We start from the raw sequence: 72,089 nt of genomic DNA on the forward strand, positions 1-72,089 counted from the left end.
CACTAGCCTTAAGCGAAAAAATAATTAATTGTCCTATTTGAATCCTTGGTTAGCTTAAGATAGTGAGTGTGTGTTAATTGAGTGTGGAAAATGTGGAAACTTTGGTTGTTGAGAATGTGTTTTATTTTTATTAAGAAGTATTGAGAATTTGGATGTATACTCATGTGAAAGTATAGAAACCATATGCATTGATGTTCTTTGTATATATTATGCTTTCATACATATAAAAAAAGAAAAGAAAAAAAAGGAAAAGAAAAAAAAAGAAATAAATAAATAGGGGACAAAATTATCCCAATGTAAAGTTCAATAAAAAGATCAATGCATATGTGATGAATTGGAATCGATACATGAGTGTGTGTATATATGTAAAAGTGAGATTTTGGGTGGCTAAGCTTGATTTTAAAATTGTATAGAGTGTGTGTATGTGTTAGGTGAGAACTTAGGTTAGTCAAATATTCAAATGATAGCTCACTTGGCTATACATATATCCTCACCCTTACCTTGGCCCCATTACAATCTTGAAAAGCCCTCATGATATTTGCATATGTACACTAAATATTTGTTGATTGGTTAGATGAAGAAAAAACTCTAGAAAGTATGATTAAAGGAGAATTGAGTGAATTAACCCTAAACACTTGAGCGATTAGAGTGCATATACACATCCCGTGAGAGTTTAATTGCTCAATTCCATATCTCCATCTTTGATCATTGCTTATCTTGCAAGTTTGTGAACTCTTTTGAATAACTCAATTCAATTGTAAATTTGGTTTTGGTATGATTATTTTAGCCCTTGATTGTGCATACATGATTTCTTGGAGATTTGACTCACTTTGACCACATATATATATATATATTAGAATAGCTAGATGCATGTAGGTAGCTTGCATTTAGATAGTTGCTTTGAATAAATGTTATCAGCCTTTTCTTGTCTTTCTTGGTTTAGCATGAGGACATGCTTAGTTTAAGTGTGGGGAGATTTGATAAACCCCAATTTTGTGGTTTATTTTATGTTGAATTTAGGGGATTTTATCAACTTATCCCATATTTATTCAATGAAATAGCATAGTTTCATGAAATTCTCCTAATTGTGCTTAATGGTTAAAAACATACTTTTTAGGTCTTTAATTAGTTAAATTTAATTCGCTTTAACTCCATTCAATGCCTTGATTTGTTTGTTAGTGATTTCAGGTTTAAAAGGCAAGGAATGGATCAAAGATGTGAAGAGAAAAGCATGCAAGATGGAGAATTAATGGAAAACAAGGAGTTGGAAGATTCAAAGAGACGCGTACGCGTGACTGACATGTACACGTGATAAGGAAAGTTGCCATGTGACGCGTACGCGTGATCCATGCGTACGCGTGACAAGCGGCACTTGACCTCATTAAAGGCAATACGCTGGGCGCAATTTCTGAGCCATCCAGGCCCAAATCCAACTCATTTTTGAAGCTATTTGAGGCTGAAATTAAGAAGGAGAAAGGGGGAGCAATTAGTCATATCTTAGTATATACTTTAGGTTATATTCTAGAGAGAGAAGCTCTCTCTTCTCTCTGGAATTAGGGTAGAATTAGGTTGGATCTCTCCTTCGATTTAGATTTAATTCTTGTTTCATTTACATTTCCTTGCAATTTATTGTTCTACATTTTTGTTCTTCTACTTTAACTTGTCATTTCCTTTATTTTGTTGTCTTTATGTTTATGACACTTTGTTGATTTTGATTTTCATTTAATGCAATTTGAGGTATTTCATGTTATTATTGCTTTCTTCAGTTGTTATTGTTAATTTCTTGCAATTGGTAGTTGTTAGATTTTATTATTGTTGCAATTTTACCATGCTTTCCTTTTGTGCCTTCCAGGTGTTTGATAAAATGCTTGGTTGGATTTTAAACTAGATTTTTGTGTTCTTAGCTTGGATTGAGTAATTTGGAGACTCTTAAATTGACAAAGTCTCTTGTTGATTGGTGATTGAAAGTTGCTAGTTAGCTTGAGCTTCACTAAATCTAGTCTTTGATTAAGATCTGTGAACTTCAGTTGATTTTGCTCACTTGACTTTCTTTCAATTGTTAGAGGTTAACTAAATGAGAGCAAAAGGCAATTACCATCACAACTGATGATGATAATGAGGATAGGAATTCCAATTCTCAACCCTTGCTAGGACTTTTCTTAGTTGTTAGTTTATTTTCTTGTTATTTATATTTCTTGTCCCTTATTTCAAAACCCTAAAAATATTACCTCATAATCAATAATAAGTACACTTCCCTGCAATTCCTTTGAGAGATGACCCTACCTTCTCATACCTAAATCATCACTTCTCAAACTTTCTTCATCCCTAAGTCACCACATATTCCTAGCTTCAACTCATTACTAGGCTTGCTAACAAAATCTAGGACCAAAAGAATGAAAATAGAGGTTTAGAGGATCCAAAATTAAGCTTTAAAACACAAAAACTCATTTGCTAAAAACAGGGGTCACGCGTACGCATGGGCGTATGAAAATCCTTGCTCGCGTACACAAGCACCTTCCTCGCATACACAACCCCCTAAAAATTAGTGTTTGCATACGCAAACACACTGCTCGCATACACAAGCAGGCAAGCCCAAAGAGTTTGGTCACGTCACGTGCAGTGGTCGCATACGCAAGCTGTGCAGAATTAGCAAAATGCTGAATGCTGCGGAATTTTCGGTTTTACTCTCTGAACTTCCAACGCGCATAACTTTTTCATTTTAAAACATTTTTTATCTGTTCTTCGAACGGTGTAAACTCCACAGACCCAATTTTCCTATAAGATAGATTTAAAACAATTTGGGAGTTTGGAAGTCGAGTTATGGCTCGTCAAAATTTGGCCTAAAATCCGTTTTTTACAAACAAACTCAAACCTCAATTTTCATCAAAACAAAACTCACTCCTAACCTTCTATACACATATATTCAGCACCCCAACACCAATTACCACATTATTTCCATCACATATTACCATATAGAACCATTCCTCAACTTAAATCAATCATATGCACAATTTACCAATATTGTTAACAAAATGATCAATATACCACCAACCGCTCCTATTTACTCATATCATCATCATCAACTTATCACCTCACAACCTAGCATCATCATAAACAATAATCATGCAACAAGCACTCAATTTCATATCACATTCATCATCAAGGCGCTATGCATTAAACATACTTAATCGTTCCAACCTATCCTATGGTCATCTAGCCTAGTTTTCACAGAACATTATATACTAAATACGTGAAACCTAAACCATACCTTGGCCGGTTTCCTCCCTAAGCTCAAAAACACCAAAATTCAAGCTTTAAGATTCCCAATTAACTCCAATGATTCCAACCACCAAGGGTTTGTTCCAAGAGCTCCAATTCACCAATTCAAACTCCAATTTAACATAATTTCAATCTAATTCATACAATTCACTAAATTAGCACTAGGGTATACAAAATTGGACAAACCACAAGGTTTAGAGTTTCCTTACCTTACCCATTGATAATTGGAATATAATCCAACAATTATCCAATGTTAGATTGCACCTAAACCACCAAAATAATCAAAATCACTCACAACTCAAACCAATTTCGTGGAGAAAGGGGGCACAAAAAACTGGGCGTGAATTGTAGAGATACTTACCACTTTGTTTAGATAGAATTGAAGAGAACCTCGAGACGAACGCATGGCCGCAAACGGCTCGTCAATCGGAACTCTGGATTGAATGTTGGAGTGAATAGTGAACAAAGGATTTGTGTTTCTTGCTCCCTCTCTCACCGTAAATTGAAATGAATAATGGGGAATGAGGCTGAATGTTCAGCTGGTATGTGGGTTGGGGTTATGGGCTTAGGTCCACTTGGGTCCGGTTCGATTGGTTCGATCTGTTTGGTTAAATCTTGGGCTAAATTTTTTAAAATTAGTGTCAAAATTCTTGTTTTAATTAATTCTATCCTATTAAACTATAAAATTCACATTTCTAATTTCTTATATTAAAATTTAATTTATTAACTAATTACTCACCAATTTTTTAAAATTTACAGTATTTATCTACTATTATTAAAATTTAATATTTTATGTTTGACTTTAAGCTTTTAATTTTATTAAAAGAATTTGATGATTTTACAAACTAATTATTAAGTTAATTAACAAATTATCAATTTATATACATTGATTTGGGTAGATTTTTTCCTCCAAATAAAATATATTAGTGTTATTTTCTATTTTAACCATAATATAATATACCGTGTAAATTCAAGTAGGACAAATTAGCATATTTACAATTTCATCGTGTGTGAAATTTTTAATTAAAGTAAAATAATAATATTCTTTGCAACAAAAAAATTAAAATAACCATAAATTTTTTTATCAAAAGTAGGGATTGGATATCAATGGAGTGGGACAGGAGTGGAAATGCCTCCGAATTCTCTATCCGTGAATCCTGACATTTTTCTATTTTCGTTCTTAATCTCTACTGTGGGAAAATGTTTACTTTCTTCTCTGTTTCCTGCGTTTTTTGAAGTTCTTGCAAGGCCCTGATTTTTATTTAATAAAATTTAAAAACAAAATAAAAAAACATTAAAACAACTTACAAATATATTTTATCCAAAATTATAAATTAAGTAAAATTATATATCATATTCAAGTAAATAAAATAACATATCATAAAATTACTAAAATATATACGAGAGGTAAAATTACTAAAATACCTACAATAGCTCTAAAATTTTAAAGACAATTAAGTATATTCACTTAATTCAAAGATTACGGAAAACTGGACGAAAATCTCTACTTAGGTCCTCGTAGTTGTTTCTGGATAATTTCATTTTCCACTTCTGTCCCACAAAAAATAAAATTTCATATTCGAATTTTCATTTTGGCCAATCCTTATGGTGATTCTCATGGTCTGGAAAGCTTTGCTATACCTAATAAAAAATATTTTTTTTTCAAATTTTGTAAGTGGTAGTTGTTATATAAATTTACAATACAAATGAATAAAAATTAAAGTATATCAGAATAATATAATAATAATGATCAATAAAAACATAAAATTTAAGTAAGATTAGAAGTAACCATCATAGTAAAAGTAAAATAAAAAACAAAAATGTTATGTACACACAAATAATTAATTATCATATATTTGTGTATAAATATATGTTGTTAAATTTATTTTTAATGTGTATTTAAATATTCTAATATGTATATATTCCATATAAATTACTAATTTAATGGCTGATGGTTGAATAAAAAAGTATACAATTGACTTGCTTAATTCATATAATTTAAATTATAAAAAATTTAATAAATAATAATTTAATTAATATTTTATAATTTTAATTGAAAGAGTAAAAGAAATTATTTAAAAGAAAAATCATCATCACAAAACTATCAAATATGTAACAACAAAATATGTAATAAATTAGTTTTATATCGAAAGAAAAAATTGAGATTAATGAATAATAAAAATAATAATTCTAATTTTTTTTAATAACTACATTAAAGTATCATATATAATATAATTAGAAATAATTTGTATTTCTATTAGTATAATATCTTTTATATTAAATTAAATAATAGTTAGAATTTATGTAGAATTAATTATTCAAAATTTGTTAAGTTAGTTAATAAAAAATATCACCAAGAACATACTATTTCAATATAAAATTAATGGTAAAAATAATCATATTTTAAGTATATATAAAATTAATGATTATTAAACTCGGCATAAAATAACATTAATTTTATCTAAATATAAAAATTATAAATAAAATCTAATTATTTGTAACTATTTCATTCAATTTTTACATTAATTCAATTGATTCACATTATCTACATATGCCTTTTTAAAAAGAGAAATAAATAAACCTAATATAATACATAAAAACAGACAGACAAACTAAGAATAACTTAATATAAGAGATTGTTTCATAATATATAATTTAAAAAAATGAAACTCTTTAAATATATAGTATAATGTATAATTTAAAAACAATAAGATAAAAATATCTAAAATTTTATAATAGTATTTAAAATTTTCAATAACAATAATACAAAGAGTTTAAATCTGTCAAAATGAATTCTAAATCTCAATTCAATAGTTATCTTTTTCATATTTTAAATAAAATTAAATTTTAAAATTTAATTTGTATCTTCTCTTTTTTTTCAAATATATATTATTTTTGACAAAAGAATAGGAAAAAATAAATCTATCAAACTAAAAAAATATTCTATCAAATAATTATTGTTATAATAAGATTTATAATTGAAGAAGAAAATAATAAAAATATTAATAATAATAAAGTATAAAAAATAAAGCTCATACTAAAAAAAGATTTTTTATTTAAATAAATTAAATAAATATTTTATTTATTGAAATAAATAATTATAAATATTATTACGAAAATATGTTCCCTAATCTTATTCCGTATACACTGTAAACGAGATATATAGAATTTGAAAAACTAATACTCAAGAAAGTACATAAAACATTTAAAAATTTTGTCAGTTAAAATTATATCTCAATTAAAAATTTAATAAACAAAGTATATCTTAGTTAAAAAATTTGAAATATTATTTGAATTGATTTAGTGTAAATCCTAATAAAAAATCAGTGGGTCAGAGTGAGTGAAAGAAACAATAGTATTAATTATGGGTAGTTAAAAAAAAGGTAACCGTGTTAATAATGGGCAATTAACGGTGTCACTTATGTGCTTTCACTTATTTCAACGGTTGGGAGAAGTAAACGTGTTAATAATGTTAATAGTGAAAAGTTTAAATTTAAATTGGTTTCTAAGAAAATAATGTGCTGATTTTAAATTGAGAGTTTTAAATTACATGATACGTCTAATTAGTTAGTTAAAACCACATATGTTATTTTAAAACAGTCCATCTTCTCTATTATTTAAAACCTCTCATCTTTCCTATTATTTGAAACGTTCCATTTTTAAGAATTTGATTCAATTTAAATTATTAATATTTTTTATTATTTTTAAAAATTATATTTTTATATTTATAAATACACATATCTCGTATACAGTGTAAATGAGATAATTATGAATGTATCTTGTTTATACCGTAAACGAGATATATATATTTTTTTTCAAATTCCATATATCTTGTTTACCGTGTAAAGGAGATACATTCATAATTATCTCGTTTACAATGTAAATGAGATAAGATTTGGGAACATATTTTCGTAATATTTTTATAATTATTTATTTCAGTAAATAAAATATTTATTTAATTTATTTAAATAAAAAATCCTACTAAAGAATGGTAGAAATTAAAATAAATAATGAAGTTTATATTAATAATAATAATAATGCTGAGAAATGACCTTGCTGCCTTAGCCTCCTAGTTTTTGCCTTTGGCCATCGTGTTTTCTTTTTCCTTTTTCTCTCTCTTTGCTTTCTTTTTTTTAGGTTTAATTATTCTGCTTATAATTTGACCAAATTTTTAATTATATCTCTATATTTATTTTTCTTTTTAATTGGTCCCTACACTCTTTTAATTTTGTAATTAGGTCATTTCTAGTGTAAAAAATGTTAGAATTAACTGAATATTTTTTCATAAATTGAAGATATCAATAATTAAGAACCTAATTAGATTTTTGATCACATAATTTTTAGGAAAAATATTCCATTAATTTATCATTTTGGACATAAAAATGACCTAATTATAAAATTAAAACCAGTGTAGAGATCCTATTGAAAATAAAAAAAAAATATAAGAACTTAATTGAAAATTTAGAAAAACTATAAGGACCAACAGAGTAATTAAATCTTTCTCAATTGTTAAGTCATAAAAAAAAAGAATGAAAAATAACCAAAGAAAATGATAATAACATCAATAATAACTATACAAATCAAAATACGTAAGAGAAAAATACACTATTATATGATAAAATTAATATGACTATATTGTATTATTAAATAAATAAAGTTAACATAAAGTAAAATTACATATAAAAAGAAAAAAAACCAATGTTCTGAAATCGGATTGGACCGGCTGGTTCAACCGAGTTAACTAAAAACTGGTAATCTGACCGGTCTGATTGACATCTAAAACTGTTCTGTAAAAAATTGATTAAAAAATCGATTGAATCGGTGGTTAACCGGTGAACCAGCTAAATCGACCGAGTTTTTAAAATGTCCGATTCTTTAATCAACACCAAAACGGCGCCGTTTTGGTCCCAACCCAAAAAAAAAAAAAAAAACGCTCATCCCAGAATGAAAACACTCCTCCCCTTCAATCTTCCACAAACGGCTAAAGCCTCAAATTGACCAACCCTAATACTATCAGAGCAAAATCAACAAAGCTTTTCAGCCACCATCAGCCCCCACCACTATCGGCGATGACAACTAGTGATTGCCATCCTCGCTTCTCGAAGGTATTCTCTCCTCCTCGCGTCGTCAAGCCTGAGGGTGCCATCAAGCCCAGACCTATCCTCATCGTCTTCGCTAGAAGGTCGTCAAGGCCGGACCTATCATCGTCGTCGTCGAGCCCGAGGGTGCCGTCATTACCGCCGAACGTTTCTGTTGCTCGATGTCACGAACGTCTACCCAGCCCTATTTTTCTCGCCGTCGCAAACATGCCTGTTCTCCTCACCGTCGTTCTAATGCCTCCAGAAACTTCCTTCCTCCAACAGCAAGTTCACCTACAACTGCGACAACCACACCTTCAACTTCCTCGTCGATAATGGCTTTAGTTGGTTCCTTTCTTTTCTCTCTAGATCTATTTTTCTCTGATTCAATTTTGTGTATATATGTATGCATTTTTGCTCAGATGATTGTTAGGGTGGATTTCTCATTGTGTTTGAGTGACTTGAAATGCTGCATTATCATTTTTCAGCTTACTATCTTGTTGCGGATGAATTTGCTGGAAGGCATCTTCCTATTGCCTTTATGGAGCGAGTGAAGGATGATTTTGTTTCCAAATATGGTGCCTCTGATAAGGCCAGTACTAATGCTGCCACCAACAGCCTTAACAAGGAGTTTGTAATTTCTGTATGTATATTTTTGTAATTTGGTTCTATTTTGTCCCTTTGTTTTATGCTCGTTGAAGGTATGCTATGTTGTAAGTTGTAATTGCAACTGAAGCATGAAGTTGGGTTTTAGACTTTTCTTCTTTGAGGTTGTACCAATTTTTTAGGAGAACTGTTTAAAAGGTTTGAATGTTAAAATAGAAGTTAGTCAATTATTGGTAAATCTCTTTCCTTTTAGGATTTTCAGGGGACATCGGATGATTTGTTTTGTACATCTTGAAAAAATATTGCTACTAAGACTGGTTCATAGCTATTTTTAATTAAAAATTTGGTGTTAATTGAGTGAGTTTTGTTTAATTAAGTAATTATTGATATTATTACTGATTGTTGGTGATCATTAATTGAATGTGGATATAGTATTTTATGCCATGATTTTTTTTAGTTCTAAATTTTGATGTATGAATTTGAATGTAAAATTTTAATGATGAGATGAGATATAGTTTAGTTAGTGGGTGGGTTATGAAATTTTAAATTTTATTATTATATGAATGATTGAATTTAAATTTTAAAAGATTTATATTGTATTTTTAATAATTTTATGGTTTATCTTGTATTGAATTTGGTGGATTTTATCAACTTTTCTTACAATTATTCATTAAAATAGCATGGTTTTGTGGATTTTTCCTAATTGTGCTTAAGAATGAAAACATGCTTTTTAGACCATTAAATTGATAAGTTTAATTCGCCTTCCTCCTATTCGATGCCTTGATATGTTTGTTTGAGTGATTTAAGGTTTTGAAGGCAAGGATGGCTTGAAAGAAATGGAAGAAAATGATGCAAAATGGAGAACTCATGAAGAAATGAAGGAATTGCTAAGCTGTCAATCCTGACCTCTTCGTACTAAATCGATTATAACTTGAGCTATAGAGGTCCAAATGAGGCGGTTCTAGTTGCGTTGGAAAGCTAACATCTGGGGCTTCAAAATGATATGCAATTTGCTATAGTTCTCAGGACGTTTGGTGACGCGTACGCGTCGTTCCATGCGCACGTGTCATAGGATCAGCATGGGCCATTTTAAGCAACTCGTGGCCAGCGATTTCTAGCTCATTTTGGGCCGAATACAACTCATTTCTGATGCTAATGAACTCAAGGATTGAAGGGAGATGAACCAAGTAGTGTTAGTTGGAGTTTTTATAATGTTTTAGATGTAGAGTTCTAGAGAGAGAGATGCTCTCTCCTCTCTCTAGATTTTAGGGTTCTCATCCCCATTTCTTCTTAGATCTAGATTTCAATTTTCCTTCAATTTAGTTTTCCTTTACATTTTTATTGTTCTAGCACTTTAGTTCATTCTACTTCTCTTGTTAATTTTCTTATTTTGTCAATTTAGTTTATGAACTCTTTTGTTGTTATCCATTCGCTTTGAATGCAATTTTATATTTTCGTGTCTTTTGGTGCTCACTTTACTTGCTATTTTTGATTTCTTGCTTTTGATAGTTATAGCTTTTATTATTTCTTGCAATTTACCATGCTTTATGTTTATGCCCACTAGGTGTTTGATGAAATGTTTCTTTTAGTTATGAGCTAGATTTCTCTCCTCTTGGCTTGAGTTGAGTAATTGGAGACTCTTGAATTATCAAATTCTTTTGTTGATTGACAATTGGAAGTTGCTAGTTGACTTGAATGCCACTAAAGCTAGTCTTTCACTATGATTTGACTAGGACTTGTGGACAAGAGCCAATTCTATCCACTTGACTTTCCTTCATAGTTAGAGGTTAACTAAGTGGGAGCAATGGATAATTCTTGTCACAATTGATGATGATAATGAGGATATGACTTCTAGTTCTCATGCCTTGCCAAGAGCTTTCTTAGTTATTAATTTATTTCTTTTGCTATTTACATTTCTTGTTCCTTATTTCAAAAACCCAAAACATTCCTTCATAGCCAATAATAAAGCACTTCGTTGTAATTCCTAGGGAGAACGACCCGGGATTAATACTCTCGGTTATTTTATTGGAGTTGAATTAGTGACAACCATATTAAACTTTGATGTGAGGATTCATTGTTGGTTTAGAACTATACTTGCAACGCAACTATTTTTTGTGAAATTCTTTATCGACATAAAATCCTTCATCAATATTTAACGAAATCGGTTCGACCACTGTTCGACCACGGTTGGACCGGTTTCTCGCAACCTTGAAAAAAAAAGGAAAAAAGAGCTAAAATAGCAAAAGTGATAAAAAATGATTCTTACAATTTTATTCTGTCATCTTTATATATAGAAGATTGGAAAATAATAAACTTCTAATTAAATTAATTTGTATTTATTGTATTAAATTTAAATAAGTAACAAATTATCTTATTTTAATTTAGTCATTAAATTTATATATAATAAAAATCAAATCAATTAATTCATATATATAATTTTAAATTGTGTGATACTTAAATATCTAATTAAATCAATTAGTTGATATAATTAGTTGATAATGAATTATATTTAATGAGTTAAAAGAAATAAATCGAGAAACATTTTAGAAGCATGCCATGTCACCTCCATCATTAAGTGCAGATACCCAATTTTTATATAATAGAATAGATAAAAAAAATCATATTTATTAATTGAGAAAATGACAAATAGGTCCCTGACTTTTTTTTTCTGCGGACATTTTCGTCCCTAAAGATTAGAAAATACATTCATGTCCCTGACCCCTTCAAAACGTGGACAAATTTATCCTTTCGTTGAAGTCACTCCGTTGGACTCAATGGAAAACTTGGACGTGGCAAACGTGGTGCTGACCTAGCTGTTACGGGATGACGCATGGCCTGTAGCTTTTGAAAAGAAGACATATTAGTCCCCACGCACTAAAATGACGCCATTTCAAGTAGGTCTGGAGGGTCCTTGGTAAAACGGCGTCATTTTGGTGTCAGAGGACTAATAAGTCCTCTTTTCAAAAGCTACAGGCCACGTGTCATCCCATAACGGCCAAGTCAGCGCCACGTTTGCCACGTTAGAGTTTTTCGTTGGGTCCAACAGAGGGATAAATTTGTCCACATTTTAGAAGGGTCAGGAATATCAATGTGTTTTTCAATCTTTGGGGACGAAAATGTCTCTGGAAAAAAAAGTTAGGGACCTATTTGTCCTTTCTTCTTATTAATTCATACGATTTTTGGAATTTTTACTGTTTTAAACATTGTTTCACTATTTCACATGCACTCTATTATGCATGCAGAAATTATAAAATAAATTAACATTGTTATTGCGCACACGCTGCTTGCATAATAGCGATGAACATTACAATTGTGTAGCTAATGACCGTGAAATTGTGAAACATGGTACTATAAGTAGCGTTTGGTTGTTATCAGTGAGACAGACATGGACACAGTGACACACATCTGCTATTTGATTCAATGAGATATAATTTTTAGAGAAAAGAACAAATAGGTCCTTAACTTTTTGGTTTGCGGACATTTAAGTCCCTAAGGATTTAAAAATACATTTAAGTCCCTGACTTCTTCAAAATATAGACATATTAATCCCTCATATTCAGTTGGGTCTGTCAGACTCAACGAAAAAGTCAAAACGTAACTCTTGTTCTACTGACCTGATTGATACGGATGCACATGTGAGAGAGTTTTTAAAATTGAACAGATTAAACTCAGGGATTAATATGTCCATATTTTGAAGGGGTCAGGGATTTAAATGTATTTTTAAATCCTCAGGGACTTAAATATCTGCGGACCAGAAAATTAGGGATTAATTTGTCTTTTTCTCTAATTTTTAGATAGACACAGATACACACAAAGACACTAAATTTATGTACCTCCAAATAGTTAAGACACTGAGACATAACTTATGAGATACTAATATTTTACACTTTTACCGTTATTTAATTTTCAAGTTTTCAAAATTTAACCTCTCATTCTCCTAAACATATCTCCCTCCTGTTAGCATCCACTACTAGAAAATTACTTATTACAAACGGATATTTCTGATAGATTTTATCCCATGAAAATACAAACAAATTTTATGCGGGATTTTTTCTCCGAGACAAAAGAAAATGAATTAACATAAATTACAGATGAAAAAAGAGAATATGTCAATAATTCTGTCGAAAAAATTAGTTTTTTTTGTAGAAAATAATTACCAACAGAAAATTCGTCTGTATCTAAACAGGGTTGCTACACATCCAAGTATTTTTTTCATCTAAGTTCTTCCAAGTAGGCGCAACACCAACAAAAACCACTCTCATTAAAAGAGCATGATTATACGCGCATCTTCTTCTTCTTCTCACGCTCATTTACGCATGGAGCTTCTTCTTCTTCTCCTCCTCCTCCTCCTCCTCCTCCTTCTTCTTCTTCTCCTTCTTCTTCTTCTTCTTCTTCTTCTTCTTCTTCTTCTTCTTCTTCTTCTTCTCCTTCTTCTTCTCCTTCTCCTTCTTCTTTTTCTTCTCCCCCCTTTTTTTCTCCTTCTCCTCCTCCTCCTCCTTCTCCTTCTCCTTCTTCTTCTCCTTCTTCTCCTTCTCCTTCTCCTTCTCCTTCTCCTTCTCCTTCTCCTTCTCCTTCTCCTTCTCCTTCTCCTTCTCCTTCTCCTTCTCCTTCTTCTTCTCCTTCTCCTTCTCCTTCTCCTTCTCCTTCTCCTTCTTCTTCTTCTTCTTCTTCTTCTTCTTCTTCTTCTTCTTCTTCTTCTTCTTCTTCTTCTTCTTCTTCTTCTTCTTCTTCTTCTTCTCACGCTCGTTTATGGACGGAGCATCTTCTTCTTCTTCTTCTTCTTCTTCTTCTTCTTCTTCTTTGTGTTCCTCCTCCTCCTTCTTTTTTATGTTCCTTCCTCATTCTTTTGTTGTTGTTGCTGCTATATTTTTTCTTTCTTTTCCTCCTTCTCTCCCTGGTGAAGAAACAGTAGAAGGTGAGGAGGAAGAGTTTTGAATTGTTCAGAATAGAAATGAACCAAATTATATTCAGAATAAACCAAAATTATATATAGAATGAACCAAAATTATATTCAAAATAAAGCTAAAATTAAATTCATAATGTAAACTCATTTCAAAATAAGCCCCAAATATATGAACCTTATTTAAATCTAAAATAAATCAAAATTACTTAATGATTGCGACACACAAACTTAATTTGACAACAAACTCAAACAAAATTGAATCAAGAACAAAAGCATATCCAAATCCATCAAGTGATTTTATAGCATTATGTGTTTCTTCTTCTTTATTTGATTAGATGAACAAAACAAGAAAAGAAGAACATGATGAGAAATTTTGAGAAATTTTTCCTTCTTATTTTTTCTTTTTTATTTGATTTTTTTTCTCTTTTTCTTGGTTTTATTCCTCTTAAGATAGTAAAACAAGAAGAATCATAACAAAATAATTCACTCAAAAATGAACCGAAATTATATTTAGAAATAAACCAAAAATTAAATTCAGAATGCAAACTCATTTCAAAACAAGCACAGACCAAGTGCACCTTATTTAAATCCAGGATGAACCAACATTATTTAATGATTGTGACACATAAAATCAATTTAAAAACAAGCACACAAAGAAAAATTGAATCATGAACAAAAAACAAGAAAAGAAGAAGAAAGAGAAGAGGAGGAGAAGAAGAGGAGGAGGAGGAGGAGGAGGTGGTAGTGGTAGTGACGATGGTAACAAAAGTGAAAAATAATAAAAAAGGAAGAGAAGAAGAAGAAGACGTAACTTCATGGGTGAAGAAGGAGAAGAAGACAAAGAAGAAGCGTGTGACTATAAATTACTTTGATAAACTTGGACACTTAGTCAGGCGGGAAGAATCGAATCTCCCCCTCCCCTCCCCCGCCTAAAATATTTGGTCTTCTCTCCCAATTGCTGAATTTAGTGTTGATTTGGTTTATAAATATTCAAAGTTAGAGGAGGAGTGGGTCCAATATGGTTTTAATAGTTTTAGCGTTGATGATATGAAGTTTGTCCCTGAAATCCAACTATTGTCTTTTACTTGCTCATGACATATCTTGCCACCACCGACCATTTCCTACACGAGTCTAAGTTTCAAGCCATTATCATGACAAATACATGGATGATCATGACTACATTAATAATCTAAACCCTAACCACGACCACGACAATTGGCACCCAAGTCACCAAAAGTACCATAACCCGGTGGATGTGTCTCCTCCCTAGGTCGCTGTGGTAGGGCCTGCTACTGTGCTGGGGCATCTTATGGTGGAGGTGGATCTGATGCCTGTCCTGGGTCCTCCTTACTCTATGATGAGAACCTAAATAGGTTTGCATCTATAGATGATTGATGAACCGAAATTGATATGCTCAGATATTGGCAAGTGCACCAAATTGCATCAAGTAAGACAAGGTGCACAGATATCATTCCTATGAGGATTAACAGAATGAATCAACTAAAGTCTAATTGAATCTCTAATTAGATAAATCAAACATTGGTAAAAGGATTATGGATCTTAAAGTAGAAGCAAGAACAGTGAATAAGGTTGTTGATTGTGAATGAGAGAAGGCTTAGAAACTTTGGAGAACTAATTAGGGAATGGGATGTTAAAGATTTCAGAGATGTTTAATTCTTAGAAAAAGTAATGCTTGTGTTTTCCTACCTTGACTCATGCAAAAATCTTTTCACAGCAAATCATTTATAATCAAATTCTAATTTCTTGGCAACTTAATTTCTCTTAACTTATTTAATCGCCAACTCCTTGGTTAACTAATTAAGAGAAGAGGTTAAGAACGATTTTGATTTAAAGCCACATATTATTCAGCTGAATTAAATGTCACTTATTCAAAAACTAGTTCTAGACAATTAAAGATTACAAGATGAGTTTCAATCTAATTCTGAAATTAAATTTCTAAAGTAATAACAGGATCCAAGATAGAATTAGAATATTTTTCAATACATCTAACCATTAAAGATGAAGAACGAGACTCAATCTTGAAAAATTAGAAAAGCATGAATCCAAATAAAGAAAACACTTGCATTATTAATCCATAAAATCAAATAGAGCTCCTAACCTTTAACAAGAGAGGTTTAGTTACTCATGACAAAAAAGAAAATAACTAACCTAATGAAAGAGATGCTAGATGATGATCAGGATCCGAGGATCCTAGATCTTGGATGATCCTTCTGTGAACCATCGTTCACTTATTTATATCCTAAGTCCTAACTAGAATTCAAATTCAAAAAGTAAATCTAATCTTATCTTTAGGAGGATAAGATAACTAATAACAACAATTCAAATCTAATCTAAAACTAAATCTTAAAACCAAATCCTATCTTTTTTAGAAAAAGTTAATGATAATTAGTCATTCAAATCTTGAATCTTCAGTTGATTTTAGAGCTTCCAAGAGGAAGACATTGGACTTGGCATTGGACTTAAATGCTTGTCGCCTAACTTGAATGCACTTTTGGACCACTGGAAGTGAAAATTTACTTGAAGCCGGGCTCCAGAACTTGGTGTTGGGCGCTAGGGTCACTTTGGACTCGGTATTGGTGAAAAAATGCGTGGGCACTGGGCTTGAGTCTTCCAAACTGGGAGCCACCGTCAAGACACCATTGAAGGCACTGGACTTAAAGTTTGGGCATTGGGCTTAAAGTTTGGACGCCCAGGAGTGAAGTTGGGTGGCCAAGAGGTGAATTCTAGGCATTCTGGCGCCCGTTTTTCTAGTAGTTCAATTGAGGACTTCCTTGTTTGCTTCTCTTTTCCTAATTTCTTCAAAGAATAATCCTAAATACACAATAGTTCTAAAACAACTCCAAATATTTGATTAACTATGAAAACTTCATAAAAAACATAAGAACTTTGATTCAAACCTAAGAAAACTACTAAAATATATATATATAAAAACTATTAAAGATGCCTAGACATCATCACAATACCAAACTTAAAACTTTTCTTATCCTCAAGCAAAAAGAAAAGTAAACAGAGTTTATCTTAATAAAAAGAATTGAAGAGTTTGTAAATTCAAGTCCAAATGAAAGTGGAGTTTACAATAATCTCCATGATTATATGCAGACTCCTCTTATCTTGATGAGTCTTGCATACATAGGAATTAAGAATATTCAAAAACCCAATTTTGGATTGTATTATGAGAATTCTCTTAGAATTATATAACATACGAAGCAGTTACTTGACAATTTAACCAGGAAAAGATGTTTGAAGTCTTTGACTCTAAGTGTTTTGTCTCAAGGAATCTCTTAGTCAGTTTTTAATCGATAATCTCAGGCCAGTTGGCCCATGTTATTAGGTGACAAAGCACCCCTTGAATCTAATTACCCAAGCCTCTCCTTGACATAATCACCCTACAAGCACATAACTAGGAATTGATTCATCCAAACATAGATGCCCAGAGCCTCTTTGGACTCTAAATGCTTTGTTTCAAGACAACTCTTAATATGGGCTTTTAATTGATAATCTCGAGCCAGTTGGCCCAAGTTATCGGGTGATGAGGCACCCGAGAATTTACTTGTCTAAGTCTCTCTTTAAAATATAAGCATCCCGGGAATATAACTGGGCTCTAGTCATTAATGCTCAGAGCCTTATTTCTTTTGGATTTTTTAATATTTCCATATTCTCTCTCTTTCTCTCTATAACTGCTTCAATAAATTGGACGTTGAATTCTCATAATATGTCTCTAAAACTTTATTTTTGGAGATTCTTTCTCTTTTTTCTCAAGATCCATTCAAATATCTTTGGGTCCATAAAATATAACCATCTTTATAAGAACCAATTTACTGGAGAAACAAGCAGACATAATTTTAAACTAGTAAGACTCACAAAGAAAGAAAACAAAAAACACAAAGAAAACATGAAGCAAAAGAGAAAGATAGGAGAGTAAGATACATGATAACCACCAGAAAGAATAAGGTTACCACTTTCAATCTACATCATTATCCTGGGCTTTCTTCTTGTTGTATTCTTATTGTGTTCTAAAGCCCTTATTTTTTCTCTAACCACTAACACCAAACTTAGAGATTAGTCGAATTTCTAAATTTAAATATTTTAAGTGCTATGAGGATGCATGTATTTTCTTGGAGAAGAAAGAAGAAAAATAATGTAAGATGACAAACAAAATAGTGGTGGGCATGATCATACAAATAAAAATAAGCATGCATGTAATCTTGAATAAGAATTTAGAGACACTTGGAGGCAATAAATCATAAACTTGGACTCCTGGGCACCACTAATAAGTGCTAGCTCTCCCTCCCTCCCCCCCTCTCTCTCTCTCTCTCTCTTTTGTTTTAATTAATTAAAAGAAAAGACTTTAATGGAAAAGAGAAGAAAAAGATACTCACTGATTAGATTACCTTCCACAACTTTGTTATCTCTTTGTAAACAACTTCCTTCATTGTTAGATTAAGCTTTCTTTGTGCTTGTACCACAAATTTAGAATCTATCTTCTTTATATAATGAAGCATTTATAATCACCGGATAGGTTTTTTTATCCTTCGGCTCTTTTTTTCCTTCAAAACTTGAGTGTTGTAGAAGGTTCTCAAGGGCTCTTTTATCAAGAACTTCTTGGATCAACGAGTTAATTAAATATTTCCTCATACATCTCTCTAATTCACTAGGGTATGGACCCCTTACATTGAATGCCTTGCATTCATTTCTAGGATTTGGTATTTTATCACTTGGAAAGGAATTTGTTGGCTTCTCTGCCAATTGCTTAGCAATCCGTTCTATTTGCACCTCTAAATTTTTTAGGGAGATTTCTTAGTTTTTGAATTTTGTTCTTATCTCTTTCATGAAGTTTTGAATTTGTTGAACAAACTCAGCAGTGGATTGAGATAGTCTCTCCACAGCAAGCTCAAGAGGTGATGGTTCCGAAAGATTCTAGAATTGCACTGAATTTACTTATTGTTGCTATGGAGCATTGAAGTATCCTTGTCCTCGATTCTCCCAACCAAAATTAGGGTGATTCCTCCATTCAGGGGATATGGATCATTCTTTGGCCTTGAGAAATGCCCTATGAAATTTAATTGCTCGATGAACGCTTGGAAGAATAGCTCACATCCTTCATTCATGTGTAGCCTCTACACAAGTCACACATAATAATATACATTTGTTTCACTTATTTTTTGAGTAAGGAGATTTGTCAAAATATATGTATATTCAGTGCTAGGATTGTATCTCTGGTGTCCAACTCCATCACTCCCTTACATACACAAAAATAAAAAAGAAATTGAACGTACCGTGTGGAATGAGAAAAAAGGATAAAGAAGGAAAAAAAGAATTAAACAGAATAATAAAAAGGAAATAAAACAAAATAAAATAAGATCTAATTTAGTTATTCAACAGGATGTATGTTGTCAATCTCAATTAATTCCCGACAATGGCATAAAAAACTTGATGAGCCAAAATTGATATGCTCGGATATTGGCAAGGTGCACCAAATCGCATCAAGTAATACCACGATGAGTGAATATCGTTCAACCAGGATTAACGGATTGAATTAAGCAATGTGTAATTGAATCTCTAATTAGATTAATCAAACCTTGGCAAGAGGATTATAGATCTTGAAGGAGAACCAAGAACAGTGAATAACGTTGTTGATTGTGAATGAGAGAAGGCTTAGAAACTTTAGAGAAGTAATGAGGAAATGCAATGTTAAAGATTTTAGAGATGTTTAATTCTTAGCAAAAATAACGCTTGTGTTTTTCTAATTTGACTCATGCAAAAGTATTTTTACAACAAATCATTTATAGTCAAATTCTAATTCTCTGGCAATTTAATTTCTCTTAACATAATTAATCGCCAATTGTAAGATCCAAAACTTTTGAAAAATATTATTATGATTCAATTTTAATTTATTTATTCATTAAAGACTTTAATTTTAGAAATTATTTTTTAAAGCTAATTAAATTACTTTTGATAATAAAATTAGAATTTTTATATAATTTTACAATTATTGGATAATTTTCTAGATTTAAATGATAAAGTTTAGTAGTTGTAAAATAATGAGAATTTTATATGATTTGATTTAAATAATTGAGATTTTGAAAATTTAATACTTTAATTTTTATGAATAAAAAAAATTAATCATATTATCTCTAATTCTTGGATTTAAGTATTTATTTAAAAATAATTTATAAATTGATGAACAAATAGTATTTTTATATATAATTATTGTTGGATTGAAATTAATTTTCAATTACTAAATTATCCCTATTTTTATTAAAAAATTCCTACACTTACCCTAGCCTTTTTTCCCAAAACAAAACCCTAATTGGTAGTAACCCTAACTCACGCTCACCCTCCTTCACTCCTCACATTGCCACTGCACTCCTCACACACACAACACAATACGTATAGCAACATAGCCATGAAAGAAAGAAAAAAGAGAGAATGGAGAAGAAGGAAGAAGAAGGGAGGGAGCCGCGCTGCCACGACACCCCATCGCGCCCAGCTCGCCGTCGCATTTTGCTGCATCGGTCACCGCATCACTGTTAAGAGTAGGATGTGTCGCACGAGAGAGATGGAGTTGCTGCTGCGTGTTATCGCTGCATCCCTGGTTACCATCGAAGGTTCGTGCTGTCGACAAAGCCACTACGCTGTCACCCAGCATTTGACGCCATCGCTGCTACCGCAGTTGAGGCCGCCACCATCTCTGATGGGTTCCTCCATGGAGAGAAGCTCGAATGGGAGAGAGGGAGACGTGACCAGACATAAATGGAGGGAGAAGGTAGGCTCGTCGGAGAAGGAGGAGGCCTCATGACCGTGCCTGGCCACTAGGAAAGTCGATGTGGCTGCCGGAAGCACCACCGGAGCTGCTGCTACTTGGTTCAGTCATTACTCCTTAGTTACGGTAAGCATTTTCATTTCAAAACTCTTGAGAATTAGTATTCTATTATGTTTTGTTAAAGGCTTTGAGGTTTTGGTAACGTAAGGTCGAGTTTTGGTTGTTGTAGGTCGCGTTTGGAGTTGTTGCTGTTGCTGCGAAAGTGGAATGGAGCCGTGGTTGTGGCTGCCACTATTATGGGCTGGTAAAAAGGTGTTTAGCATGTTTTATAGCTTTTGGGTTTCGACTATTCGAGGTATGGACGCTTTCTTTAAACTCATTTTATTGTCAAGAATTGTTATAAGTTGATATTGATGCAACAATATATTTTGGTGATTATGTGAGTCTTATGAATTGACTGAGTTATTTTGAAAGAATATGATTGGTTTACTTGATTGAATGGGTTGGCGTTATGATAGTTAATGAAAGCTTGATTTGGAAATTCGATTGATATATTTATATTGAGAAATGAGTTGCATTGGAAATCTGGTTTATATATATATTTAGAAATGGTTTGGTTTGAACTGTTTGGGAAAGTTGAAAATTCTAAATTATAGATTGATGCCGTTGAAGTTGGTTTAAATTGGGATTGATGAGATTGGTTGATTGAATTTTGGATTTTGTTGATTTACTTGAGTTGAGTGCTGTTGTGTGATAATGATTTGTTGGAAGTGATTTGAATAATTGAGAGATGTTTGGTTTGGTTTGGTTGGGACCCTTGAAGGGTGGTAAAGTCTGAATTTTAGAGGAAATGCTGCCAAAATTTTTAAAAAATTGGAGACTTCGTTTGAAGTGATTATTTAAAAAGATTTGGATTTAAGAGTTATATTATTTGATTTTGATTTATTAAGAAAAGAATTAATTATGTTTTGAGTTTTATTTATTTAAGAAAAGAATTATACTATTTTGAGTTTGATTTATTATAATTATATTTTGAGTTTTATTTCTCTAAAAAATAAATTATACCATTTTGAGTTTGATTTATTAAGAAAAGAATCATGCTTCGAGTTTGATTTATTTAGGAAAGGAATTATGGTTTGAGTTCAATTTGATATGAAACGACTTATGTTTTGAGTTTGATTAAAGAATTATCTTTTGAGGAGTTCTGGTGAATTTATAGTATTTGAATTTGATTGGTGAAGAAAGATGATTTTTGGGTCTCGAAAAATTATTGAACTTGATAATGAAGTTGAAAGTGGGCTTTATGCAATTATTTCAAATTTGAGAGTTATGTTGTTGGGAATTTCAAAATGAATTGAAGAATGGATTATCAAGGTTAATTTGAGACTTTTGATTTGGTGAAAATGAGTTTTATGAAAGAGAAATGGATTTAACTTGTTCTTTTAAAAGAGATATTGACATTTGAGCTTCCGGGATAATATGCAAGGATTGTGGTTTTGTCCCGCTTGCTCCCGGTTGGTATTTGAGTTTCTTGGTTAGAGGTAAGGACGGTGGTTCCATTCTGCTCACGAATTAGGCAAGATGAGGATGAAGGATACCCTCTCTTGTGTTAAGATTATGACTGAAAAGTGTGTCGGGCACTATATCCCAAGAGTGTGTCAGACACTATATCCCAAGAATGTGATATGCACTATATCCCTGATGGATGGTGATTGTGATTAAGACGAGGTTTTAATTGAGAAATGATTATATTAAGTTGCGATTTTACTTATGATCTTGACTATGCTTGATTTTGATTATGATAAAAATGAGTTTGATGATGATAATGATTATGATTGAAAAGTGTGTCGGTCAGTATATCCCAAGAGTGTGTCGGGCACTATATGCTAAGAGTGTGACAGACACTATATTTCAGGTTTCTTATTCTCTCGATGTGTGAAGTGTGTTGCGCACTATATTCTAAGAGTGTATCGGACACTATATCCCAAGAGTGTATCGAGCACTATATCTCTGAAGTGTGTCAGGCACTATATCCCAAGAGTGTGTCGGGCACTATATCTGATGCGTGAGCATCTTTTCTATCTTTTCCTAGTGAATTTGTATTCAATTTGTTGAGTTTAATCAAGAATTAATTATCTTTTAGCCACTATGGATGCTACTTTGAGTCTTGTGCAATTCTGTTTATTTTAGGTAGCATTTGGTTGGATTTGACGGAGCTTCCGCAGAAAAAGAGAAGAAGGCTATATAGGGCAGAAATGCTTAGAGGATGGAGAGGAAGCTTGCACAAATGGAAGGAGCACAAGAATTAAAGGGGATAACCAGCGAGGAGCGACGCGTGCGCGTACCTGACGCGTATGCGTGAAAAGCGAAGTTGCACAGAGACGCGTGCGCGTACTTGACGCGTACGCGTGACACGCAAAAAAGACCATTGACGCGTACGCGTGACTAACGCATACGCGTGACAAGCGCGAAGTGCAGAAAATACTGATTTCTATTAATTCTGATTTAAACTTTATTTTTATTTTAAAAATAGGAAAAGATATTATTTTATTTTTAGAAAATAGATTTTAAATTAATTAGGATTAGATATAAAAGGGAAAAGAAACTTCCCTTCTGGGGATTCCATTCCACCTCAGCCAAAAATACATTTTATCAGAATCCTTATTTTCTCTGCATCATGAGCAACTAAACCTCCACTGTTAAAGTTAGGATCTCTGTCTATTGTATGGATTGATACTATTATTTTTCTATTTTAATTCATGTACTGATTTATAATTCAAGAATTGTTTTTGTTCTTTATCTTATGAATTTGGGTGGAACGGAAGTATGACCCTTTTTCTAATTGAGTTCTTGTATAACTTGAAAAAGTTCTTTACTTGAACAACAGCTTGAAAACATATTCTCCTAAATTTCTAATTATCTAGACTTAACGGGATACGTGACATATAATCCTCTTATATTTGGGTAATTAAGATTTTTGTGGCATATAAACTAGAATTAAACTTCATCCCCTAATTGGAATTAATTGACCAAGGAATTGGCTGTTGATGAAAGTTAGAGGAGACAAGAAAGGTCTAAGGAATTAGGGTCTAGTCACATATAGTTTTCCATGAATTAAATCTTGCATGATTAAAATAAATTAATAAGAAAAGTCAATCCGGAAAATAGATAACTCTGAAGCCTTAACTGCCTTCTCCGTATATTATTTACAACCTGTTTACTGCTTGCTTTCTGATTTACTGAATTTATTGTTTAATGTTATTGAACTCTCAACACTCTTTTCTGTTTGTCTAACTAAGTAAATCACTTAACCGTTGTTGCTTAATCCATCATCCTGGTGGGATCGACCCTCACTCACCTGAGGTATTACTTGGTACGACCCGGTGCACTTGCCGGTTAGTTTGTGGTTATAAATTCCGCACCAATATCCCAGATCACACAAGAGAGACGATATCTAGATTAGCTATCGGATGTGTCTGGTTCTGGCAATTTAACCGATGCGTGAGCTCATGGCCAGTAGGACAGGCATGCATCATTTGCATTTGTGTGTATTGTTTGGGTGTGCATCTTGTATTTGGCTTGCCTATTTGCATAATTGTACCTATATGCTAATTGAACTAATTGCCTTAACTGTCCTCTCTATTTGTGTATTCCTTGTATTGTTTTGTCTATGCTTGACAACTGAGAGATCCCTTATGCTTGCGGTGAGGATGCTGAGCGTTGTTCTTAATGTGGTACTGGCTGAAATTGTTCTTTGAGTGTATTCCCTTGTACCATTTGATGTCGGAAATTGATTCTATTTTGAGATTGAGTATTGATGGTGATTTGATTTGAGTAGGGCCGGAAGCTGTGTTTTGACTTGATTTGGGCCGAAGGCTGTAACGGGATTTGATTATTTGTTGGGTGGAGTCTAAAATTGATTATGATATGATTTATTAATTGAGTTTTGAAATTCTTTTAACTATTGGAAGTGAACTTTGAATTTTTCGATAATTAATTATTAATGTTTTGAATAGATTTATAAGACTATAATCACTGCAATTGAAATCAATTCTTTTCTTGTACGTATCCTCTTATGACAATTCTTAAAAATCCTCTACTGAAAACTAGCGAGGAAGATGTTCTCACCACCATACATATTTTCCTTTTTAGGGCAGACAAAGAGTTTAAGGGGTTCCTTCTGTGTATCTGATTGTGTTGTATATCGTTGTATATAATATAGTTTTTCCTTGCCTTTATTATTCTATTTTGTAAGAGGGATAGGAGTTGTAATGATATGTATGCTTATATTATTTATAAATTACTTGTATACGAAGTCTGGTATGTTTGTAGGTAAGTATATATATAATAATGAGGATTGTGATTGAATTTGGTTATATATGAATGTTTGATTAAGAAAAAGTATTTTCCATTTTTTTCAAATAAAACGATGACACGATTTCGAGTTAAAGGCTCATATCTTATTATTAAATATATGAAAGTCATCATAACATTCTCACTATCAGAGCGGCATAGCCGAAAGCATGACATTCTGACAGTAAGGGTGTTACACCAATCCCTTGGTCAACTAATTAAGAGAAGAGGTTAAGAATGATTTCGATTTAAAGCAACATAATATTCAAAAACTATCCCTAGCTGAATTAAATGTCACTTATTCAAAAACTAGTTCTAGACAATTGAAGATTACGAGATGAGTTTCAAGCTAATTCCAATATTAATTTTTCTAAAGTATGTAATAACAGAATTTAAGACAGAATTAGAATATTTTTCAATACTTCTAACAATTAAAGATGAAGAATGAGAATTAATCCTGAAAAAGTAGAAAAGCATGAATCAATTTAAAGAAAATACTTGCATTACTAATCCATAAAATCAAACAGAGCTCCTAACCTTTAACAAGAGAGGTTTAGTTACTCATGACAAAGAAGAAAACAACTAAACTAATGAAAGAGATGCTAAATGATGATCGGGATCCGAGGATATTAGATTATGAAGGATCCTTCTGTGAACCATCATTCACTTATTTATATCCTAAGTCCTAACTAGAATTCAAAATCAAAAATTAAATCTAATCTTATCTTTAGGAGGATAAGATAACTAATAACAACAATTCAAATATAATCTAAAACTAAATCTTAAAACCAAATCCTATCTTTATAGAAGAAGTTAACGATAACTAATCATTCAAATCTTGAATCTTCGGTTGATTTTAGAGCTTCCTAGAAGAAGATATTGGACTTGGCATTGAGCTTGGATGCTTGGCTCCTGACTTGAATGCACTTTTGGTCCACTACAAGGTAAAATTCACTTGAAGCCGGGCTCCGAAACTTGGCGCTGGGCGCCAAGATCACTTTGGATTCCCTGGAGGTTAAAAAATGCATGGGCACTGGACTTGAGTCTTCCAAGCTGGGTACCACCCTTGAGACTCCATCGAAGGTGCTGGGCTTAAAGTTTGGGTGCCCAGGAGTGAAGTTGGGCACCCAGGAGCTGAAGTTGGATGCTAGGTGCTAAAGTTGGGTGCCCAAGAGTGGAGTTAGATGCCTAGGAGTGAAGTTGGGCGCCCGTTTTTCTAGGAGTTCAACTGGGAACTTTCTTGTTTGCTCCTCTTCCCATGATTTCTTTAAAGAATACTCTTGAATACCAATAGTTCTAAAACAACTCCAAATATTTTATCAGCGATGAAAACTTCATCAAAAACATAAGAACTTTGATTTAAACCTAAGAAAACTACTAAAAAATAGATATTAAAAATTGCTAAAGATACCTAGACATCAATGATGGAGTATGAAAGTTGAAGAATGAACCGAATCCACCTACTGGCACACCGAGCGGTAAAAGACTCAACTGAAGTGGTATCCACTCCATGGTAGGAGCCGGTGTGGGAACCTCAATAAGAGCAGCCTGGTATGACCCTGTAGATCAGCTATCCTAATACTGAGCAGCAATACATGCCATATCCTCCTTTGTGACACGAGACACATCATATATCTTGGCTAGATGAATCTCAAGTTCTGTCGCATCCCGATGAATGTTGGATCCCTCAGCATATGCTTGCTAACCAGCTCCACTTCTTAGTCCTTGCCCTCTACCTCGGCTGCCTCTGGGTTGTCACAAGATCAGCCCTTTATCATGGGCCCTAACCCTAACTACGTGGGTCCTACTGCACCATCCCTACCTCTAGGTAGTCTTTCTGCTACTTTACTAGAGCGGACTCCTCCACTTCCTCCACCCGCTCAGCAGCCCACTACTTTGATGACTGGTGCACGAAATTGTGATCACACTTTTCACAACTCCACACAACTAACCAGCAAGTGCACTGGGTCGTCCAAGTAATACCTTACGTGAGTAAAGGTCGATCCCACGGAGATTGTCAGCTTGAAGCAAGCTATGGTCATCTTGTAAATTTTTGTTAGGTGGATTCAAATGGTTATGAGGATTTGATAATTAAAAGATAAATAAAACATAAAATAAAATAAGATACTTATGTAATTCATTGGTGAGAATTTCAGATAAGCATTGGAGATGTTTTGTTGCTTCTGAACTTCTGCTTTCCTATTGTCTTCTTCCAATCATGCGTGCTCCCTTCCATGGAAAGCTGTATGATCCTCTCGGATGAAAAATACCAGGTACGGTTTCTGCACGGCTAATCAACTGTCGGATTTTTCGTCTCGGATGAAAAATTGCAGGTACAGCTACCGCACAGTTAATCATCTGTCGGTTCTCACTAGCGTCGGAATAGGATCTCTCTATCCTTTTGCACACTGTCACTGCGCCCAACATTCGCGAGTTTGAAGCTCGTCACAGTCATCCCTTCCCAGATCCTACTCGGAATACCACAGACAAGGTTTAGACTTTCCGGATCTCAGGAATGCTGCCAATGGTTCTAGCCTATACCACGAAGGTTCTAATCCCGCGGACTCGGTCCGTGAATCAGAGATCCAAGAGAATAAACTCCGGCTGTCGTCCAATGACTACGTTGAACATCATGTAGACCGCTTGTGGTTGTCAGGCACGCGGATCTTGGCTAAGCGAGTAACGAAGATAGTGGGTGATTGTCACGGGTCACCCCTTCATTCTGACTTAACTGAATTAAGTACGAGAGTATATCTTGAAGAAGAAGTAAGTGTGAATTGAAAGAGAAACAATAGTACTTGCATTAATTCATGAAGAACAGTAGAGCTCCGCACCTTAATCTATGAGGTGTAGAAACTTTATCGTAGAAAATACATAAGAGAAAAAGGTCTAGGCATGACCGAGTGGCCAGCCTCCCAATTGTGAACATAAAATTGAAAAGAGGGTTTCCAACCATCCGAATACAATAGTAAAAAGTGCTATTTATACTAAACTAGTTACTAAGGATTACAGAAAATAAGTAACTAAGTGCAGATAGTGCAGAAATCCACTTCCGGGGCCCACTTGGTGTGTGCTTGGGCTGAGAATTGAGCTTTACACGTACATAGGACATTTCTAGAGTTAAACTCCAGCTTGGATACCAATTTGGGCGTTTAACTCCAGTTTTGGTGCCAATTCTGGCGTTTTACGCCAAAAAAGGGTCTCTAGCTGGCGTTTAGACGCCAATTTGGGCCATCAAATCTCGGGCAAAGTATGGACTATTATATATTTATGGAAAGCCCAAGATGTCTACTTTCTAACGAAATTAAGAGCGTGCACATTGGGCTTCTAGAGCTCCAGAAAATACACTTCGAGTGTAGGAGGGTCAGAATCCAACAGCATCTGCAGTCCTTTCTCAGCCTCTGAATCAGATTTTTGCTCAGGTCCCTCAATTTCAGCCAGAAAATACCTGAAATTACAGAAAAACATACAAACTCATAGTGAAGTCCAGAAATGTGATTTTTGCATAAAAACTAACAAAAATATAATAAAAAGTAACTAAAACATACTAAAAAACTAAGTAAAAATAATGCCAAAATGGTATAAATTATCCGCTCATCACAATACCAAACTTAAATTGTTGCTTGTCCCCAAGCAACTGAAAACAATATAGGATAAAAAAAGACAATATACAATAAATTCCAAAATATCAATGAAGATTAGTTTCAATTAGATGAGCGGGACTAGTAGCTTTTTGCTTCTGAACAGTTTTGGCATCTCACTTTATCCTTTGAAGTTCAGAATGATTGGCATCCATAGGAACTCAGAATTCAAATAGTGTTATTGATTCTCCTAGTTCAGTATGTTGATTTTTGAACACAGCTACTTTATGAGTCTTGGCCGTGACCCTAAGCATTTTGTTTTCTAGTATTACCACCGGATACATAAATGTCACAGACACATAACTGGGTGAACCTTTTCAAATTGTGACTCAGCTTTGCTAGAATCCCCAGTTAGAGGTGCCCAGAGCTCTTAAGCACACTCTTTTTGCTTTGGACCACGACTTAAATCGCTCAGTCTCAAGCTTTTCACTTGACACCTTCACGCCACAAGCACATGGTTAGGGACAGCTTGATTTAGCCGCTTAGGCCAGGATTTTATTCTTGTGGGCCCTCCTATCCTTTAATGCTCAAAGCCTTAGATCCTTTTTACCCTTGCCTTTTGGTTTAAAGGGTTACTGGCTTTTTCTGCTTGTTTTTTTGTTTTTCTTTATTTTTTCTTTATTTTTTCTTTATTTTTTCGCATTTTTTCGCAAGCTTTTGCTTTTCACTGCTTTTTCTTGCTTCAAGAATTAATTTTATGATTTTTCAGATTATCAGTAACATCTCTCTTTTTTCATTATTCTTTCATGAGCCAACAATTTTAACATTCATAAACTTCACTATAAAAAATATGCACTGTTCAAGCATTCATTCAGAAAACAAAAAGTATTGCCACCACATCAAAATAATTAAACTATTTTCAAGATAAAATTTGAAATTCATGTACTTCTTTTTCTTTTTCAAAAAATATTTTTCATTTAAGAAAGGTGAAGGATTCATGAAATTATTCATAGCTTTAAGATATAGACACTAGACACTAATGATCATGTAATAAAGACACAAACATAGACAAAACATGAAGCATAAAAACCGAAAAGCAGAAAAATAAGAACAAGGAAATTAACACTACAAGAAAAACACCCATTCAGGTACACTTGAAAAGTGTAGCCAAAAGTAAAAAAAAATGATGCCTTAGGCTACGGCTACGCTTTTTGGGCTACGGCTACGCTTTTTGGGGTGATTCCTATTCGCCCGTTGCCTATTCTCAAAGGCTACGCTTTTCTGCACCAAGGGCTACGCTTTTGGCGTTTGGAAATAGGCTACGCTTTTCAAGTGATGCTGTCCAGGACCAAAGGCTACGCTTTTCAACTTTCATTCTTCCAGAATAGGCTACGCTTTTCAACGCTACTACATCACTTGTAAAGCGTAGCCACATTGTATACCATAGCTACTTTTTATAAGCGTAGCCCTAGGTCCCTCTTTTTTTTTTTAATTTTCTGTATAACCATAACTACTCTATATAAGTGTAGCCTTAGGTCTCTCATTATTTTTTTTATTTTTTTAATTTTCTATATATATAATATTCTAATAATTTTTTATACAACATAATATTTAATAATATTATTACATATATAATTTTATATTTTTAATTAAATGAGTTAAATATTATAAAATAAAATTAAACACATAATTATACTAAATAATTTTTTTAAATAATAAAAAATTATCCTTACACAATTCAAAGACATCATCTTAAGAAGCAATTAACAATCAAAATATAACTTAAGATAATTTAAGTCACATGAAACTTGTATCACATATCAATTAAAATGAAAAGTTTGCACTCTATATCCAAAAAGAATTTAACAAACAGAAAATCGTTAATCTTCTAATCTTGGCATAATGACTAAAAAATGTTCTGAAGCACCTTCAAATTCTTCTCAAACACATTTTTTCATGCTGATCTTCATCACCATCAAGAAAACTCTTGGCCTTAACAATTGTATTAGTGTTCATTCCCTTGTTCATTCTCTTGTTCATTCCCAGCAAGAACTAATTTCCAAGCAGTTACTGCCCTGCTTACAGCTGCAAATTATCATAATTCAAAAAGAGAAGCATGTAAGGATTTTGCATACTGATTCACCACCATACGCAATCAATACAAGATTATGTTGAAGGAAATGACCGGGCTACTTACAAATATTCTTTTGACCAGTCTCGCGACACATGAAGAAAACAAAATCATAGAACCGAATGAATTCTGAAAAGTATCCCTGGCAAGAGCAACAAATGAAGCACATGTTCCAATTGCAAGTATTAGATTAAAGATTAAAAATACAAGAAAACAAACTTGTTGCTTTTTTATTATTCTCATTAAAGCTGAATGCTAAATTCACAAAATCATGCCAATCAGTTTAATTTCTAGTGTAAAAGGGGAAAACGGCGTTGTTTCAAAGAGTAAAGTGAGAATCATCAACCTAAATTGTAAAATTAAAAATGAATTGAGACAGATATATCAATTTTGCCCCAATATCCCAAATGCAAAAGGAAAAACCATAAAATAAATAAAATTGTGCTCTTTCCACTGTTATTTAATCATGTCACTCAATCAAACACAACACAACAAAACAAAACAAAACAAAAAATTTTGGGGGTACTAATAATGGTAGGAAAAACCATGGAAGCTGGAAAACAACAAAACTAAGGGTAAATCAAATAAACAAAGAAAGAAAAGAAAAGAACATTGCTCACAAAAGCTAAACAGAATTGAGGTTGTATTATTGAAAAGATATACGTATAGTTAACTAGTCTAGCCATTTAAAAAGTAAATAAAAAAAAATCTTTTTAATGAAAGCTAAGAATCCCAATTCTAGAGTCCTAGATTGCATTGAAGCCATGTAAAAAATTGGTCAATTACCTTGATAAAGGATATCATCATCAACATCATCATCTGCTTGAAAGTTATCAGTTTTGCACTTGATATTGAACCACTTATTGACCAATGTCTTGGGCCATGAAAGCTTCACTAAATAAAGGAGAGTAAGCAATGGCTATGGCAAAATGCAATTGCAAATGAAGCTTCGAAGCACAAATGTCATTTATTTTAAATCGAGCATTGCTTTTCTTGGAAGCACAAATGCCATTTAACAAATCCTGTTAGTCACATTGATCACTTCAATTTCATAATTCAACACATACAAATTAAGAATACGCACTATAACAAATAACAAGTATTGTAGTAGGAAGTAGTCAAATGCAACATATGATTTTCAGCCATAACAACACAACTTCAAGTGTTAAAGTGTCAATAAAGCCAACAACATGATTTTCAGCCATAGCAATTAACTTAACCATATGCAAATATAAGAGGCATAACATATTATACATATACCTAATATATTATACATATAAAAAAAAGGGGACAAAGAGAAATCCTAATATATTATTATTTATTTTAAATAGGAATCCTAAAGTGTACTTTGGTTTTGGTTTTGCAATTGCGTTCTAAGAATTTAATTTTATATGATTTTTTAAAAACTGGCTACTGATTTAGTACACTTCAGAAAAACAGCAAGCAGTAACCAATTTAGAAAAATTATATAAAATCCATCTTTGGTTGGATTCTCCTAAAGTTTGGTGTGATTGAACCAGACTTATCCATCTTTCACCCAGTTCAAGTTTCAGAGCATTTTCACTTTTCTAGAAAAAGTTATGCCTCTCGAAATATGGTTTTGTTTTAAGAAAAGGGTGCTGTCGCAGCAGTGAACAGCCCTGCTTCCAGAAGACACAACTTTCTATATAAAATTCAAATTGTCCTAAAATTTGGACATAAAATACTAGACATCCTAATATTTCATTCCTCTTTAGTTTCACCTCCAAAGAGTTTTAGAGTATTGAGATATGTGGTTTTGAATTTGCTATTCCAGAATTCGTACAGCATTGTTTCTGCAGAAAATGACCATTTTCTAAAAATCATATCTTCCAAACCACACATCGGAAAATTCTGAAGTTTTAGAAAAATAATTTAGACATCTTAAAGTTTCATAAAAAAATAATTTCACTCATTTTTAGTGGCTAGATTGCTCCCAGTTTTGTTCACAAATTGCTGCCCAAAACTGCATAATTCTGCAACATGTAACCTCGGGTTTTGAGAGGTGAAAAATTGATTCCTAGCTTTTCACTCACTCTAACCTTGCATTCTAACTTTCTTTTACCTATTGTAACTTGTTGGAAAGATTAAATCAGCTCCAAGTGTTCAAGATTAATAAATCACCATTTTTTGTCACTTTTTACATTTAAGCGTACTCATATGAAATCAACAATTTCTGCATTACTCAACATAGCAATCCAGCCACAAATCACTCAAACAATTCACATATATTATCATCAATTTACTGCATCATATATAACAAATAGACCAGCATCATCTCAAATAATCATTAGCATGTATCATCAATTAATTCAATCATGAAACTTGGCTTCTAGCCTTTCAACAAATTCTGCATTCTAACAAACTTGGATTTTACATGTATAAGCCTATTGCGTATTTCATCAAACAGCTCAAGTGCAAAATCACCCGAAAGAGCACACAATCAATGAGCTCATAAATCAAACCAGCAACATTATTAACAAAACGCGCAGGCTTTCTATCTCTATCTCAGCATGCATATTTCTTACCATAACAAAACAGATCATCCAACATTCAAAAACAAAAACAAGTCTTTATATAGATAAACAAAAATTAATACATTCAAATAAAGCATCAATACCTTTATATAGATATTTTACCTCTCGAAAGTTATAAGCTGATATAGTTAGGTGAGTGCAGTAATTAACTACCACTTTTCAACAAAAAATCAGCAACTTCAGCTAATTACTTTCCACTAAGATTACTAGGAACGTAGAACTATATATAATAAGAAAACATCACATCAAATTAATTAAGATTAAGAAGAGAACTAGATGAAGTTAGTGTTGTTGGTTGGGTTAGTTGCAGCCTGATTTTTATATTGGAATTTAATCATGATGAATTGGAAAAAAACATACCTTAGTTGCTCTTGTTCTTGCCCTTGCCCACCTTGACACAGTAGATTCTTGTTTCTCCATATCAAAGAATGAAACTGAACTCCTTTTAAGAGCAGCAAAATCCAATGCCTTCCACCTTCATCATTAAAAAACATTTAATTATTTACATGTATAAGATAGAAATTTAATCAAACACCTAGGGCGCACCAACAAAAAAGGCATGTTTTCATGAAAAACTAACCATAGTTCCTCCACCACCACAGCACAATCTGCCAAGTTTCTTCTGGTACGGTAACTCTTATAAACCTTTTGCAGCTTGGTGGCAGTTGCATCAAGCTCGCTTTGGAGAAAAAGAAATTAACAAAAACAAAAAAAATGCTTGACAATTAGTACTGTAGTAGTAATCGTAGGCAAGGAATCAAATTTCTGGATGCTTTGTGGAATCAAATTAGTACTGTAGTAGTAATTGTAGGCAAAGAATTTATACAGCTATTTTTATCCATATGTAATGTAATTGACTCAAAACTTGACTAATAAAACTCTTATTTCCAGTGTGCTTCATCAAATAACAGTATTATACATTCTAGGAACAAGTTTTTCCCTTTTTTCCCATTTGTTGTTATTTTTTTGACACATTTTAATTGGCTATTATCACTAAAATTCAAAGCATCTATGAAAAATAACCAAAAAAAGCATTTGAAAAGCATCAGAGAGGAATATAACTTGAAGCTAGAAATTGAAAGCAACCACTATGTTCAAGGAATGCGTATGAACCAAGACATAAATCAAAATATTTCAGTGTGAAACCTGTTCTTTTCACTAATTTTTCCTTAAGATGCTAAACTAATTGAAAACCTAAAATTCGAACCCAAAACCCCCAAAAATTCACAGAACCAATTGAAAATTGATACATACCTTCTCTATCTTAATTAGCCGTTGCAGTTCATCATCACTATCAAAACCATACCCACTTTCGAACTGAAAAGTGAGAGCGAGTTAGAGAATGAGCGAGAAATGGAGGATACAGAACAGAGAATTTTACCTGGTGACAGAGGATACGACGCTGGTGATGAGCGGCGACGGTGAAGAAGAGATGAGCGGCAACGCAATAGCTTGGCAACAAAGCACGACGGTGACGAGACATCCCTTCGAGCTCCTCGGCGGCAGCACAGCAGCCCGACGGTGGCAGAACGGCGATGGCAACAAGCCCTAGCAACGTCGATGGAGCTTCAGTGGCGACGGAGTACCCCCTTCTTCTCTCCTCCATCGCGTTTTCTCTTTTCCTCGAGCTCTCTCTCTCACTGGCGCTCGACAACGACGGTGGCGGAGCCTTAGCCGGCGTCGTCCTTTCCTTCCTTCCCTCACTTTTCTTCTTCTTCCCGTTCTCCCTTTCAGATTTCTTCCCTCTTTCGTGTGTGGGTGGAGTGAGGATGATGGTGTATGTCGCATGAGTGAGGGTGACTGGGTGAGAGCAAATTTTTGCTGAGTTTATTTGAGGGTGTGTTGTGTGCGAAAGGGTTGGCAAAGGTGAGGGTTATGTGCGAAGGTGAGAATGGCAAAAGTGTGTGCTTCAGGAGGGAAGAGGGTTTGCTATGCGCAAAGTGTCTCGTGGGTGTGTGTTCTTCTGGAGGAAATTGAAAGGGGAACAAAAAATTTACTAAGTGTTAGGGATTTGTCATACATACATTAGGCATCACTTTTAAAACGCACCCAAAACATAATAAATAAGTTACTTTTTAAAAGCGTTCTCTTTGATACGAAAAGTGAACCCATAGATATCAACCCACGGCTACGCTTTATAAGTGATTTCTATAATACCTAAGGCTACGCTTTTTAAATGATGCCGCATTTGTGTATCCTTTTCTCTTATAAAAAGGCAACACGGAGAAAAGCGTAGCCTATTCTATGAATAGGCTACGCTTTTCAAATGTAGCTTAAAAAAAGTGTGGCTGAATGGGTATTTTTCTTGTAGTGTAAAGAACGGGTCCACCTTAGTGATGGCGGCTAGTTCTTCCTCTTGAAGATCCTATGGAGTGCGTGAGCTCCTCTATGTCTCTTCCTTGCCTTTGTTGCTCCTCTCTCATGGCCTTTTGGTCCTCTCTGATTTCATTGAGGATAATGGAGTGCTCTTGGTGCTCCATTCTTAGTTGCTCCATGTTAGAACTCAAATCTCCTAAAGAGGTGTTGAGTTGCTCCCAATAGTTGTGTGGAGGGAAATGCATTCCTTGAGGCATCTCAGGGAATTCTTGATGAGGAATTTCCTCATGCTCTTGTTGAGGTCCATGAGTGGGCTCTCTTGTTTTCTCCATCCTCTTCTTAGTGATGGGCTTGTCTCCTTCAATGAGGATGTCTTCCTCTATGACAACTCCGGCTGAATTGCATAGGTGACAGATGAGATGAGGAAAGGCTAACCTTGCCAAAGTGGAGGGTTTGTCAGCCACCTTGTATAGTTCTAGAGATATAATCTCATGAACTGCTACTTCCTCCCCAATCATGATACTATGGATCATGATAGCCCGGTCCACAGTAACTTCAGATCGGTTGCTAGTAGGAATGATAGAGCGTTAGATGAACTCTAACCATCCTCTAGCCACGGGCTTGAGGTCAAGCCTTCTCAGTTGAACCGGCTTGCCTTTGGAGTCTCTCTTCCATTGAGCTCCTTCCATATAGATGTCCATGAGGACTTGGTCCAACCTTTGATCAAAGTTGACCCTTCTAGTGAAAGGATGAGGATCTCCTCTCATTATTGGCAAGTTGAATGCCAACCTTACAGTTTCCAGACTGAAATCCAAGTATTTCCCCCGAACCATTGTGAGCCAATTCTTTGGGTTCGGGTTCACACTTTGATCATGGTTCTTAGTGATCCATGCATTAGCATAGAACTCTTGAACCATTAAGATTCTGACTTGTTGGATGAGGTTGGTGAGAGTTTCCCAACCTCTTTTTCGAATCTCACGTCGGATCTCTGGGTATTCACTCTTTTTGAGCATGAAGGGGACCTCGGGGATCACCTTTTTCTTGGCCACAACTTCATAGAAGTGGTTTTGATGGACTTTTGAGATGAATCTCTCCATTTCCTATGACTCGGAGGTGGAAGCAATTGCCTTCCCTTTCCTCTTTCTAGAGATTTTTCCGGTCTTAGGTGCCATTAATGGTTATGGAAAAACAAAAAGTATAGCTTTTTTTTCACACCAAACTTAAAAGGTTTGCTCTTCCTCGAGCAAAAGAAGAAAGAAAGGAGTAGAAGAAGAAGAAATAGAGGATATAGAGGGGTTGTGTTGGTTTCGGCCAAGGGGGGTTTAAGTGCTTTATGATGTGTGAAATGAAGGTGGTAAGGAGGGGTATTTATAGGGTAAGAGGGAGAGAGAGAGAGAGAGAGAGAGAGAGAGAGAGAGAGAGAGAGAGAGAGAGAGAGAGAGAGAGGGAAGTCGTGTAAGAGGGGGTTGGGTTTGGGAGGGAAATGTTTTGAATTTGAATGGTGAGGTAGGTGGGATTTTATGATGGGACTAGTGGATGGATGTGAGTGGTGAAGAGATTATGGGGAAGAGGGTAGGATTTGATAGGTGAATGGTGTTTTGGAGAAGAGGTGTTGATGTGATTGGTCAAGGGTATTTGGGGAAGAGTGTTATGGAAATGTGTGAAGAGGAGAGAAGAAGAGGTGGGGTAGATGGGGATCCTGTGGGGTCCACAGATCCTGAGGTGTCAACGAATTCTGCTCTCTGCACCTTTCTGGCATTTAAACGCCCTTTGTGTGCCATTTCTGGCGTTTAACGCCATCTCTGCTACTTTTTATGGCGTTTAACGCCATCTCTGCTACCTTTTCTGGCGTTTAACGCCAACCAGACACTCTTTTCTAGCGTTAAACGCCAGTCTGCCTGCCAATTCTGGCGTTTAATGCCAGCCAGATACCAGACACCCTTTTCTGGCGTTAAACACTAGTCTGTCTGCCCATTCTGGCGTTTAACACCCAGAATGCTGCTAGACTGGGAGTTAAATGCCCATTCTGCTATCCTTACTGGCGTTTAGTAAGCCTGTCCTCCAGGGTGTGCTATTTTTGATGCTGTTGTTGATTCCGCTTTAATTTTGCAGCTGTTTTTATAGCTTTACATGATCATCAACCTAAAGAAAACATAACATGACAATGGAAAACAAATAAATATAATTAAATAACATTGGGTTACCTCCCAATAAGTGCTTCTTTAATGTCAATAGCTTGACAGTGAGCTCTTAGAGAGCTTCACAGAGACTCAGAGCTTAATGGTGGCCTCCCAACACCAAACTTAGAAGTTGAGTGTGGGAGTTCTGTTCGACTCTGTATTGAGAGAAGCTTTTCATGCTTCTTCTCCATGGTTACAGAAGAAGATCCTTGAGCCTTAAACACAAGGTAGTCCTCATTCAATTGAAGGACTAACTCTCCTCTGTCCACATCAATCACAACCCTTTTGCTGTGGCTAGGAAGGGCCTTCCAAGGATGATGGAATCATCCTCATCCTTCCCAGTGTCTAGGATTATGAAGTCAGCAGGGATGTACAGGCCTTCAACCTTCACTAAGACATCCTCTACAAGTCCATAAGCCTGTTTCATTGACTTGTCTGCCATCTCCAGTGAGATTCTTGCAGCTTGTACCTCAAAGATCTCTAGTTTCTCTATTACAAAGAGTGGCATGAGGTTTATTCCAGATCCCAGGTCACACAGAGCCTTCTCAAAGGTCATGGTGCCTATGGTACAAGGTATTAAGAACTTTCCGGAATCCGGTTTCTTCTGAGGTAACTTCTGTTGAACCAAGGCATTCAGTTCATTGATGAGCAATAGAGGTTCATCCTCCCAAGTCTCATTACCAAATTACTTGGCATTCAGCTTCATGATTGCTTCTAGATACTGAGCAACTTGCTCTTCAACAATATCTTCATCTTCTTCAGAGGAAGAATACTCATCAGAGCTCATGAATGGCAACAGTAAGTTCGGTAAAATCTATATAGTCTCTGTATGAGCCTCAGATTCCTTTGGTTCCTCAATACGGAACTCCTTAGTGGTCAGTGGACGTCCATTGAGGTCTTCCTCACTGGAAATCACTGCCTCTTCCTCTTCTATAGGTTCGGCCACTTTGGGTATATTTATGGCCTTACACTCTCTCTTTAGATTCTCTTCTGTATTGCTTGGGAGAGTACTAGAAGGGATTTCAGTAACTCTTTTACTCAGCTGACCCACTTGTGCCTCCAAATTTCTTATGGAGGACATTGTTTCAGTCATAAAACTGAGAGTGGTCTTAGATAGATCAGAGGCTATGGTTGCTAAGTCAGAAAGGCTCTGCTTAGAATTCTCTGTCTGTTGCTGAGAAGATGATGAAAAAGGTATGCTATTGCCAAACCTATTTCTCCCACCATTATTATTATTAAAGCCTTGTTGAGGCTTCTGTTGATCCTTCCATGAGAAATTTGGATGATTTCTCCATGAAAGATTATAGGTGTTTCCATAGGATTCTCCCATGTAATTAACCTCTTCCATTGTAGGATTCTCAGGGTCATAAGCTTCTTCTTCAGAGGAGGCTTCTTTAGTACTGCTGGATGCAGCTTGCAATCCAGTCAGATTTTGAGAAATCATATTGACTTGCTGAGTCAATATTTTATTCTGAGATAATATGGCATTCAGAGTATCAATCTCAAGAACTCCTTTTTTTTAAGTCATCCCATTATTCACAGGATTTCTTTCAGAAGTATACATGAACTGGTTATTTGCAACCATTTCAATGAGTTCCTGGGCTTATGTAGGGGTTTTCTTCAGATGAAGAGATCCACCAGCAGAGTGGTCTAATGACATCTTGGACAATTCAGACAGATCATCATAGAATATACATAAGATGCTCCATTCTGAAAGCATGTCAGAAGGACACCTTCTGATCAATTGCTTGTATCTTTTCCAAGCTTCATAGAGGGATTCACCTTCTTTCTGTCTGAAGGTTTGGACTTCCACTCTAAGCTTGCTCAACTTTTGAGGTGGAAAGAATTCGGTCAAGAAAGCATTGACCAACTTTTCCCAAGAGTTCAGGCTTTCTTTAGGTTGTGAGTCCAACCATATCTCTGCTCTGTCTCTTACAATAAAGGGGAAAAGCAGAAGTCTGTAGACCTTGGGATTAACCCCATTGGTCTTAACAGTGTCACAGATTTACAAGAATTCAGCTAAGAACTGATGAAGATCTTCCAATGGAAGTCCATGAAACTTGCAATTATGCTGCATTAGAGAAACTAATTGAGGCTTAAGCTCAAAGTTGTTTGCTCCAATTGCAGGAATTGAGATGCTTCTTCCATAGAAATTGAAAGTTGGTGCAGTAAAGTCACTAAGCACCTTCCTTGCATCTCCACCATTGTTGTTGGGTTCGGCTGCCATGTCTGCTTTTTTTTCAAAATTTTCTTTAAGGTCCTCTCCGGAGTGTTGTGCTTTAGCTTCTCTTAGCTTCCTCTTCAGAGTCCTTTCAGGTTCAAGATCAGCTTCAACAAGAATGTCTTTATCCCTATTTCTGCTCATATGAAAAAGAAGAGAATAGAAAAGAAGAAGAATCCTCTATGTCACAGTATAGAGATTCCTTTATGTGGTAGAAGAACAGAAGAATAGAATGAAAAAGGAGGAAGAAATTCGAACAGAGAGAGAGAGAGAGAGAGAGAGAGAGAGAGAGAGAGAGACGGTTCGAATTTTGAATAGAAGAGAAATGTTAGTAAATAAATAAATAGATAGAGAGAGAGGGAATTCGAATATTAATTAAAAGAAAAGAAAAATATTTTTGTTTTTATTTTAATTATAAGTTAGAATTCGAAATTTAAGAAAAGGAATAAAATGAAATTAGAATTTAAAACAATTAGTTAATTAAAAAGAATTTTGAAAAAGTGGTTAGTGATTTTCGAAAATTAGAAGTGGAAAAGTAGTTACGTGATTTTGAAAAAGATAAGAAATAGTAAACTTTTTAAAATTAAAACAAACAAGTCAAGTGGTTAATTGAAAAAGATTTGAAAATAAATTTTTGAAAAGATAAGAAGTTAGAAAAGATTTTGAAATTAAATTTTGAGAAAGATATGATTGAAATTTATTTTGAAAAAGATTTGATTTTTAAAATTAAAGTTAATGACTTGACTAACAAGAAACTAAAAGATATGATTCTAGAATTTAAGGATTGAACCTTTCTTAACAGGAAAGTAACAAACTTGAAATTTTTGAATCAAAACATTAATTGTTAGTAAAGTTTTCGAAAATTATGAAATAAAATTAAGAGAAAGATTTTGAAAATTAAAAAGAAATTTTCGGAAAACATGAAAAAAATGAAAAAGATTTGATTTTTGAAAAAGATTTGAAAAGATAGAGTTTTTAAATTGAAATTTTGACTTGACTAACAAGAAACAACTAAATTTTTAAAATTTTTGACTAAGTCAACCCAAAATTTCAAAATTTATGAGTAAAATAAGGGAAAGATATTATTTTTGATTTTTTTGAATTAATGAAGAAAGAGAAAAACAACAAAATGACACAAGATATAAGAATTTAAGATCAAAACAAATAATGCCTGCAAGAACACTTTGAATGTCAAGATGAACACCAAGAACACTTTGAAGTTCATGATGAACCTCAAGAACATATTTTTGAAAATTTTTAAGAAAAGAAACACATGCAAAACACCAAACTTAAAAATTTTTAATGTTTAGACACCATGAATTCGAAAATGCATATGAAAAACAACAAAAAACACAAAACAAGAAAAGTTAAAGATCAAACAAGGAAAATTATCAAGAACAACTTGAAGATGAAAAAAGAACACAATGCATGACTTTTTGAAAATTTTAAGAAAATTAAAAAGATGCAATTGATACCAAACTTAAAACTTGACACAAGACTCAAACAAGAAACATAAATTTTTTTTGTTTTTATGATTTTATTAATTTTTTTTGTATTTTTCGAAAATTATTTTGGAAAAAGAAAATAAAGAAATTCAAAATTTTTAATAAGAATTCCAGGATTCGTGCAATGTTAGTCTAAAGCTTCGGTCCAAAAGAATTAGACATGGCCAAATGGCCAACCAAGCTTTAGCATAACAATTACAGACATGTCCTTTCTACAATGGAAAGTGGAAACCTCGGTCCAAAAGATTAGACATGGCTTAACAGCCAGCCAGGCTTCAACATATCTCATGAAGCTCTAGAATTTATTCTTAAAAATTTTTTAATTTTTCGAAAAATATAAATTTTTTTCTTTTTTGTTTTTGTTTGTTTTTTTTAAAATAAAAATAAAAAGCTTAAACATAAAATAAAATTACCCAATCTAAGCAACAAGATGAACCGTCAGTTATCCAAACTCAAACAATCCCTGGCAACGGCGCCAAAAACTTGGTATACGAAATTGTGATTACACTTTTCACAACACCGCATAACTAACCAGCAAGTGCACTGGGTCGTCCAAGTAATACCTTACATGACTAAGGGTCGATCCCACGGAGATTGTCGGCTTGAAGCAAGCTATGGTCATCCTGTAAATCTTAGTTAGGTGGATTCAAATGGTTATGAGGTTTTGATAATTAAAAGATAAATAAAACATAAAATAAAATAAGATACTTATGTAATTCATTGGTGGGAATTTCAGATAAGTGTTAGAGATGCTTTGTTGCTTCTGAACTTCTGCTTTCCTATTGTCTTCTTCCAATCATGTGTGCTCCCTTCCATGGCAAGTTGTATGATCCTCTTGGATGAAAAATACCAGGTACGGTTTCTGCATGGCTAATCAACTGTCGAATTTCTCGTCTCGGATGAAAAATACCAGGTACAGCTACCGTACGGCTAAACATCTGTCAGTTCTCACTAGCATCGGAATAGGATCTCTCTATCCTTTTGCACACTGTCACTGCGCCCAACATTCGTGAGTTTGAAGCTCGTCACATTCATCCCTTCCCAGATCCTACTTGAAATACCACAGACAAGGTTTAGACTTTCCGGATCTCAGGAATGCTGCCAATGGTTCTAGCCTATACCACGAAGGTTCTAATACCGCGGACTCAGTCCGTGAATCAGAGACCCAAGAGAATATACTCTGGCTGTCGTCCAATGACTACATTGAACATCATGTAGACCGCTTGTGGTTGTCAGGCACGCAGATCTTGGCTAAGCGAGTAACGAAGATAGTGGGTGATTGTCACGGGTCACCCCTTCATTCTGACTTAACTGAATTAAGTACGAGAGTATATCTTGGAGAAGAAGTAAGCGTGAATTGAAAGAGAAACAATAGTACTTGCATTAATTCATGAAGAACAGCAGAGTTCCGCACCTTAATCTATGAGGTGTCGAAACTCCACCGTAGAAAATACATAAGAGAAAAAGGTCTAGGTATGGCCGAATGGCCAGCCTCCCAATTGTGAACATAAAATTTAAAAGAGAGTTTCCAACCATCCGAATACAATAGTAAAAATTGCTATTTATACTAAACTAGTTACTAAGGATTACAGAAAATAAATAACTAAGTGCAGATAGTGCAGAAATCCACTTCTGGGGCCCACTTGGTGTGTGCTTGGACTGATCATTGAGTTTTACACGTGCATAGGCCATTTCTAGAGTTAAATGCCAGCTTGGATACCAGTTTGGGCATTTAACTCCAGTTTTTGTGCCAGTTCTGGCGTTTTACGCCAAAAAAGGGTCTCTAGCTGGCGTTTAGACGCCGGTTTGGGCCATCAAATCTCGGGCAAAGTGTGGACTATTATATATTACTGGAAAGCCCAAGATGTCTACTTTCCAACGCAATTAAGAGCGCGCCAATTGGGCTTCTGTAGCTCCAGAAAATCCACTTCAAGTGCAAGAGGGTCAGAATCCAACAGCATCTGCAGTCCTTTCTCAGCCTCTAAATCAGATTTTTGCTCAAGTCCCTCAATTTCAGCCAGAAAATACCTGAAATTATAGAAAAACACACAAACTCATAGTAAAGTCCAGAAATGTGATTTTTGCATAAAAACTAACAAAAATATAATAAAAAGTAACTAAAACATACTAAAAACTATGTAAAAATAATGCCAAAAAGGGTATAAATTATCTGCTCATCAATGATACCACATATAGGGACAGACACCGTAGTGCTGAAATTCTCTCATGAATCCCAGCCAAATACCCCAGCACTACCGCCGGTCATACAGATGATGATTTGGCGTGATCGTTTGACAGCATGAATACTATTTTAATTGGTTTTAAATGCAATTTATTTTGATATTCTTAAATAATATTTATATTTACTAATCTTAAGTTTTTCATTGAAAGATTTGTGCTAGATAATAATGCATGTAGGCAAGAGTGTACTAATGTCATTATTTTGATATATGACAACCCATGGCCGAGCTACAAGAAGATCTCTGCTGTGACCAGAGAGTAATGGTTTTAGAAGTGGGCGGTAAAAACTCTACATGTTCAAACTAGAGCTAGTTTATATCTTCTATTTCATTTAGTTATGTATTTAATTTCGATTAACAAGTGATAAATGTTTCTTTGTGTAAGAGAAATTTATATATCAGAAGACTCACGATGCCATAATAAAAAAGATTTTCAACCATCGGATGGCTAGGCAGCTGATGCGGATTTTACAAATCACAAACTATCGGCAAGTGCATCAAATTGTATCAAGTAATACCATGGGAGTGGGTTACCGTTCCCATGAGAATTAACGGATTAAGTAAGAAATAGTCAATTGATTATTCTAGTCAGACAATCAAAAACTAGGGTTTCGAGAACAAATTGCATAAAAACAGTGAGTTAAATAGGAGCAAATCATAATTGGTTGAGAAAGTAATATGATTCAAAGAGTTAAGGTTTTATAGATGTTAAAACTTCCAGAAAAATATTTTTCACTTCCCACCTTGATCTTGCAAAGATGTTTCTATGGCAAATCATCAGTAATCAAATCCCAATTCCTTAGTAATTCAATTTCTCTTAACCTAATCAATTATCAATCTCTTGATTAATTAATTATGAAAAGAGATGAGGTCCGTTCACTGATTTAGAAACCACACAATCCTTAAGAAATAACCTAGTTGATTTGATGTCACTTATTAAGTCCAAGTCCAAAAACCTAAGAATCATGAGAAGAAGTTTTCAAGCTTAATTCAATTAATTAACTTTTCCAATATATTACGAGAATTCAAGTTAGATTTAAAATTGTTTCCCAACACATTCAAATCCTTTGGATGAAGAACGAAAACTTTTTCTTAAGAAAACATCAATGCATTAATCAAAGGTAGAAAAGTTATAACATTAGTCCATAGAAATTAACAGAACTCCTAACCTTAACCAACGAGATTAGTGACTCATGCTAAGCTTTAAATCCAAAAACTAAGAATAAAAAAGGCCCCCAGGAAGAAAGCACATGTGTATCCTCTTGCTTTTTAATATTAACCCTAAAAACAATCTTAGAATTCAAACTAATTAAAAAACAAACTAAATCAAATAAAATCTAATTCATTAATTCTTCTCATAGGATTTTTCCTTCAAGATAAGATCCTTTAATCTTCTCCACTATTGACAATTAATGCTTGATTTCATGGGCTTAGGTTAAGCCTTGAGTTACCCACTTAATAGCACAAAGATTTAGAGGACTTTGTAGTTGAATTAAGGCCCCTGGGAGTGCACCATGTCTCACGTTATACTTGAGACTTCTCACATTATACGTGATGCTCCAAATTTGGTCCAATTTGCTCTCTGTCCATTCCTCATGTCATACGTGAATCATCTCACATTATACGTGAGCCTTGTTCAAACGAATTTGGCCTCAATTTGACTTGGTTAGCTCTCTGTCTTGTGCCTCACGTTATACGTGATGAGTCCTACATTATACATGGGCTTCATTTTGGTGAATTTAGTCTCTGTTTAGCCTCCTCATGTATGACTTGTAGCATCCCACGTATAACATGGCCTTCATGGGTTTCATGGGCTTCATGCAAGCCCTGGAGGTGTGGTTTGCTTGCTTTTCAATGTGCTAGCTTCTAGTGATTTGGTTGCTTCTCAATATGCTAGCTTCTAGCATTCTCTTCCTCCTTGATCTTTGCTATTTTTTCTTCAATTTCTCTTGTAACATATGAATTCAAACTGCTCAAAGTAATGTTCACTAAATCATCAAATCATTGTTTATTTAATAAGAATTATTAAGAATCTCTGGTCATACTTCATATGCAAACATACATCCACACACTACACACATTCCACATTCACTTCATTGCACGTTCATATTCTCTTCTTCTCTACCCACCTTTCACTTCATAACATATTTCACTCTCTCATCACTTATATGTCCAAACTTAGAAACTTGGCCAAACTCTAAGTTTTGTGTTGAAAGTGGTTAGGAAAACTTGTTTTGCATCTGTTAAGGTATTGTTTCAAGGAACTAATATGTCTCTATTCAAGAAGAGGACAATGAAGACAAGTAAAAATGTGGTAAATTTGAATTATATTTCTCTGATGGTTAGTTAGATATTTCTTCCTACTGTTTCTTTCCTTTATACATTTTATTTTAATTTCAAATTAATTTTCATAAAAAGGGACGTCCATGGATTTTTAAAATTCAAAAATCAGTTTTTAAAATTTTAGCATGCATTATTCATCTTTCACTTTATTCCTTTCTTCTATTTTCTTTTACATTATATTTTCTTTAAGATTTCTATCCCTGTTTTCTCTATCTTTTCTTTACTGTTGCATCAAAATTTTTTCTTTTGCTTGTTCCTCCAGCAATCAGTTTGTATGGAGGATATATTAGTGAAAAAAATTGAATAATGAATTCAAAATAAAAGTGGTGGTGCTAAAAAATATGTGGTTACACTTGATGAACTTAAGATATTTGAATATGGTAGAAACGGAAGGAGAATCTTCAAAAAAAGAAATTTGAAGAAGTATTATGAGAATTCAAATCAATTCCTTGAAGCAGTGAAAAATGAAAAAAGAAAGTCTGGAAAGATCAAAGAAATAAAAAGTTATAAGGCTTTAAGCACCAATGACTAGAGCCCAATTATGTGCCTGTGATGTTTGTGTTTCAAGGATAGACCAAGTAAATCCGAGGGGTACTTTATCACCTGGTAACCTGGGCCAACTGGCCCGGATTATCAATTGAAAGCCCGCATTAAGAGTTGTCTTGAGACAACATATTTAGAGTCCAAAGAGGCTCTGGGCATCGATGTTTGGATCAACATTTCCTAGTTATGTGCTTGTGGTGTAATTTTGTCAAGGAGAAGCTTGGGTAATTAGATCCGTGGGGTGTTTTGTCACCCCATATGTAAGAACCGTAACTAATCAACCGGTTAATTAAGTAATTAATTGCCCGAATTACGTTCCGAAAAGTTAAAGTGAGAATTTGAGAATTTAAAGGTGATTTTTGGACTCAGTGGGTTTTTCTGAGTCAGAAAATGTGCTTTCTGCGAAAAATCACGAAAAACTGCAAACCAGTAGTTAAACCAGTTTAACCGGTTCAACTCTGCCCAGTACCGCATGAGAAAAAGTGAAAACCGTCAAAAATCTTAGAAAAAAATTAGAAATGGAAAACTGGGCGTTAATTTTAAAGGTTTGGCCCGAAGTTAGGCCAAACGGGCAAAAAATGCTAACGGGTTGGACCGGGCATAAGTTGGGCCCAAGCCCAACATATATAAGGTTCATTTAATGAACCCAAACAACCATATCACACTCAAACACACCCACAACCAGCTGAGAAGAGAAGGAGAAGAGAACTTCATTGTCACTATTCACTTCCAACTTCTCAAGCTCATATCTTGAGCTAGGGAGCTCCGATCGCCGCACTGTTTGCGGCCACGCGTTCCTTGTGAAGAGCTCTACAAAACACATCCAAGAAACTGGAGGTATAACCACGAAATCTTCTCAGTTTTTCTCTTCAAATTTTCGAAAATCTAGGGTTTTGGCTAAGTGAGGTTTTGTGACTTTTGGGTGTTTAGGTACACTCTAGCCTTTGATTGATGTTGGTTTTGGCTTCCAAAACTGTTGGGCAAGGTAAGAGGCATTGTAACTCTTGTGAAATTTTAATTATAATGAGCCCTAGGTTGATTTATGATGATTTATGTATATATAGCTTGATAATGGTGAGTTTGGAGCTTGTTGATGCTTGTTGGAGATTCTTGGTGGCTTAGATTGTGATTGAAAGCTTATCTTGGGCTCAATTTGGGATTTTTGTGCATATAGGAGATTGGACAAGGTATGGTTTCAGTTTTCTCTATGTAGTACATAATATTCATGGACACTTAGGCTAGTGACCTATAGGATAGGTTGGATTTATATGGTTATTGATGATAGTTGGTTGATGTTGTATGTTGGATTGATGTTGCTATGTTGAGAAATGATGATGTTGAGATATGATGATTTATGATTTTGAATGATTGCATATTGATGGATCATAATGTAATGTATGAATGAGGATGAAAATGAGAATTTATAGAGATAAAGTGATGATTGGTGAATGTGTTGATAGATGATTGATTTTAGAGCTATATACTTGGGGTTTGGTGATTGAAAATGATGAATGGTAACCCAAGAGGGTAAATTATGATATAAATGGACTTTTGGTATTGATCTAGTTGGATGTGCCTTGTGGATTTGGTAGATTTGGGTATATGTGAAAGTTGGGTAAAAAGGGATTTCTGGTGAACTTTGTATGATCATAACTTTTGCCTCGGTTTTCAAAATTTGATGAAATTTATTTAGAATTAAATATCTTTGAAAACCCTTTAAATTGATATAAAGTTTGTAAAATTTGGAATTTTGTAGAGGAAGTTATGATCATTCAAAGTTGGTGTTAAAAATCTGAAATTCTGCTAAGTTGCAGAATTTTATGATTTCTGATGTGTGCGCACGCACAGCCTTGTGCGCACGCACAACCCTGCAAAAATCTTACTCTGTATGAACGCACACACCTGTGTGTATGCACGGCAAGAAAGTGCCTACTGGTTGCAGCGCTAGTACAGCTGGTGCGCGCACACATCAATGGAGAATTATGACCTATGCGGACGCACACACCCCTGTGCGCACGCACAAGTCGGGAAGGGGAGTCTGTTGGGGGTGCTAACACACCCTATCCGAGCGAACAGACCTTATGGATTTCAATATCTGTGCATACGCACACACCCCTGTGCGCACGCACACTTTTAAAATCTCCTGGGCGTGCGCATGCGCACACCCCTGTGCGGCCGCACACGCCCTGTTTCTCAAAATTTACTTTGTTTCCAATTATTCCACCTTCCCAACAAGGTTGTAAGCTTCTATAACACCATTTTAAGACTCTTGGGCCTAGTTTTGGGTATTTAAAAACATGGTAAAGAATTTAAGGGTTTTAGATGTTATTAATTGGGAAAATAGAAAATGGAGGGCCTAGGTTTCTGGCGTACTGAAGGTGGTTCAATGTATGTGATGAATGGATGATGAAGGAGATGAGAATTAAGGAACTGTTGAGTTCGGAAACTGATATGTGAATGAACAATGGTTAAAAAGAGTCGAGGGCTCTGGATGAAGGGATGGATCCATCTTATACTGAAAATGTTTTCTGAAAACCACTGATGTATCATTTTGATATTGAGGCTATGAGATGCTATGTGCCCGACAGGGGCTGTGGTTGGATCCCACCTGTCGAGGTAGCGGCGGCGGCGTAAGGGCGGTGGTTCGTCCCGCTTGTGCTTAGATGCGAGGTCGGTGGCAAGAGTATCCCACTCGCATCCCTTCGGATCATTACAGCGTGCAAGCGCCGATACCTGGACAGTGATCCGAGCACTATATCTCGGGAGTTCCCATATGAGGATTCCGAAGGGTGACGTCTCCATGGAGATGTGTCGGGTTGGCAGTTGAACCGACAATATGATATCACAACCAGTAGGACAGGCATTTGTCATATGCATTTTCTATTTGTTTGTATGCTTTGACTACTTGAAATAGCTTGCCTATTTGTATAACATGCCTATTTGCTATTTGAATTATTTGCCTTATATATTTCTACTTGTGATTTACTTGCATTGTAAGTAATTGTGTTTTCTACTGGGATTGAGGAGGTTTGGAAGGCGGTGGGGATGGGATCGCATAGAGGATAGGTTGGTGAAGGCTGTGGGACAGCGGTGTTTGGTTAAAATAGAAATCCCCTAAGATAGAATTACCCGGTTTAGTTATGTTAAGGTTTATATTTTATGCTTATTTGTTTTAGTATGCTTTAAGTTTGAACTCTTGTGATGGATATGGAGCTTAGGATTGCCTTTGGCGTCCCGGGGTCTTATATCCTACATCACTGGGTACTGTTACCATACTGATAACTTCCGGTTCTCATACCATATTTCTGTTGTATTTTTCAGATGCAGGTCGTAACCCACCTCGGTGAGTTGTTTGGTTGGTGACAGAAGCGGAGGATCCGGACTTCCTTTTTGAGTCTTTGTGGTTTATTTTGTATATGTCTCTCACTTTTGTATTTTATTTTGCCTAAAGGCTTGTATTGAGAAAACAAAATTGTATAAGCTTTTTTTACTGTCTGGTTCTTTTGGTCTGTATATGGCTAGCCGGCTTCAACTCCGTGAGCAGTGGCTAGATTCTTATGATATTACACTATTATATTTTGATACACATTATCTATATCTTGTGCTTTAAGTCAGAATCTTCGTTAGTACATTTTGCACTTTTGAAATCCTGTCTTTGAGCTATATTCTTCATCGGGCTTCTAGATTATACTACTATTCTCTCTCTCTCTATATATATATATCACGTATGAGCTTAGAACTGTCGTAATATCTGATTAACCTTTGCTTTACGACGCGAGGTAAAGCTTAGGCTAATTAGGGTGTTACACTTAGTGGTATCAGAGCGGCTCGTCCTCGTGAGCCTGAGGGATGGACCGGTTGTGCTTCATTGCATACTCTGGGTCATTTTTCTTTCATGCTATTTAGGTTATCTACTTGATATTTCATAGCATGCTTGTTTGTGAGTGCCTGTTTTGGGATAATTGAAACACTGGGCTTTTGATATTGAGACTGATCACGTTGATATCGACTGTTTGGTGTAGACAGGAAACCCAATGGCCACTCACGGACGAGGTCGAGCACGGACACAAGAAATTAGGAATGAGCAACCAGCTGACAATCATGCCGAGTTCATGGCGGCGATGACGAATCTGGCGAAAACCATGGAAGCGAATGCTGCTGCGACTCTGCAAGTGGTGTATAGGTTAGCCCAACTGGCCGGTAGCGGAAACGAACATGGAGAGAGTGCTAAGGGCAACTTGAGAGGTGTTCCGAGAACTCTAGCTTCTTTTCGGAAAGCTGACCCACCAGTTTTCACTGGTTCAACAAACCATACTGAAGCAAACAACTGGTTCCAAGCTGTGGAGCGTGCATTGCTAACTCAACATGTACCGTATGACCAGTTTGTAGAGCATGCGGCTTATCAACTAGTGGGAGAAGCTCAGCAATGGTGGCAAGGAGAGAGTCGACTACTACACCAACGGAACATGAGCATTACCTGGGTGTTATTCAAGGAAGCCTTCTACAAGAAGTACTTTTTTGAGTCGATAAAGGAGGCCAGAGAGTTGGAGTTCTTACAGCTGAAGCAAGGGTCCATGACTATAGCTGAATACACCAGGAAGTTTGAGGAACTTTGTAAGTTCTCAAGGATAAGTAAGGGTTCCCCTGAGTCCTATGAAGGCTGGAAATACGTTAAATATGAAGTAGGGTTGAGGGAAGATATCAGGCATGCTGTGCCTCCATTGGAGACTAGGAGATTCTCTGAATTGGTGGACAATGTGAGGGTTGTTGAAGAATACGCAAAGATGGTAGCGTCGTCAAGGGACACTCATGGAGGACACACTAGTAGGGAACACGATGATTACTTCGGACCAAGGGGACAGAACTTCAAGAAAGATGGACATACTCCTCAGTATCTGCAAGGTCAAGGAAACTGCAGAAGGGACAACAAAGCCCAGTTTCATCAGGCGAAAGGAACTGGTCGATGCTATGCATGTGGGAAACCTGGACATATATCTAAGTATTGTTGCCGCATGAGGAACCGAGATGAGGGTTAGAATCAACAGTCAGGCCGTGTGTACCGATAAACCACTATTTTATGGTTTATCTTATGCTCAATTGAGTGATTTTTATCTACTCTTTACCCACTTATTCATACTATTTGCATGGTTTTACATTTGCCTTCCTAATTATGTGCTTTGATTGAAAACATGCTTCTTTGATCTTATATTGGCTTATTATTAATCCTCTCTTATCACCATTAGATGCCTTGATATGTGTGTTAAGTGATTTCAGAGATTACAGGGCAGGAATGGCTCAGAGGGTAGAAAGGAAGCATGCAAAAGTGGAAGGAATACAAGAAGTTGGAGAAATTGCTAAGCTGTCCAGCCTGACCTCTTTGCACTCAAACGGCTATAACTTTAGCTACAGAAGTCCAAACGACGCGGTTCCAGTTGCGATGGAAAGCTAATATCCGGGGCTTCGATTTGATATATAATATGCCATAGTTGCTCTGACGCTAGGCGACGCGACTGCGTGCTCCATGGGCCGCGTCGCAGTGACAGAAATCAGCGTGTTTGAATTCTTCTCCAGCGATTTCTGGGCTGTTTCTGACCCAGTTTGCAGCCCAGAAAACACAGATTAGAGGCTATAAAGTGAGGGAATGTATCCATTCATGAGGAGGCTTTCATATTCACAATTTTAGGAGTAGATATAGTTTTTAGAGAGAGAGGTTCTCTCCTCTCTCTTAGGATTAGGATTTAGGACTTCTCTTAGTTTTAGGAGTAACTCTCAATCCCAGGTTCTTTATTTTTATTTATTTTCCCAATTTAGTTTATGAACTATTCCAAATTACTTGAATTAATGTTATTTGAGGTATTTCAATACATGATTGCTTTCTTTTATTTACATGATTACTGCTTCCCATCTGAAGACATTTTTATTTCAGTAGATTTACTTTTCCGCTTTTGGTTTTGGTTAAGAAATCAGTAACTCAGAAGTTATCCAACTCAACAGCATAATTGATAACTGTTACCTTTGCTAATTGAACTGAGCTTCAATAATCCCAACCTTTTCTTAGGAAATAAATAGGATTCGAAGATCAAACTAATTAGTCCCTTGACTTTCCTTTACTTTAGTAAAGGTTGACTAAGTGGAATTAAGATTCAACTTTCATTGTTGTTGATAAGAATAACTAAGTCTGGACTTCCAATTTCTCATACCTTGCTAAAAGTTTGCTTTACAGTTATTTATTTATTTTTATTGCTTTGAAAATATACCTGTGCCCATTGCCCAAACTCCAAATTTCCCCAATTTGCAAACTCATAACCAATAATAAAACATACCTCCTTGCAATTCCTTGAGAAGACGACCCGAGGTTTAAATACTCGGTTATCAATTTTAAGGGGTTTGTTACTTGTGACAACCAAAACGTTTGTATGAAAGGACTTTTGAAGGTTTAGAAACTATACTTGCAACGAGGATTTATCCGCAAATTTCTAGACCACGCAAAAGTTCTCTCATCAAAATGGCGCTGTTGCCAGGGAATTGCAAACGTATGCCTTATTATTGGTTATTGTAAATATTTACTTTTTTCTTTTTTTTTTGTTTTTATTTTTGTTTTTATTTTTTCTTTTTCATAAATTAAGAGGTTATTGGTTTTTATTTAGTTATTAAAAAAAAATTTTCAAAAATTTGTTCTTAGTGTTCATCTTAACCTTCAAGCTGTTCTTAGTTGTTTTCTTCGTTTTGATCTAAAAGTTTGAAATTTGGTGTCATTTTATTATTTTTCTCTTTCCTCATTAAATTCAAAAATATTTTTAATTAATTTTTTTCGAAAAAAATTTCAGATTTTTATTTTTAAAATTTTTATCTTATCTTATCTTATTTCAAAAAATCAAATTTCAAAATTCAAATTTAAAAGTTTTCAAAATTTAAATTTAAAAATTTTTAAATTTCAAATTTCAAAAATTCAAATTTCAAAAATTTAAAATTCAAATTTCAAAACTTCAGATTTCAAATTTCAAAATTTAATTTTCAAATTCAAAATTTAAATAACCTTTTAATTTAAATTTGTTTTTATTTTTATTTTGCTACTTTGAACTCTCACCCCTTTGGCTATGAGTCTAGTTACAATTATGTTGCAGGAAGAAGAAATTACAATGAGAACAGGCATCAAGGTTGGAACAATCAAAGAAGGGAGGAGCCACAAGGATTTGATCAACCCTCATGGCAACAATCACCTCCAATGGACTATCAACAACCACCACCATATGCCTATAAACCCTCTCCTCAACATGACTTTGAACCACCACACTCACAAGCCAACTACCACCATTCACCTCCATATGACCCTAACCCTCAACCACCATACCAACCACCTTATGAGCCATATGAACCATATATAGAACCACCCCAATTCCAACCCAATTACTCACAAGAACCACCACTTCAATATTCACCATCTCTATATCCATCAATCCAAGAGCACTATGATCCTATTTATAAAAGACGAGTGCATCAAGAGACAAAGGATCGTTTCAAGGAAACAGTGGATCGATTTCATGCAACCATTCGTCAATTTGAGCAAGCGATAAATCAATTAGCTTCCCGACGTTCGGACACTCAAGGAACCCCCATGGCTTCATGTGGACAATCTAATGAAGAACGTAGTATGAAGGAGATACTAGAAACTCCAGTGAGCAGTACGGAGCATGACTTTGTACTGGAACAAGTAGAGGAAGCCAGAATTATTGAAGAAGAAGAATTGGTTGAAGACTTAGGAGATGCTGAACCTCCATGGGAGAGTCAAGACATAGAACCTCCTTCCAAGGCGATTGAAATTGATGCTGAGAAGGGTGTACAACCTCCAAGGCATATCATAGTTGAAGACTTGGAAGAGGTCGATCAAGAGATGGAGATCAAAGAAGAAGAAGCACAACCTCCCATGCCCTTGGAAAGCAATGAAGAGGAGATTGAATTGGAAGAAAGCTACCAAGAGGAAGAGGTTGAAATTGAAGAAGCTTGCAAAGAGGTGGTAATTATTAGAGAAGAGCACAAGGGAGTGGAGCTTGCAATTTCATTGAAAATACCTCCCCCTAAGTTGCCATCATCCTTCACAACATTCAAGTGGGTAAATTTCATATCTCTTAGCTTTCTAATCCCACTTGAATATGGGCTACTGGAGACGGATGGTCAACTTAGAGCTCTTTGTGGCATTAAGAGTAAGAGGAAGATGGTCAGTGGTAAGAATTGTCCTGCAAGGTTCATCATGGTTGGAAGCTTTAAGTTTAAATGCAAAGGTTGGTATAAAGCTCAACTGAATGGGTCTAGAAAGTTGTTTGGCCGCTTACGTGAGAATTCAGACTGCTTGCCACCCGGATGGAACAATATTGCTCAACCAAAAGACGGGTGCAAAGGCAAGGTCTGGGACCCCGGAATTCAATCTAGAAATCAGCACTCTTGGGGCCTTGTCACTTGCTTTAGCTTACTTGAAGGCTTTCTGTGCCTAGTTTGGGATCCCGGAGGATATTGGAATCACAAACATTGGTGGAGATTCCTGGATGAGTTCAAACACAAGCCACCATAACAGGAAGCTCACCAAATGTCCAACTTAAGGACTCTAACTAAAAGTGCTAGGTGGGAGACAACCCACCATGGTATAATCATTCCTTTCTCAATTTTAATTTTATTTAGCTTTGTTTGTTTTTGAATTTTATTTTATTTTGTTATATTGAACCTGGAGTTTTGCATCACATTCATATTAACACTGCATTCTGCATTTTTCAAGTTACAAAAAAAAGGATTTTCGCACGCGACGCGACAGCGTCGCCGACGCGTCCGCGTCGTATGTGCGTTTGGAAGAAAATAAGGTTGAACAGAGAGTCACGCGAAAGCTCGGCTGGAGGCGCGCTAATGGCACAAATTGATCCACGCGACCGCGTCGCTGACGCGGCCGCGTCATTTGGGAAAATAGCTTTCTACGCGATCGCGTCACCCACGCGACCGCGTGCTCTGAGAAGTCGACGTAAATGGGTGTATGGCAGAAAGTTGAGCTGGAGTTGGGTTGGACTCGTGCTGGAAGCCCAAGCCCTACCACGCGAATGCGTTCCCCATGCGTTCGCGTCATTTTCAAAAGTTGGCCACCCACGCGACCGCGTCAACCACGAGATCGCGTCACCCAGAATTTCGGCAAAAAAGAGTTTCGAACAGAGAGTTGCGCGACCGCGAGGCTGCACTCGCGCCAATCGCACAAAACAGGTCACGCGATCGCATGACCCACGCGTCCGCGTCACCTGACCTTGTCACGCACCACGCGACCGCGTCACTCACGCGTCCGCGTCACAAGCGGCGCACAGAATATCCAGATCAGCCAATTTTCTTATCTTTTCTTCTCTAATCCTTATTTTTCTTATCTTTTCTTATTTCTTTCTTCTTCCTTTCTTATCTTCTTTCCCTTCTCATTCTTCTTATTTTTCTTTTTATTTTATTTTAATTTATTTGCATACTTTCATTCATTGCATTATTTTCATTGGTGTTAGACATTTATTTGGGTCATTATTTCTATATTTTACTTGTGGATTATTAGAGGAATTATTTGACAATTATATATATTTATTTTTAAAGGGTTACTTGCATGTTCAATTTATTATTTTCATTAGATTATTTACCATGCATGCTATGTGTTTGTAAAAACGCCCGTATGACATTGTGCACTGCTTTTCAGTATCTTTTATCCTACTACTCTGAATGCCTGCTTTTCACAAAACCCTTTTTCATATCATATTCATTCAATATAATTGTCACTACAAACATGTTGATAGTTTGAAAGACTTGGTAATCTAATTTGGACATTGAATGCTTGATCTATGCTATTCATGCCTTTGCCAGCATGCCAATAAATACCTTGCATTCACTTGTCATCATATGCACTAGCTATTTTCCATTGATGACTTTTCACATGTACTCGCGAGCATGTGATAATGTCAGTATATCTTAATGTGCATTGATTACCACCTTTCCCGCTCTCTTCCCTGCTCTAACCCTTAGCTTTAAAAAGTCACTTTCTTTCTCCCTTTTCAGGATGGCCACCAAGAAGGGTAAAGAGAAAGCTACTCCCAAACTACCGGCAAGGAAAGGAACAAAAAGAGCCCTAGCTGAGGAACCACAACCCCCGTCCACTTGCAAATCACAGCATGCACCGAGGACGGTGCAATCTTTAAGTGTGGGGAGGTCAATACCGATCTCCATGGGTTAGTTACTCCTCTATCTCAACACCAATAATTTATTTTCCTTATTCATTGTTGCATTTGCATGTTTGATTGCATATTTGTTTAATTTTTTGCATATTTTACCACTTGGTTGAAGTAATATATTCTTTTTCAAGAAAATTTTTAGAGAATTTCACTAATTTGAATAAAATTTAATGTTACACTTGTTTGAAGAGATATTATATTGGAACATGGTTTAGAACTCGAACACACAAAACCTGTGAGATTTTTGAGCCTATTTGAATTGGTTACATTTTATCAACCAAAATTCTGTTTTAGTATGTATTTTTCTCTCTAAAATTGTGATCTCTGTCTTGCTTAATTCTATATTTCCATTGTTTGATGTATACATGCACTTATATGATTGAGGCCTTTGTTTCACTGAGCTTACATACCCATATGGCCTTACCTTTCATTATCCTTTGCAAACCAATTTGAGCCTATTTTACCCCTTTGTTCTTTACTTTAGCACATCATTAACTCTAAGCGGAAAACAATATTGTCCTTAATTTGAATCATTGGTTAGCTTAGACTAGTGAGAGTGCTCATGAATTAAGTGCGGGAAAAAGAGGGTTTGGAAATATTTGGTTTAAGAATTGGGTGTTATATATCTTTATGAAAATGTGAAAGAAATGTTTAGGACATGTTCATGCATTCAATAATTTAATCATATGCATTGAGAAAAACAATATATATATATATATATATATATATATATATATATATATATATATATATATATATATATATATATATATATATATATATATATATATATATATAAGAAGAAGAAAAAGAGAAAAAGAAAAGAAAAAGAGCAATTAAGCAAAAAGGGGACAAAATGCCCCAAAGTAAATGGTGAAAGCAATACATATGTACTGTACTTGAAATTAGAATGCATGAATATGTGGAAAACATGGTTAATGGATGGTTAGATATTATATTATGATTACATGGATTGTCTAAAGTTAGGTGAAAAATTTAAGTTAATTAAGGATTCAGATTTTAGTCCACTTGGCCAAATACAATCCTACCTTGACCCTAACCCCATTACAACCCTTAAAAGACCTCTTGATATGTGTATTTGTGCATTAAATTTTTGTTGATTGTTAGATGAAGAGCAAGCCTTAGAAAGCAAGGATAGTGGAAGAATTAAGAGAATCGAACCTTAAATACGTGAGTGATTAGAGTGTATACACTACCAGTGAGGGTTCGATGCTCAATTCCTTGTTCCCTGCTTTCATGAGCTATTTTCTTCTTACAAGTCTATTTGTACTTCATTTTTATGATTTGAATTAGTGAAATCCAGTTCATATTTGTTCTTAAAATATTTGTTTACTTTTAACCAAGTAGGTAGAAACATTTTGCATGTAGTTGCATTCATATGGATAGGTTGCATTTCATTCCTCTTCATTCTTTATAGTTTCTCTTGAGCTTAGCATGAGGACATGCTAATGTTTAAGTGTGGGGAGGTTGATAAACCACTATTTTATGGTTTATCTTGTACTCAATTGAGTGGTTTTTATCTACTCTTTACCCATTTATTCATACTATTTGCATGGTTTTACATTTGCCTTCCTAATTATGTGCTTTGATTGAAAACATGCTTCTTTGATCTTATATTTGCTTATTATTAATCCTCTCTTATCACCATTAGATGCCTTGATATGTGTGTTAAGTGATTTCAGAGATTACATGGCAGGAATGGCTCAGAGGGTAGAAAGGAAGCATGCAAAAGTGGAAGGAATACAAGAAGTTGGAGAAATTGCTAAGCTGTCCAGCCTGACCTCTTTGCACTCAAACGGCTATAACTTTAGCTATAGAGGTCCAAACGATGCGGTTCCAGTAGCGATGAAAAGCTAACATCCGGGGCTTTGATTTGATATATAATATGTCATAGTTGCTCTGACGCTAGAGGACGCGACCGTGTGCTCCATGCGGTCGCGTCGCAGTAACGGAAATCAGCGTGTTTGAATTCTTCTCCAGCGATTTCTGGGCTGTTTCTGACCCAGTTTGCGGCCCAAAAAACACAGATTAGAGGCTATAAAGTGGGAGAATGCATCCATTCATGAGGAGGCTTTCACATTCACAATTTTAGGAGTAGATGTAGTTTTTAGAGAGAGAGGTTCTCTCCTCTCTCTTAGGATTAGGATTTAAGACTTCTCTTAGTTTTAGGAGTAATTCTCAATCCCAGGTTCTTTATTTTTATTTATTTTCCCAATTTAGTTTATGAACTGTTCCAGATTACTTGAATTAATGTTATTTGAGGTATTTCAATACATGATTGCTTTCTTTTATTTACATGATTACTGCTTCCCATCTGAAAACATTTTTATTCCAGTAGATTTACTTTACCCCTTTTGGTTTTGGTTAAGAAATCAGTAACTCAGAAGTTATCCAACTCAACAGCATAATTGATAACTGTTATCTTTGCTAATTGAACTGAGCTTCAATAATCCCAACCTTTTCTTAGGAAATAAATAGGATTCGAAGATCAAACTAATTAGTCCCTTGACTTTCCTTTACTGTAGTAAAGGTTGACTAAGTGGAATTAAGATTTAACTTTCATTGTTGTTGATAAGAATAACTAAGTCTGGACTTCCAATTTCTCATACCTTGCCAAAAGTTTGCTTTACAGTTATTTATTTATTTTTATTGCTTTGAAAATATACCTGTGCCCATTGCCCAAACTCCAAATTTCCCCAATTTGCAAACTCATAACCAATAATAAGAACATACCTCCCTGCAATTCCTTGAGAAGACGACCCGAGGTTTAAATACTCGGTTATCAATTTTAAGGGGTTTGTTACTTGTGACAACCAAAACGTTTGTATGAAAGGACTTTTGAAGGTTTAGAAACTATACTTGCAACGAGGATTTATCCGCAAATTTCTAGACCACGCAAAAGTTCTCTCATCATGTACCGTGGATGCACGTGATACGCCAGGGTCGAGCCTTCCAATGAAAGGTAAGCGTATGCCTTGAGTATTATATTGCCTGGATTTGAGGGTAACTGATAAACCACTATTTTATGGTTTATCTTGTGCTCAATTGAGTGGATTTTATCAATCTTTCATACTTATTCATATGATTTGCATGAGTTTACGTTTTCCTTCCCGATTTTGTGCTATGATTGAAAATATGCTTCTTTGGTCTTAATTTTGATATGTTTAATCTTCTCTTATTACCATTCGATACCTTGATATGTGTGTTAAGTGTTTTCAGAGATTACAGGGCTGGAATGACTCAGAGGATGGAAAGGAAGCATGCAAAAGTGGAAGGAATACAAGAAGTTGAAGTAATTGCTAAGCTGTCCAGCCTGACCTCTTCGCACTCAAACAGTCATAACTTGAGCTACAGAGGTCCAAATGCGATGATTCTACTTGCGTTAGAAAGCTAACGTCTGGGGCTTTGCAATGATATATAATTGCCATAGCTACCTCGACGCCAGACAACACGAACGCGTGGATCACGTGGATGCGTGACCTGGCAAAAATGCAATCCACGCAAACGCGTGGACGACGCCTCCGCGTCACTTTGCCGCGACCTGAACGTAATAGAAATCGCTGAGGGGCTATTTTTGGGCTATTTTTGACCCAGTTTTTGGCCCAGAAAACACAGATTAGAGGCTATAAAGTAGGGAAATGCATCCATTCATTAACAAGTCTTCCATTATTCACTTTTCATAATTTAGATGTAGTTTTTAGAGAGAGAGGTTCTCTCCTCTCTCTTAGGTTTTAGGATTAGGATTCCTCTTAAAGGATTTAGGATTTCAACATCCTCTCAAGTTCAATATTCCTTTTACTTTTTATTTCTCTTCTACTTTCAGATACTTTAATCCTTTCGTTTGTTGATTACTTATATTGCCAAATTGGCTTATGAATCCTTCATGTTAGGATTTTCTACTTAATATAATTTGAGGTATTTCAGAATTATGATTGCTTTCCTTTATTTATATAAAGAATTTAGATTTTCCCTTTTGGCTTTGGTTGATTAATTGGTAACTCTTGAGTTATCAAACTCATCGTGATTGATAATTGTTATTTTTGCTAATTGAATTGAATTCCACTAACTCTAGTCTTTCCTTAGGAGTTGGCTAGGACTTGAGGATCTAACTAATTAGTCCACTTGACTTTCCCTTGCTTTAGTAAAGGTTAACTAAGTGAGATTAAAACTCAATTCTCATCACCATCGACAAGGATAACTAGGATAAGACTCCCAAGTTTTCGTACCTTGCAAGAGTTTTATTAGTTATTAATTTATTAATTCCTGCAATTTATTTTCCTTGTTCAAACCTTTTAAAACCCAAAATTCTACCTTTTTCATAGCTAATAATAAGTCATACCTCCCTGCAATTCCTTGAGAAGACGACCCGAGGTTTAAATACTCGATTATCAATTTTATTTGGGTTTGTTACTTGTGACAACTAAAACGTTTGTAAGAAAGGAATTCTTGTCGGTCTAGAAGCTATACTTACAACACGAATTTATTTGCGAAAGTTCTAAATCACGCGAGTGTTCCGCTCTTTCAAAATGGCGCCGTTGCCGGGGAATTGCAAACGTGTGCCTTATTATTGGTTATTGTAAATATTTACTTTTTGCTTGTTTATTTGTTTTTATTTTTGTTTTCATTTTTACTTTTTCGTAAATTAAGAGGTTATTGCTCTTTATTTTAATTGATTTTTTTTCGAAATTCACAAAAAAAAAATTTATATCTTTTTCAAAATCTTATTTTATCTTATTTCAAAAATCAAATTTCAAATTTCAATATTTAAATTCAAAAATTCAAAATCCAAATTTAAAATTTTAAATTTAAAAATTTTAAAAATCAAACCTTTTCAAAATTTAAATCTTTTTGAAATCTTTATCTTATATTGTTAACTTTTTCAAAATTCAAATTTCAAAATTCTAAATTTAAATTTCAAAATTCAAATTTCAAAATTTAAAATTCAAAATTTAAATAACCTTTTAATTTAAATTTGTTTTTATTTTCGTTTTTAAATTTTATTTGTTATTATGAGTTCTCACCCCATCGCTTTGAGTTTGGTCCTAATGCTGTTGCAAGGAATGGAAATTATTACAGGAACATGCATCAAGGTCAAAACAATCAGAGATGGAAGGAGCCACGAGGATCTAATCAACCCTTTCGGCAACATCACCTTCCAAGATACCATGGACAACGACCATCCTACAATGCATGCCAAGACAATAGATATGGTAGACCCCCTTGTAGTTACCAGCAAGCTCCATCATATGCCAATAAACCAGCTCCTCAAAATAGCTTTGGACCACCATACTCACGAGCCCCTTTCCACCATTTACCTCCATATGACCCTAACCTATATCCACCACACTAACCACCATATGAACCACACCCAGAACCACCACCTCAATATTCACCATCTCCATATCCTTATCAAGAAGAACCACCTTCCTATTATGAACCCTTTCTCCAAAATAATGAACCCTCATATCCACCCCAATCTCCAATGGATGACATCCTTCGTGGTCTTCTTCAAGGGCAAGCGAAGATGCAAAGGAGTGTACTGGAACTCGCGACTGCCTTAACCGAGGTAGTAAATAAATTAGCTTCTCGACATCTGGACACTCAAAGAACTCCCATGGCTTCATGTGGAGAATCTACTGAAGAACGCAGCATGAAGGAGAAGCTAGAAACTCCGGTGGATAATGAACAACATGACTTTGTATTGGAACAATTGGAGGAAGCCGTAATCGTTAAAGAGGAAGAAGTGGTCGAAGACTTAGGAGATACGGAACTTCCATGGGAAAGCTCAGTCATAGAACCCCCTTCTAAGGAGTTTGAATTTGTTGTTGAGGAGGGTGTACAACCTCCAAGGCATACCCTGGTTGAAGACTTGGAAGAGGTTGATCAAGAGATGGAGATTCAAGAAAAAGAGGCACAACCTCTCATGCCCTTGGTGAGCAATGAAGAAGAGATTGAATTGGAAGAAAGCTACTAAGAGGAAGAGGTTGATATTTAAGAAGCTTGCAAAGAGGTGGAAGTTGTCAAGGAAGAGCTCAAGGGAATGGAGCTGGAAATCACCTTGCCAAAGTTGTTGGAGACCTCTCCCCCAAAGACATCACCATCCATCCCTTCATTCAAGTGGGTAAATATCTCATCTCTAACCTTAATTAGCTCACTTGAATATGCTTTGCTTGAGACAGATGGTCAGCTTAGAGCTCTTTGTGGCTATAAGAGCAAGCGGGAGATGGTTAGTGGTAGGAGTCGTCAAGCAAGGTTCAACATGGTTGTGTGCTCAAAGTTTAAATGCAAGGGTTAGTGTAAAGCTCAACTGAATGGGTCTAGGAAGTTGGTTGGCTACTTTAGTGAGAATTCAGATTGCTTGCTACCTGGTTGGAACACTAATGATCAACAAGAAGACGGGGGCAAAAGCAAGGTTTGGGACCCCGGAATTCATTCTGGAAATCAACACTCTTGGGGCCTTGTCACTTGCTTTAACTTGCTTGAAGGCTTTCTGCGCCTAGTTTGGGATCCCGGAGGATACTGGAATTGCAAACATTGTTGGAGATTCAAGGATCAGTACAAGCACAAGCCACCATAACAAAGGACTCTCCAAATGTCCAACTTAAGGACTTTAACTAAAAGTGCTTGGGAGACAACCCACCATGGTATGATCGTTCCTTTTTCAATTTTAATTTTATTTCGTTTTGTTTGTTTTTAAGTTTTATTTTATTTCATTGAACCTGGAATTATTCATAACATCCACATTAGCATTGCATTTTGCATTCTACATATAAAAAAAAAATATGCACGCGACGCAGCAGCGTCGCTGACGCGTCCGCATCACCAGTGTGTTTTGAAGAAAAGAGAATTGAACAGAGAGTCACGCGAGAGCGTGGCTAGAGGCGTGCCTTTGGCACAAACATGCCCACGCGTCCGCGTCAACCACGTGGCCGCGTCATTTTGAAATTACGCCTCCCACGCATCCGCGTCACCCACGCGAACGCGTGGCCCTGTGAAATCGACGTAAACGGGTGTATGGCAGAGAGTTGTGATGGAGTGGGGCTGGAACTATGCTAGAATCACAAGCCTTACCATGCGAATGCGTGCCCCACGCGTCCGCGTCGTTTTGCAAATATGGCCATCCACGCGATCGCGTCACCCACGCAAACGCGTCACCCTAGATTTTTGGCAAAAATGCATTTAAAACAGAGAGTTGCGCGACCGCAAGGTTGCCCTCGCGCTAATGGCACAAATCACTCCACGCGAACGCGTGACCCACGCGCTCGCGTCGCCCGCGTCGCACAACTTATCCTGATCAGCGCCAATTATCTTATCTTTTCGTTTCTAATCCTAATTTTTTTTCTATCTTTTCTTCTTTCTTCTTTCTTTCTTACTTCATCTTTTTAACTTCTCATCCCTCTTCAGTTCTATTCTATTTCATTTAATACTTTTATTCATTGCATTATTTTCATTGGTGTTAGAAATTTATTTGGGTCATTATTTTCTATATTTTGCTTGTGGATTATTAAAGGAATTGTTTGACAATTATATATTACTTTTTAAAGGGTTGCTTGCATGTTCAATTTAATACATTCAATAACTTATTTACCATGCATGCTATGTGTTTGTGAAAATGTCCGTATGGCATTGTGCACTATTTTTAGATTTCTTTTATTCTACTACTCTAAATGGTTGCTTTTCACAAAAACCCTTTTTATATTTTATTAATTAAATATAATTGTTATTACAAATATGTTGTTAGTTTGAAAGACTTGGTAATCTAACTTGGACATTGAATACTTGATCTATGCTACTCATGCCTTTGCCAACATGCCAATAAACATCTTGCATTTAATTGTCATTACATGCACTTGCTATATTTCCATTGATGAACTTTTCACATATAGTCATGACCATGTGTTAACGTCATTCTTCTTTATTGTGCATTGATTACCACCTTTCCCCCTCTCTTCCTTGCTCTAACCCTTAGCTTTAAAAGTTACTCTCTTTTTTCCTTTTCAGGATGGCCACCAAGAAGGGTAAAGAGAAAGCTACTCCCAAACCACCGGCAAGAAAAGGAACAAAAAGAGCCCCAGCTGAGGAACCACAACTCCCATCCACTTGCACATCTTAGCATGCACCAAGGACGGTGCAATCTTTAAGTGCGGAGAGGTCGATACCGATCTCCATGGGTTAGCTATTTTCTTCTTTCCAACACCATTGTTTTATTTTCTTTGTTTGTTCATTATTGCATTTGCATGTTTAATTGTATGCTTGTTTGATTTTATGCATTTAGCTACTGCTTGGTTAAAGTAATGAGTTTCTTCTAAGACCCTATTTTTGAAAAAATTTCACTAATTTAAATCAAAATTTTTGTGTTAAATTTGTTTGAAGTTGTATTTGGAACATAGTTTAAAAAGCCAAAGAACACAACCCGTGAGATTTTGAGCCTAATTACATGGTTACACTATTTAACCATAAATATTTTATTCTTGTGTGTTTACTTCTCTATGATTGTAATCTATACTTTGTTCCATTATATATGTCCACTATTTAGTGTATTTACATGCTTGCATATGATTGAGGCCATTATTTGTTATTAGCTCACTTATCCCAAATAAGCCTATCTTTTACATCACCTTTGTTAGCCACCTTGAGCCTTTTTATCCCCATTTATTCTGTTCTATAACCACATCACTAGCCTTAAGCAGAAAAACAATTAAATATCCTGATTGAATCTTTGGTTAGCTTAAGATAGAGATTGTGTATCAATTAAGTGTAGGAAAACTGTGGGAACATGGGTTAATAAGGGAATGTGTTATGTTTTTACTTTGATAAAATATTGAAAATTTGGGTACCTACTCATGTGAGACTAGAAAAATTAAAAATCTATGTGCATTGATAAGTTATGTTTATTTTTCTATTTAAAAAAATCCAAAAAAAATATTCAATAAATAAGTAAATAAATAAGGGGACAAAATTACCCCAATGTTAAGTTAATGAAAAATCAATGCATATGTGATAAAGTTAAGAGAAAAGTTGATACATGAGTATGTGAAATATGCAAAAGTGGGAAAATTATGGGTAGCTAGGCGTGATTCTATAGTTATATAGAGTGTATGTATGTTAGGTGAGAGCTTAGGTTAATTAAAGATTCATATTATAGCTCACTTGGCCATAGATATATCCTCACCTTTACCTCAGCCCCATTACAACCCTGAAAAGACCTCATGATGTTTGCATTGGTATACTAAATATTTGTTGATTGGTTAGATGAAGAACAAGGTTGAGAAAGCATGACTAGGGAAGAGTAGAGTGATTGACCCTAGACACTTGAGAGTTAGAATGATATACACTACCAGTAAGGGTTCAATGCTTGATTCTATGTTCCCTGCTTTTATGAGCTATCTTCTCACAAGTTTACTTGTCTTTTATTATATGATTTGAATTAGTGGAATTTGAATTATTTTTGTTCTTGAAAGATTTATTTACTTTTAACCAAGTAGGTAGAAACATCTTAGCATGTAGTTGCATTCATATAGATAGGTTGCATTTCATACATTCTATCATTCCTCTTCAGTCTTTATAGCTTCTCTTGAGCTTAGCATGAGGACATGCTAATGTTTAAGTGTGGGGAGGTTGATAAACCACTATTTTATGGTTTATCTTGTGCTCAATTGAGTGGATTTTATCAATCTTTCATACACTTATTCATATGATTTGCATGAGTTTACGTTTTTCCTTCCTGATTTTATGCTATGATTGAAAACATGCTTCTTTGGTCTTAATTTTGATATGTTTAATCTTCTTTTACTACCATTCGATGCCTTGATATGTGTGTTAAGTGTTTTCAGAGATTACAGGGCAGGAATGACTCAGAGGATGGAAAGGAAGCATGCAAAAGTGGAAGGAATACAAGAAGTTGAAGTAATTGCTAAGTTGTCCAGCCTGACCTCTTCACACTCAAATGGTCATAACTTGAGCTACAGAGGTCCAAATGAGATGGTTCTAGTTGTGTTGGAAAGCTAACATCTGGGGCTTCGCAACGATATATAATTTGCCATAGCTTCCTGATAAACCACTATTTCATGGTTTATCTTGTACTTAATTGAGTGGATTTTATCAACTCTTTACCCACTTATTCATACTATTTGCATGGTTTTACATTTGCCTTCCTAATTATATGCTTTAATTGAAAACATGTTTCTTTGGACTTATAATTGCTAATATTAATCCTCTCTTATTACCATTAGATGCCTTGATATGTGTGTTAAGTGTTTTCAGAGATTACAGGACAGGAATGGCTTAGAGGATGGAAAGGAAGCATGCAAAAGTGGAAGGAATACAAGAAGTTGGAGAAATCGCTAAGCTGTCCAGCCTGACCTCTTCGCACTCAAACGGCTATAACTTTAGCTACAGAGGTCCAAATGACGCGGTTCCAGTTGCGTTGGAAAGCTAACGTCCGGGGCTTCGATTTAAAATATAATATGCTATAGTTACCCTGACACTAGACAACGCGACCGCGTGCTCCATGCGGCCGCGTCGCAGTGACGGAAATCAGCGTGTTTGAATTCTTCTCCAGCAATTTCTGGGCTGTTTTCGACCCAGTTTACGGCCCAGAAAACACAGATTAGAGGCTATAAAGTGGGGGAATCCATTCATTCACAAAGAGGCTTTCACGTTCACAATTTTAGGAGTAGATGTAGTTTTTAGAGAGAGAGGTTCTCTCCTCTCTCTTAGGATTAGGATTTAGGACTTCTCTTAGTTTTAAGAGTGACTCTCGATCCCAGGTTTAATGTTCCTTTCTATTTAATTTCGTTTCTATTATTATTCACCTTAGTACTTTAATTGATATTTATCTTTTGAGTAATTGGCTTATGGCTTTCATGTTATGATTTTCTTTATTAATGCAATTGAGGTATTTTAGATTTGTGATTTATATTTAGCTTTTTACATTCTTGGTTTTGGTTAAGAAATCAGTAACTCAGGAGTTATCCAATTCAACAGCATAATTGATAATTGTTATCTTGCCAATTGAATTGAACTTCAATAATCCCAATCTTTTCTTAGGAAATAAATAGGATTCGAAGATCAAACTAATTAATCCCTTGACTTTCCTTTACTTTAGTAAAGGTTGACTAAGTGGAATTAAGATTCAACTTTCATTATTATTGATAAGGGTAACTAAGTCTGGACTTCCAATTTCTAATACTTTGCCAAGAGTTTATCTTATTATTATTATTTATTTTTCTTATCATTCAACATACTGCTTCCTTACTTTCAAAACCCCAATTTACAATCTCCATAACCAATAATAAGAACATACTTCCCTGCAATTCCTTGAGAAGACGACCCGAGGTTTGAATACTCGGTTATCAATTTCAAAAGGGTTTTGTTACTTGTGACAACCAAAACGTTTGTAAGAAAGGTTGATTGCTTGGTTTACTAACTATACTTACAACGAGAGTTTACTATAACCTCTAAACCATCAATCCTCAGTTCTTCAAAATGGCGCCATTGCCAGGGAATTGCAAACGTGTGCCTTATTATTGGTTATTGTAAATATTAAAAAAAAAATCAATTTTCAATTTTCAATTTTAAAAATTCAATTTTCAAAATTTAAAAATTCAAAATTCAAATTTTAATTTTCAAATTCAAAAATTTGAATTTCAAATTTGTTTTTATTTTTTTTTTTAAATTTTTATTAACTAACTATGAGTTCTCACCCCTCTCGCTTCAAGTTTGATTCCAATGTTGTTGTTAGGAATGGAAACTATAATGAGAACAGGCATCAAGGTTGGAACAATCAAAGATGGGAGGAGCCATAAGGATTTGATCAACCCTCATGGAAACAACCACCTCCAATGGACTGTCAACAACCATTCTGTGATGCATATCAAGGCAATGGCTATGGTGAGCGCTCTTTTGATTATCAACAACCACCACCATACGCCTATGAACCCCCTCCTCAACATAACTTTGGACCACCGAACTCACAAGCCCCTTTCCGCCATTCACCTCCATATGACCGTAACCCTCAACCACCATACCAACCACCTTATGAGCCATATGAACCATATATAGAACCACCCCAATTCCAACCCAATTACTCACAAGAACCACCACTTCAATATTCACCCTCTCCATATCCATCAATCCAAGAGCACTATGATCCTATTTATGAAAGCCGAGTGCATCAAGAGACAAAGGATCGTTTCAAGGAAACAGTGGATCGATTTCAAGCAACCATCCGTCAATTGGAACAAGCGATAAATCAATTAGCTTCACGACGTTCGGACACTCAAGGAACCCTCATGGCTTCATGTGGGCAATCTAATGAAGAACGTAGCATGAAGGAGATATTAGAAACTCTAGTGGACAGTACAGAGCATGACTTTGTACTGGAATAAGTGGAGAAAGCCAGAATTATTGAAGAAGAAAAAGTGGTTGACGACTTAGGAGATGCAGAACCTCCATGGGAAAGTCCAGTCATAGAACCCCCTTTCAAGACGTTTGAAATTGATGCTGAGGAGGGTGTACAACCTCCAAGGCATATCACAGTTGAAGACTTGGAAGAGGTTGATCAAGAGATGGAGATTCAAGAAGAAGAAGAAGCACAACCTCCCATGCCCTTGGAAAGCAATGAAGAGGAGATTGAATTGGAAGAGAGCTACCAAGAGGTTGAAATTGAAGAAGCTTGCAAAGAGGTGGTAATTATCAGAGAAGAGCAAAAGGGAGTGGAGCTTGCAATTTCATTAAAAACACCTCCCCCTAAGTTGCCATCATCCTTCACAACATTCAAGTGGGTAAAATTCATATCCCTTAGCTTTCTAATCCCACTTGAATATGGGCTACTGGAGACGGATGGTCAACTTAGAGCTCTTTGTAGCATTAAGAATAAGAGGAAGATGGCCAGTTGTAAGAATTATCCTGCAAGGTTCATTATGGTTGGAAGCTTTAAGTTTAAATGCAAAGGTTGGTATAAAGCTCAACTGAATGGGTCTAAGAAGCTGTTTGGATGTCTTAGTGAGAATTCCAACTGTTCACCACCCAAGTGGAAAAATGATGATGATCAACAAGAAGATGGGTGCAAAGGCAAGGTCTGGGACCCCGGAATTCAATCTAGAAATCAGCACTCTCGGGGCCTTGTCACTTGCTTTAACTTACTTGAAGGCTTTCTGCGCCTAGTTTGGGACCCCGGAGGCCATTGGAATCACAAACATTGGTGGAGATTCCTGGATGAATACAAGCATAAGCCACCATAACAGGAAGCTCATCAAATGTCTAACTTAAGGACTCTAACTAAAAGTGCTAGGTGGGAGACAACCCACCATGGTATAATCATTCTTTTCTCAAATTTTAATTTTATTTAGTTTTGTTTGTTTTTGAATCTTATTTTATTTTGTTATATTGAACCTGGAGTTTTGCATCACATTCATATTAACACTGCATTCTGCATTTTTCAGATTACAAAAAAAAAAGGATTTTCGCACGCGACGCGACAGCGTCGCCAACGCGTCAGCGTCGTATGTGCGTTATGAAGAAAAGAAAGTAAACAGAAAGTCACGCGAAAGCGTGGCTGGAGGCGCGCTAATGGCACAAACTGATCCACACAACCGCATCGCCGATGCGGCCGCGTCATTTGAAAGATAGCTTCCCCACGCGTCCGCATCACCCACGCGAACGCGTGGCTCTGTGGAATCGACGTAAATGCGTGTATGGCAGAAAGTTGAGCTGGAGTTGGGTTGGACTCGTGCTGGAAGCCCAAGCCCTACCACGCAAACGTGTGTCCCACGCGTCCACGTCATTTTTAAAAGAAAGGCCACTCACGCGATCGCGTCAACCACGCGATCGCGTCACCCAGAATTTTGGCAAAAAGAGTTTCGAACAGAGAGTTGCGCGACCGCGAGGCTGCACTCGCGCCAATTGCACAAAACAGGCCACGCGATCGCGTGACCCACGCGATCGCGTGACCCACGCGTCCGCGTCACCTGACCTTCTTGCGCACCACACGACCGCGTCACTCACGCGTCCGCGTCACAAGCGGCGCACAAAATATCCAGATCAGCCAAATTTCTTATCTTTTCTTCTCTAATCCTTATTTTTCTTATCTTTTCTTATTTCTTTCTTCTTCCTTTCTTATTTTCTTTCACCTCCATTTTATTTTACTTAATTTATTTGCATATTTCATTCATTGCATCTTAATTTTGTGCATATTTTTATTTTCTTTTCTAAAATTAATTATTTCTCCTTTGGTGTTAAAATTTTCTTATTTAACTGTTGCATTTTCTCTTGAATTATTTTGGGTGCTTCATGACTTGTTTTATTCTGATTGGGTAATATTATTTAAATCAATGCTAATTTTTATATTACTGATATTCCTTTTGCATTGACATGAACTTACATTGTCTTTCATTACCCACTCTCTTCCCCATTGTTGCAAATTTTGCACCACTGGTATGCCATGGCTTCTATTGTTTTCTCACGTACATGTTGAAGCTTCCATGTAAATGAGACCCTTATCATTTGGCATTAACACCCATATTTTATTTATTTTCTATCTTTTAGGTTACTTTTCTTCTTTTTCTCTTCTTTCAGGCTGGCCACCGAAGACGGCAAAAGGGAGACACTTCTAAAAGGGGAGACAAACAAGTCCATCTGCACATTCTTTGAAGAAAAGCATCAGTTGGAAAAACCCGTCCACCTGCATATCTCAGCATGCACCGAGGACGGTGCAATTTTTAAGTGTGGGGAGGTCGATACCGACTTCCAGGGGTTAGTTACCTTCTTTTCAACACCAATATTTTCTTTGTTAATTGCTGCATTTGCATATTTAATTGCATGATTATTTGATTTTTTTTGCATATTTTACAACTTGGTTGAAGTAATATTTTCTTTTTCAAGAAACCTTTTAGAGCATTTTACTAACTTGAATAAAATTTAATGTTACACTTGTTTGAAGAAATATTATACTGGAACATGGTTTAGAGCTTGAACACACAAAACCTGTGAGATTTTGAGCTTATTTGAATTAGTTGTATTTTATCAACCAATATTTATTTTTGGTGTGTGTTTTTCTCTCTAAAATTGTGATCTTTGTCTTGCTTAATTCTATATTTCTATGGTTTGATGTATGCATGCACTTATATGATTGAGGCCTTTGTTTCACTGAGCTTACATACCCATATGGCCTTACCCTTTCATTATCCTTTACAAACCAATTTGAGCCTATTTTACCC

General features: G+C 35.4%; 2 protein-coding genes across 2 annotated transcripts; one reads left to right on the forward strand and one right to left on the reverse strand.

Annotated features, from left to right (window-relative positions):
* Positions 1–30,589: 30,589 nt before the first annotated feature.
* On the reverse strand, positions 30,590–33,941 carry LOC148552820 (uncharacterized). Its single transcript, XM_088494727.1, has 5 exons — positions 33,851–33,941; positions 33,631–33,745; positions 31,502–31,604; positions 30,782–30,857; positions 30,590–30,669 (listed from the first exon to the last, which is right to left on the reverse strand). The coding sequence occupies exons 1-5, from the start codon at positions 33,939–33,941 to the stop codon at positions 30,590–30,592; spliced, it is 465 nt and encodes a 154-aa protein (XP_088350853.1).
* Positions 33,942–50,652: 16,711 nt separating this feature from the next.
* LOC107607323 (uncharacterized) lies at positions 50,653–51,654 on the forward strand. Its single transcript, XM_016309291.1, has one exon. It carries the CDS (start codon positions 50,653–50,655, stop codon positions 51,652–51,654), a length of 1,002 nt encoding a protein of 333 aa, XP_016164777.1.
* The last annotated feature ends 20,435 nt before the right edge of the window (positions 51,655–72,089 follow it).

Source organism: Arachis ipaensis, chromosome B7 (assembly GCF_059453495.1).
Source record: "Arachis ipaensis isolate K30076 ecotype BB chromosome B7, ASM5945349v1, whole genome shotgun sequence".
NCBI lineage: Eukaryota > Viridiplantae > Streptophyta > Magnoliopsida > Fabales > Fabaceae > Arachis > Arachis ipaensis.

Coding starts and splice junctions, on each gene's coding strand:
- LOC148552820 (XM_088494727.1), bottom strand. CDS start 33,941: ATGCAACTGCCACCAAGCTGCAAAAGGTTTATAAGAGTTACCGTACCA. Junction 31,605..33,630: donor CAAGAACAAGAGCAACTAAG/GTATGTTTTTTT, acceptor TATTTAGTGAAG/CTTTCATGGCCCAAGACATT. Junction 30,858..31,501: donor TGATGATATCCTTTATCAAG/GTAATTGACCAA, acceptor TGCTCTTGCCAG/GGATACTTTTCAGAATTCAT.
- LOC107607323 (XM_016309291.1), top strand. CDS start 50,653: ATGGCCACTCACGGACGAGGTCGAGCACGGACACAAGAAATTAGGAAT.